Below are 72,089 nucleotides of genomic sequence, written 5' to 3' on the forward strand. Positions count from 1 at the left end.
AAAAGATTCTTCTCAGTGCTAACTTAAAACCATTATCACATGTGAAACAAATTGAGCAAAGGACATAAAAAATTAGGAACAAATGTTTCATTAAGTCTTTTTTTATCTTAAAGGATTGTGCCTTAATCATGTCATGTACCTCAAAGTGAGAAGAATTCACAAACCCTAATTAACCCTAAGTAGGCCTTTTAAGTGCAAAAGGAGAAAACTTGTAAAAAGATTTTGAAAAACACCAAATTTTGAGGAGAACCAAATAACAAAGTTAAAATACACTAAATAAACTACAAACTGTAGTAAGAAAGTTTGATCAGGGGAGCTTTGCAAAATTCTCAAAAAGACCCCTCAATCTAAACTTTCAAAAGGGAAATTCAGAAAATTCAGAACTGAATTTTTGCCCCGTTATAAAGTTCAGCCGTGTTCTATGTCTTCCAAAACTCAAATATACAAAACCAAAATATGAAAGTGGCGCCAAATTACCTTGAACATACTCTGGTAAAGTTTGAAATCAAACAAAAATCGTTTGACACATGTTGACTCGACTTTAGTCACAGTTTTCAGCCAAGCGACAAACCCAACTTCGCCCCCTCGTATCTCGCGAATCCAAGATCAAATCCACTCAAGTGTTGTAAGAGAAATAAAGAGTAAACGACAAAGAAGAAATCATGTGCAGGGATTTGGGAGAGTTACGAGAAGATCGCGAGCCAATTAGCGTTTGAAAATGACCAGACCGAGCGTGGCCACGTGTTCGATCGCTTGCCTGACCGGCCGAGCGCGGGCTGGCCGCGGCAGCGCGCGCCTCGCGCGTGGTCGCCCCGCCCCGCGTGTCTGCACCTTGCCCTCGCCTATAAGTGTGCCCAGAGGCCTTAGCCGTATGCACTTGCGCACCCAAAGCCCTGCCCGAGCCAGAGATCACCGGAGTTCGTCGTTGAAAGCGAGCGCCACCGCCCGCCATCGCTGCCCGAGCGTGACCGTCGTGACCAATCCTTTCTAACGACCCCTAGCCTCTGGAAAGCTTTCCCGAGAGGCTGTGAAGATTCTCCAAGCTTGAGCCGAGGCATTGCCTCACCGGAGGCGCAGAATCACCCTCACCGGACTTCGGTCGGCCGCCACCGCGCGTAGGCCGAGCTATCCGGTGAGTCATTCTTCAATTCCTCGCACCTACACCTTCCCTAGCACCTAGTGAAGCTCATTGACCAGTTTAATTGGACTCTACCGCCCTGGATAGGCCGGAGCCCTCATCGCCGACGAGCTCCCCCGCCTGCGCACGTGGACAGGCCTACCCCGACCATCCCCGGAGACAATCCGCACATCGGCGTGACCGTCACAACTTCCCCTACGCCCTCGGCCACCTCACTCGAGTAATCTCGCTGCTAGTAAGCCCCTCTGCCCTTTCCTCTGCCGTGGGTACTGTTTAATTGGGGGAAGTACCTCGGGTTAGGTTTAGTAAAACCCCAGGGGTTTTCTGAAATGTCAGTGGCACATGTGAATAGTAACCCGAGGACTAGTCTGTAAGGAAACTTAAAAACATTCGCCAGGGACCCCAATGCAAGTTAGTTTTCATTTAACCATTTCAGATTAATTCTTTTTAATGACCAGAGAACTTAGGAAATTCATAACTTGAGAAATATTTAACCAAATTTAGTAAAACCAATTTTGCTGGATTCCAAATAATATGAACTATTGAACAAAAATACTGAACTCTATGGTTTCTGTATTAATTTTTAGAGTTTTGAATTAAATAGGGAAACTGCCCAAAACTTATTAATATAAGGAAAAATAGTTATGCTTTTGTACTAGGCTTAAGAAAATTTGTAGAGATACATACCCAACTTAAGCACTGTTTAAAAATACTTAGCACCTCAGTATACAAGATTAACTCAAGTTTTGCTATTAAAGACTATATCTGTCCAAAACTTAGAAAATTAAGAAAGGCAGTAGAAAACAATAAACAGAGGATGAACATAATTTTTTCCTAGTATACTTAAGTGATAAAGAACATAGGAAAAATACAAAGAAACCTAGTCCAGAGCTAATCCAAGGTTAAATAATTATTAGGTGCTAAGAAATCTAGAAAAATAGTAATTAAAAATATGAAGGCCATTTCAAAAATGATAAGAAAATTTCAGTAGACTCCTAACTACGAGAACATCACTACAAAAATAATATTTACACCCCAACCCATCATAATAAGTGGGTTGAACAATTAAAACTTGATTTTGGCCCATATTCTAATTAAATCATAAGAAAGCCAAAAATTATACAACAGTAGGCAAATAAATTTTTACCCAACTATTGATGAAGTAGACCACCAGAGAAAAATATGAAACCTATCTAAAATGTAAAGTAATACCCATTACCCCCTACACCATGAAAAAGGTCATATAATCCAAGAAATTCTACCCCTCTTCCCTTAAGAAAAAAGTTGCCAAATCCTAGAATGATTGCTCTTGCACAAAGAAGAAGATAGGAAAAATTGGAAATCTGTTGTTTGACATTTTTCAAGTATAGTGGTAGTAGAAAGCACCCCCTTTGACCAAAAACTTTAGGAAATCACAGTAAAATAACCAATAATTGTTAGTGGCTAAAATTTGGTACAAAGTCATGTTATTACACCTAAATGCCAGCAAAAATAACCTTGAAGAAAAACTCCACGGTTAGAGGAGAGTTGTAGTTCAAAGCACCCCCTCTGCCCAAAGATTTGATAATTTTGTACAGAGAGAACCCTTAACTTTGTAAGCCCAAATTTTTGAGACAAAGAGTTATACACCAGTGAAAATCTACTGTAATTTGTACATAATTTTTGGAAATTTATAAAACTAGATTGTAGTTCAAACCCACCTTAACTTAAAACATAAGAGAAAAGGGTAAAGAAGAGAGAAATTGGGAAGAATAATGAATCTCACCCCAAATGAATTCAGCTAGGAATCTTAATAAACTTTCACCAAAACATTAAAAGGAAATCAGTGGAAATCAAAAATAATTTGACCAATTGACTTAACCAAACCTGACCCTAAATGGCCAAGTGTACCACTAGAAATTCCAGTAATAAGATTAAGTTCTACCTTATTAACTTAATCATTTCACCATACTATTATCAATTCTAAGTTGCATGTCATGGCATATATATATATCTCACTTATTGCATTCATTAGATTGCAACCTCGCTGACAGAGAGTACATGCTCATTCCTGAGCAAGGAGCTATCCACGAGGAAGACCAGGAGCCAGCTCCCGAGCCTGCCACAGAAGATCTCCTCGCAACCCTAGCATGAAGGCAAGCCCCAGTTTTTTGCATAACCAGTTTATAGATGCTACCTTACTACACTTAATGTTTGTAGGCTTGTAATGTGCACTTAAGTGTAGGAGTTGCTTGAAACCCTTTGTTGCATAAACTCAGGATTCCTTTTTGAGATGGATACTAGTATGCTAGGTCAAGTAGCTGCTTCGCTAATTACGATCTCGGTAGAAGTCGAGTGATTTTTCTAGCACTCGCGCGAGGTCAGAAATTGATTGTATTCATCTTGATAATGGGATCTATGATGGTCTATGGACTTGGATCCAGGGTGGATGCCATGTTCATGAGACGAAAAAGGAATTAAGGATTAATGTGTGGATACCTGAGTCAAGCGTTTGAATGTACTAAACACATGTCGGGAAATATGGTAACCGGTAAACCTAGTAACTGAGTGAAGCCAGGTGCGAACTTTCCTCCTCACTTGTCCTGAGACTGGGTCACTGCACGGCGACGGCCGGGGTCAGTGGAGCATTGTATGCCAAGGCGGTGAGCCCTGACCGCGAACAGGGAATCAATGGAGACGGTTGATATGTGTGGGGATGGAGTGCCCCTACATGTCGCGTGTTTAGGTTTACCTTGCAAGGTTAAAACTTGATTCGAATCATCTGCTTCTCGCAGCTAATGAGACTGCTTTACCCCTTGTACTACATTGAGTAAGAAGTAAAATGAGGTTCTACTTGAGATAACATGTTGATCGTACTAAATGATTGCTACCATGTATGCTTAGAAGGAGAAAACTTAGCTAAGGTTAATGATACTAGAATTGGAAAAGCTAAAATTGATTTTTAGACTCAGCTAGTGCTTTTGGCAAACCAAACCCCTCAGCCAAACAACTGCATGGTCTAGAGGTAGAGGAGTAGACTCCTCACACCGGGTAAGTCTAGCTAAGTGTTGGGGGTATGCTTCGTCGCTGAAGATCCTGTAAGAAGAAACACCTTCGGCAGATCCTCTCAAAAGCAGTGCCGAAACTATCACCCATAAAGCTTCAATATAGTGACATGTCTCAAGACGAAGGAGTGAACCGACTTAAAGATGAAATGACCAATCGACCCGTGATAGCTTGTATTATGATTGTAAGTATTTGTAAAGGGCATGAATGTAATTTCTCATAGGCTGCGTCCTGTGCCTATAAATAGATGAACAATACCCTCGTACTGTTCATGCAATCTTGTAATCACTTGCACGCGACACTTGGATCATTGCCTTCTGTCAAGACGAAGGTATAAATGTGATTAAATGTTATGTTTTAATATTTAAGTTTGAATGATGAACTATGTGAATAAGTTTAAGTGTTTTGATATATTATTCTTTCATGTTTCATATTTCATATTTTATCTTTCATTATTTCATAACTCTAGTCACGAAGGTATGACCTTCGTGACCTTTGTTCACGACCTTCGTCCGAAGATCATTATACCCTTGGGGAGATAATGCTTCAATGGACGAAGGGCATTAATATTTAACATTTTATGTTGCCTTGTTCTTAATTCGAAGCATTTGAGAACAAGTTCCGAACATTGGCGCCCACCTCCGGTGAACTCACTTCCACTTTTTGAGCTGATGGCTTCGTTCAACAACCAAGCTGAAGTTGCTTCGGTTACGAAGCTGGTGCTCCCGATAACAGGCGGTTCATGCTCAGAGCCAGCCAACAAGAAGCAAAAGAAGGAGGCCCAGAGAAGGGTACAACATGTTGGGGTGCAGGGACCCTTCATCAAGTCAAAATGGTCTCACATCCCAATTATCTTCTCCCAAGAGGACCTTCAGCTCAAGGATTACCCTCACAATGATGCTATGGTCATATCTTGTGTCATCAAGGGATTTCTAGTACACAATGTTCTGGTTGATATAGACAGTGCAGCGGATATCATATTTGCTAAGGCCTTCAGACAGATGCAAGAACCAGAGGATAAGATCCATGATGCTACACACCCTCTCTGTGGTTTCGGAGGAAGGCAGATTGTAGCACTTGGCAAGATCACAATGCCAGTGACCTTCGGATTTGTCCACAATACAAGAACTGAACAGGTTGTGTTTGATATTGTTGACATGGAATATCCCTACAATGCGATCATTGGTCGTGGAACACTCAACACATTTGAAGCAATTCTTCATCTAGCATATCTATGCATGAAGATACCTTCGGACCAAGGGCCTATTGCTATTCATGGAAGTCAGGAAGCTGCCAGAAAGGCTGAAGGAAATTGGACAGACTCAAAAGCAATCCACAATATAGATGGAGCCAAAGCTTGTGAATAGTATAAGTACAGAAGAGAGAAGGCTGCTTCGGCTGATCAGCCGAAGCCCATGCTTCTATGTGAAGACATTGTAGAGCAGAAGGTATTGCTGGGGTCTCAATTATCTGAAGAGCAAGAGAAAACCTTGATAATGTTTTTATTCAACAACAAAGATGTTTTTGCATGGTCAGCCAACAATCTCTATGGTGTCAACAGGGACGTCATTGAACATTCCCTCAATGTCGATCCATCCTTCCGACCCAGGAAACAAAAGCTTCGGAAAATGTCTAACGATAAAGCCGAAGGTGCTCGGAACGAAGTAAAAAGACTTCTCAGTGCTGGTGTCATCAAAGAAGTGAAATACCCAAAGTGGCTAGCCAACACTGTTATGGTGAAGAAGGCTAATAGTAAATGGAGAATGTGCATTGATTTTACTGATCTGAACAAGGCTTGTACAAAGGATGAGTTCCCATTACCAACAATAGATTCTCTAGTTGATGCAGCAGCTTCGTCAAAGCTCATGAGTCTGCTAGATTGTTATTCAGGCTACCACCAAATCTGGATGAAGAAGGAAGATAAGCCAAAGACCAGCTTCATAACCCCTAGTGGTACATATTGTTATCTTCGGATGCCTGAGGGGCTCAAGAATGATGGAGGAAGCTTCAGCAGGATGACAGCCAAGGTCCTTCACTCTCAGATAGGCAGAAATGTGCTAACATATGTTGATGACATTATAGTGAAGAGCACGAAGCAAGAAAACCACATTACCGATCTGCAAGAAACATTTGCTAATTTTAGGCAAGCTGGCCTAAAATTAAATCCAGAAAAATGTGTCTTCGGAGTGAAGAAGGGCAAGTTCCTTGGCTGTCTAGTTTCAACGAAGGGGATCGAAGCCAACCCAAGCAAGATCGAAGCTATCCCTCGAATGGAGCCACTAAGCACAAAGAAGGGGCCCAACGGCTGACAGAAGACTGGCATCTTTGAATCGATTTATATCTAGATCAACAGAAAGAAATTTACCATTCTTTGAATTACTAAAGTCAGCTGAAGTTTTTCAATGGGGCTCAACTCAACATAAAGCTTTCGAGGAGCTGAAGCAATATCTGATCGATTTAACAACATTAACTCCACCCGTGCTAGGGGCTCCATTGCTATTGTATGTGGCAGCTTCGCATTCTGCAGTGAGTGCAGCACTTGTATAAGAGAAGCTTGAAGGACAAGCTAAAAAGCAAGTCCCAGTATACTTTGTCTCCAAAGTTTTGAGTTTATCAAAGAAAAACTATACAGAATTGGAGAAGGTGTTGTATGCTGTGTTAATGGCATCTAGGAAGCTTCGACATTATTTTTAAGCATATCACATAATTGTTCCTTCATCACAACCTCTGAAGGATATCATGAGGAATAGTGATGCTACTGGAAGGATTGGAAAATGGGCCGTGGAGCTTAATGAATTCACTATTGACTACATGCACAGATCTTCAATTCAATCTCAAGTGCTAGCAGATTTCATCGCTGATTGGACGCCAGGGGCTCACGAAGAGGGGACAAGCAAAGATGCCAAAGCTTGGACAGTGTTTTGCGATGTTTCTTGGGGAGCCTTCGGTGCAGGAGCAACTGCGGTCCTAGTGGCACCTTCAAAAGTCAAAACATGTTGTGCAGTCAAACTGGATTTCAGTTGCATAAATAATATTGCTGAGTACGAAGTACTTCTATTGGGGCTTCGGAAACAAAGGGCAATGGGAATAAGAAGGGCTATCCTAAAGACTGATTCTCAAGTTATTGCTAGCCATGTGGATAAAAGCAGCAAGGCATGAGATCCAAAGCTGGAAAAATATCTGGATGCAGTTCGAAGGTTGGAAGCTTCCTTCGAAGGTTTTTCCGTCAAGAATATTCCAAGAGGTGAAAATGAGCATGCAGATTGGCTAGCCAAATCAGCAGCTCAGGGGCTCCCCCTAGCCTCCGAAGTATTTTTTTGAAACAATAAAAGCACCTTCAGTTGAGCTCATGGAGAGAGCAGTGCTTACTATTTCTCCAGTACACAGTGAAGACTGGAGAACTGAAATAATATCTTTCCTCCAAGGCAATTGTCTTTCAAGTGATGAAGCTTATAACAAGAGAATGGAGGCAAGAACAAGACCATATGTGATAATAGAAGGGGAATTGTATAAACATGGAGTTTGTTCACCACTCCTTAAGTGTTTATCAAGAACTGAAGGTATGGAATTAATGAAAGAGATACATGCAGGTCTGTGTGGATCTCACATTGGATCTAGGCGCTTGTTGGGAAAAGTTTTTCGACAAGGATTTTATTGGCCGAAGGCAGCTTCAGACGCAGCAGAATTATTCCAAAAACGCGAAGGCTGTCAAACATGTGCAAGAGACCAGAAGCAACCTTCATCTCTCACTCAATTAATACAACCCACTTGGCCGTTGCAAAGGTGGGGCCTCGATTTGCTAGGGCCACTTCCACCAGCACAAGGAAATCTAAAATATGTTGTGGTGGCGGTAGAGTATTTTTCCATGTGGATTGAGGCGAAGCCCTTAGCCACAATAACTTCAGTCACTGTCCAGAAGTTCTTCTGGCAAAACATTGTTTGTCGCTTCGGAGTGCCAAAGGCTATTACTGTAGACAACAGAACACAGTTTGATGCTGAAGCTTTCAATGAATTCTGTGAACAAATTGGCACGAAGATTCATTTTGCGTCGGTCAAATGGACTTGTTGAAAGAGCCAATGTCATTATAATGACGGGAATAATGAAGTTAATCTTCAATCAGCATAGTGGAAAGTGGCCAGATGAATTGATCAAAGTGGTGTGGAGCCACAATACAACTATTGTTTGGTGACGAAGCAATCACCCCAGAAGAAGCTAAGGCAGGATTAATAAGAACAGTGACTTCGGCAGAAGACGAAGCTGATTATTCTGTGGCAAAAGATGCAATAGAAGGGATCAGGCTTCAGGCCGTGGAGAATATCAATAAATACCAAGCCAAAACAATAAAATGGTGTGACATAAAAGTTTGGCTAAAGAACATTAAGCCAGGGCATTTGGTACTTCGGAGAGTGGCCAACCCAGATACGGTAGGCAAGCTATAGCTGAAGTGGGAAGGACCTTTTTTGGTAGTATCTTCGTCAAGACCCGGTTCTTACAGACTGAAGGATATGGATGGCAACGACATTCCTAGATCTTGGAATGCGGATGAGCTTCGGCGATATTATGTCTAGCTTGATGTAATCTTTTTATTTTTTCTATGGCACCCTTTTCCTTTCCAAAGGGGGAGAAAGGTTTTTAATGGGCCCATAGCATGTAATTTCTTTTTTTTTCTTACTGAGCTCTACGAGAGCAAAATCCCCAAAATATGTAAATGTAAAAACTAAGCATGCACCATCGAGTGCAGGGAAAAAGGAAAAAACTGGGAGAAGCTCGAAAGTCGTCCCTAAGGGGATGCAGAGCACGATGAAGCTACAAAAAGCCGTCATAAGGGAGCGCAGTGTAAGTTTTCTGCTCAAAAGTCGTTCCCAAGAGAATGTAGAGCTTACAGCGAAAAGTCAACGCTGATACCGCCGAAATATAAGGCGAAGCGCGAAAAGTCAACGCGATACCGCCGAAATAGAAGGCGAAGAAGTTCAAAAGACGTTCCTAAGGGGATACAGAACTTACAGCGAAAAGTCAGCGCTGATACACTGAAAAATAAGCGGTGAAGCCGAAAAATAAACGGCAAAGAGACTTCGGTCATTCCCAAGGGAATGAAGGCTATGGTTGTGGCTTCGTATGCGTGTGTTTGGACATTCATTTGTACGACACATTACATCGTACATTTGCATTCATAAACATTCATTTAGACATACATAGGATCATCATCATCATAACACAGGCGGATGCTTCGGCGTTAAAGATAAGGCTTCGGCAAAGAGAAAAAGAAGCAGTTTCATGCTTCGTTGTGTACGAAAAGAAGGGAAGGTGTTTTTCGCCTTCGGCTCAAAAAATGCTAGTTCCGTCCACAGCAAAGCAGTTCAATGCATGGACAAAAAGGTAAAGATATATTACAAAGTATGCACAAATTTACAGAATTAGTATCTGATTCTTAAATTACAAATATTTTTTTACAATGATATTACAAGATTTTTCTCTAGAATTTTTCTAGCAACGTCTTCAGCTTTGACATCATTCAGCTTTGAATCATCTGAGCTTCGGATCACCTGTCAAGCTTCGGCTCATTTTTCTTCAGCATCATCATCCTGTACATATTAAAACGGTATGAGAGAAGTGCAGACTTCAAGGAGAAGGTAAAGTAACAGACATAAATTTTTTACCAGCTTAAGGTGGCTTCGAGCTTCGCCGCCAGCCATTTTTCGCTCGTCTTTTACCCAAATTTAAGTTATGAATCTGTTTCCTATACTCCGAGCTAGGCTAGGGATATCGATTAAATCTATCGGAGATAAGTTAAAATTTGGTCTGTTGACAATCTTTCCATGTTCACAGCCAGATTTCATGAAGGCAACAGCTGTGCCCCGAGAAGCTAGCAGAGCGCAAAAATCGGCGTGTCCACCTATAACTTCGTCGAGTGCATCAACTTCGCCCTCGATATGTTCGAAGGTTTCTGGCAGGTTATCAACCGAAGGACTGAATTTCTCAGCGCCGGCTCCAACTGAGTTAAAAACCTATTTTAGCCGTTGCAGGCACTGGTTGCTGAAGCCTACGCATTTTTCTTGAAGTTCTTTCAGTGATTTCCGCAAATTCGAATTTTTCTCAGCTTCAGCTTCGAGTTTGGCTTCGAAAATTTTCTTTTCCATGGAGAGTTCACTATTCAATCTAGCAATTTCAGCCTGGGCTTTTGCCAGTGAACCTTCCATGGTTTGAAGTACGAAGTTTTTCTTTTCCAGAGTAGCCTCATGGTCTTTAATCTTTTTCTCCAGGCCTTCAATTATAACTTCGTTCTTTTTGTCCTCGAGGTCTTGTTGCATCCTCAGGACTTTGCTTAGCAGTAAGCTCTAATAACATAAGCTCCATCAGGAAACAATATTCATATCAAAAACAATGAAAAGTTAAGTATTTTACCTTAAAGTTAGCATAAAATAGGCTACCGGCGATATGTTGCTGCCGGTACCTGCTGAGGTCTGCCTCAACCTTCGGGAGGCCAACACTCTTTGATAGAGTGCCGACAACCTTCGCCCCAGTGTGGTCCCGAAGGCATTCAAAGCTTTCTTCGTTCACTCCCCCGAAGAGTAACGCGCCTGGTTTGTACCCGCAAGATATAGCATACTCTTTCAGTTCTTCTTTTTCGGCCTTCGTCAATTCTTTCCCAAGTATATCTTGAAAGTTGAAGTCCTCTTCTTCCGAAATATCCTCGGTTTTCTCCTTTCCCTTTCCAGCCACTGTGCCCGGGATCTCTTCAGCAGCTGCAGCAGTTTCTTCCGCGCCCGCATCGAGAAGCATTGTATCAATTTTAGAGAGCGTGGCATCTAGATTCACATCTTCAGCGGTTTCAACTTCGTCACTTTCGGCTTTGGCGGGTGCAGCTTCGGCAGCAGCAGAGCTCTCAATAGCTGGAGTCTTTGACGCCGATGCTAGCGGTGGCGTCTGTTCGATAACTTCAACTACACGAATAATTCTCCATTTTTTCGGCTCATCTGACTTCTTTGCTGCCGAAGGCTCCTTTTCCTTCTGAAAAAGCTTCGTCAGATGTGGCCCTAGTGGACTTATCTTGACAGGCAAAGATTCAGTCATTACCTTTAAAATTTCTTCTACATCGATAACAGGAGGTGTTGAAGGAGCTTCATTCTCAATTTTAGTTGTTTTTCGTTTCAGAGCTGAAGCTTTCTTTTTCTTCGAAGCAGTTATCTCGACTCAGGGCTTAATTTTCTTTTCTTCGAAGTTTCTTCATCCTTTTTCACCAATTTAGCAGCCTCTTTATCCAGGATGATAGCAACTCTCTTTCTCTTCTGTCCTTCGGCACCTCTGTCCAGTCGCTCATAGTCAGGATACTCGAAGTTCAGAGCATCCATCACCCGGTTTAACCTTCGCTTTGGACGAGTGCCGAAGGCTGCAGTCATTAGCTTATCTTCTTTTTTAGAATAATTCCCAAGGATCTCGTTGCACATAACTTCAATCGTGTCCAACCATTCTTGGCAAGGTACTTTGAAGTGTTTCTTGAATTTATAATAATAGGGCAACTAAACAAGTTCCTTCTTTTTATTTTCCCCTTTGAGCTTCGGCATGTCCCATTCTTTCAAAGTTGGGAACACTCTAAAAGCCAGGAATTCTTGCACCAGATCCATAGTACCAATGTGCTCTGCAATAACTCGAAATTCGCCCAGTGCAATTTGGCTTGGACTCTCCGATTTCATGTCGCACCGGGGCCTAGTCTCTTCGAAGATTAATTCTAATGGGCTTTGAACCAACTTCTCCTTCTTCTCATCAACTTTGACATAAAACCATTCAGTCTTCCAGCCAGCTGGCCACTTGGTACGATAGCTGATAACTGGAGACTTCGCATCTTTGTGATAAGCAAAATTGTAGCAGCCGAAGTTTTCGTGCAACCCATCTTCTCTAGCTTTTGTTTGATAATGAAGCTCATGTACTCGGCAGAAGCCTTCGACAAACGGTTCTACCCCCTGGTTTCGGAGGGCCCATATGTAGACGCTAAGCCTAACGATGGCGTTAGGAGTCAGCTGATGAAGATAAATCCCAAACTTCTTCAAAACATCAGCAATCATCTCATTCAAAGGAAATCTTAATCCTGCTTTGAAGAAGCTTTTAAAGACTACCACCTCATCCTTTTCTAGCTTTGGAGTAATTTCCTCTCCGCCAAAGCGAATTAGCTCCTTTTTGGCCTCACTGAAATAGCCTAACTTCATCAACTTAGGCATATCATCTTCGGTAACGGTGGACCTCCCAAACTCCAGGTGGCTGGGTTTAGATGGCATGACACTATAATCATCTTCAGATTCATCTTCCTCAGCATTAACCTGCTCAGCCTCAGCGGCAGGTGCACCTTCGTCAGAAACATCTTCCGACACTACTAACCCCGACCGTTTCATCACTTTGGAAATCGGAGCGGTCTCAGCAGTTTCAGCTTCTTCTCCATCATGTGTAACCCTAGCAGTAGAAAGTACCCTTGCCATTTGATGATGAATTCCTCACAATTTTTGATGAAATTGTTGACTTTTTTAATTTTCCCGAAGCTCTTCCTTTTGTGACGAAGCAAAGTCAACAGCGGTGCTTCAGTTGAGTGCGATGAACAAGCTTCGGCTATGGTCAAATTTTTGGCAGCAAAACAGGGCAATAGCAATGAATGCTGTGGTAACTTCACACCTACCCATCTGTTTATACAGTGCCGCAGGTGGGGAGGTGAATTGTCAAGTCTTCCGCACCGGACGAACAGTCGCCCGCACTCACTGAGTGTTGGGCCACAGAACCCGAGAAGGTGAATTGCCAGGACGCGTTTACCCGCTGCATGGTGGGACCATCTCGCGCTCGAAATTTTGTGATTGTTTCTCGGCAACGAGCTCAGGGAAGGTGTTTTTTGGATCTTCGGCTCTCTGAAGCCTAGGAGACTTTTTCACGGATCAAGCTCGTTACGAAAAACGATCTAGCACCACGAAGGGGCTACTGTTGGGGGTATGCTTCGTCGCCGAAGATCCTGTAAGAAGAAACACCTTCGGTAGATCCTCTCAAAAGCAGTGCCGAAACTATCATGGTATAGTGACATGTCTCAAGACGAAGGAGTGAACCGACTTAAAGATGAAATGACCAATCGACCCGTGATAGCTTGTATTATGATTGTAAGTATTTGTAAAGGGCATGAATGTAATTTCTCACAGGCTGCGTCTTGTGCCTATAAATAGATGAACAGTACCCCTGTACTGTTCATGCAATCTTGTAATCACTTGCACGCGACACTTGGATCATTGCCTTCTGTCAAGACGAAGGTATAAATGTGATTAAATGTTATGTTTTAAAATTTAAGTTTGAATGATGAACTATGTGAATAAGTTTAAGTGTTTTGATATATTTTATATTGTTCACGACCTTCGTCCGAAGATCAATATACCCTTGGGGAGATAATGCTTCAATGGACGAAGGGCATTAATATTTAACATTTTATGTTGCCTTGTTCTTAATTCGAAGCATTTGAGAACAAGTTCCCAACACTAAGTATTAGTATACTCAGCCTTGCTTGTGGCATAATTTTTGCAGGTACGCTTCAGGATATGGTTTATAGTGTGACTTGGCCTACCACCGGGTTGGACGGTCGAGTGGGATGCTGCTCCAGCAGGAGGAGTAGTGGGCTAGGCCTTGCCCTATTCCTCATCAATCAACGTTATCGACTATCCGCTGCAATTTAAATTATGAACTTGTTTCAGTTGGCTTAAAAACTTCGATTTATGTAATAACTCCAGTACTTTAATTTGAGGTTTCTTGTTTTATTGTATTTTCTCTGTGACTCACCTTCGAGTGAGTTAGTGGTATTTGATCCTAGGGAGTGTCTTTATCAGACTCGATCTGAGGGACTGACGGGTTATTCTAATTTAAGTGTGTTGCGGCCTCTAAGGTGTGACTTGGGCACTTAAGCTGGAATAATTCGGGTAGTTCTGCCACACAAACCGGATCTGAAAGCCTTTCCCACCAGAGTCCTTGATGCAGCATGCACGCCACACTGCCCATCATGGATTTCATCTAACAATTGTTTCCCAGTGGCCGAGTGAATGCATTTCATGAAGACTCCTCCTGCGCCTCTTCTGTACAGTAAGCCCCCGATGATGGTGTAGTGGGCTAACTACCTTGCTATGCGTTCTGTCGCAGCCTTGTCATCCGGCTCTTCTTCATTCTTTATGTACCTGATGATAGGCTCTCTCTAGTCGTTGGGATCTGCCTCTTGTTGACTCAAGGCATTGCATTCCTCCACCTGATCTGTGAGGATGCTCGGCTGTGATATTTCTTGGATGAAGATCCCGGGCGGAGCTTGGGCTCGACTGGATCCCAGCTTGGACAACGCATCTGCTGCTGCATTGCAATATCTTTCCACATGATGGAACTCCAATCCCTCGAACTTGTCTTCTAGTTTTTGCACAGCTGCGCAGTACTTGCCCATTGAAAATGTTGAGCAGTCCCAATCCTTGTTTATCTGACTTATGACCACCAACGAGTCACCATATACCATCACCTTCTTGATGCCGAGTGATACTGCAATGCTCAGCCTGTGGACCAGTGCTTCATACTCTGCTGCATTATTTGATGTTGGAAACAACAGCTAGAGTGCATACTTGAGTTGTTCACCTCCATGGGCAATAAAGAGAATCCCTACACCCTCTCCTTGCAGCTTTAGTGAGTCATCAAAGTACATTCTCCACACCTCAGTAACTTCTGGACTATCCGGGACTTGGTGCTCGGTCCATTCTGATATGAAGTCGACTAGCGCCTGAGTCTTTATTGCTGTGCTGGGCCGGAACTCTATGTCGTGAGCTCCCAGCTCGCATGCCCATTTGGCTATCCTTCTAATAGCCTCTTTGTTGTGGAGAATATCCCCTATCGGAAATCCTGTGACTACTATGACTTTGTGGTCGTCAAAGTAGTGTCGGAGCTTGCGAGCGGTTAGAAGTACCGCATACAACAGCTTCTGGACTTGACGATACCTTATCTTTGAGGGCTCGAGGACTTCGCTGATGAAGTAAACTGGATGCTGCACCGGGTATGCATGTCCTTCTTCAGCCCGCTCGACTACTAACACGGTGCTTACCACGTGAGTCTTGCAGGAGATGTAAAGGAGCAGTTCTTCTACCGGCTGACCAGGCGTAGCTCGGCGCGGCGGCTTGAGCACTAGTTGTGTGGTCAAGAACTTCTTCCGTGCCTCTAGAGCTTCCTGTGCTTCTGTGGTCCACTAAAACTTGTCTACCTTCATGAGCAATTTGTAAAATGGCATCCCTTTCTCGCCTAGCCTTGATATGAACCTGCTCAGGGCTGCCATGCATCCAATAAGCCTTTGCACCTTTTTCTGCGACCGTGGCGCTTCCATTCTCATGATGGCCTCGATGTTTTCTGGATTTTCTTCAATTCCTTGGTGGCTGACAATGAATCCGAGTAGCTTCCCAACTGGTACTCCGAAGATGCACTTCTCTGGGTTCAGCTTCCACCGGTAGCGCCTCAGGCTGTTGAAGACCAACTGCAAATCTTCGATGATGTTTTCTGAGTTTTCTGTTTTGATAACCACATAATCGACGTAGGCTTCCACCCGGTTGCCCCAGTGATCGGCTATGCATGTTTGGATGGCTCTCTGGTAAGTCGCTCCAGTGTTTTTGAGGCCGAACGACATGGAGGTATAGCAGAAAGCTCCAAATGGGGTGATGAAAGCAGTCTTCTCCTCATCTTCTTTTGCCAAGCTGGTCTGATGATACCCGGAGTAGCAATCTAGGAAGGACAATATAGAACAGCCAGGAGTCGAGTCAATTACCTGATCTATTCTAGGGAGCCCGAAGGGATGCTTCGGACAATGCTTGTTAAGATCAGTATAGTCGATGCACTTGTGCCAATCCACTTTATTCTTTTTGAGTACAAGAACAGGATTCGCTAGCCACTCGTCGTGCAGTACTTCCCTAATGAACCCTACAGACACTAAGCGGGCTAACTCGGTGCGAATAGCTTCTCTTTTGTCAGGCGTGAAACGACGCAGCTTCTGTCGAATCGGCCTTGTTTGAGGATAGACCTTCAATTTGTGCTCGACCAGTTCTCTCTAGACGACCGATATATCCGCAGGTTGCCATGCGAATACTGTGACACCCAGTGTCACCTATGGTTTCTTCTTTAAGCTAACTCAAACCATTATCACATGTGAACCAAATAGAGGAATGAACATCAAAAATTAATAACAAAGGTTCAAGTGAGTCTTTTTAATCTTAAGAAATTCTCCTTAATGATGTCATGAACCTCAAGGTAAGAAGAACTCTCAAACCCTAATTAATCCTAAGTGGACCATTTAAGCACATAAAGGGAATTTGGGAAAAGACTTGGGAAGAATACAAAATTTTGGTAAGAACCAAATAACAAAGTTGTAGTGCACTAAATAACCAACAAAATATAGTAAGAAGGTTTTGCCATTTAGATTTTCCAAAATCCTCAAATCAGCCCTTTGAACCAATGCCCTATAGGAAATTCAGAATTCTGAATTTCAGAACCCTCTTACAAGATCAAACGTGTTCCCTGTTTTCCAAAACTCGAAACCAAAAAGTCCAAATATCAAAGTGGTGCCAAATTTCCTTGAACATGCTCTGGAAAAATTTGAACTCAAACAAAAACCGTTTGGCATGATTTTGGCACAGTTTGTCCTCGGGACCCGACTATCTGACACTTGCACCTTGGTGACACTACAACTCTCTGTCCCTAGCCTACAACCGCGCGACATCCACACACAAACAACAAAGCACAGTCAGGGGAACAAATCCTTCACAGCGATCTTGCCCAAATTCGCGAAGATTTGCGCCCAATCGGCGTTAAAACTCGGGCAGAAGCAACGGTTCCACGTGTTCGACCGTGGCTGACACGCCCGGTTCACGCCAGTTCGCGCACCCGCACTCCGTAGTGGACGCTCGCGCGTGCGCTCGCCAGTCCACGACTGCCCGTGCACCACGCCATGCCTATAAAGCGGCCCCAGGCCTCGACCGTACCTCCTCGCGCGCTGTCATGTCCTACCCGAGCCAAAGTTCACTGGACTTCGCCTCGAGCACGCCGCGCCACCGCGCGCCATCACCACCCGAGCCTCGGCCACTGCGGCCAGCTCCCTCCAGTCACTTCCAAGCCGCACCAGTCACTCAGTTAGCTTTGCCAGTAGCCCGTGAAGCTTTCCAAGTCCTCGGACCCGGCAGAACTTCACTGGAGACCCGAGATCGTCCTCGCCGGACTTTAGTCGCCCGTGGCGGAGTGTAGACCGAGCAATCCGGTGAGCCATTCTCAAATTCCTCGCGCGCTTACCTTCCTTGATCTCTGGTAAAGCTCCCTGACCCATTCAATCGGATTATGGCACCGTGAGCAGGCCGGATTCCTCGCCGCCGACAAGCTCCCCCGCCTGTGCACGTGGACCGACCTCCTCCGACCACCATCGCCGATGATCCGTACCTCGACGTGATCACGAGAGACCCCTAGACCTCACCCAACCCCTCACCGGAGCAACCTCGCCGCCGATAAGCCCCTCCGCCCTTTTCTTCCGCTGCGGTCACTGTTCCATTAGGAGAAGGATCGCGGGTTCGATTTCGTAAAACCCTAGGGGGTTTTCGGCAGAGTCAGAGACTCAGATGAATAGTGAACCAGGGACCTGTCTGTAATACACTTAAAACCTTTCGCCAGGGACCCCAGTGCAAAACACTTTTCCTTTATCCATTTTCTATTTATTCTTTTTAAATTCAGCAGAGAACTTAGGAAATTTGTATCTTGAGTTATATTCAACCAAATTTAGCCTAACCAATTTTGCTGGATTCAAAATATTATGAACTATCACATTAAAATATTGAACCCTGTGCTTTCTGTTATAAATTATAGAGTTTGGAATTAATTAAAGAAACTGACCAAACATTTTTAAAAGGAAGAAAATTAGTTATGCTTCTGTGCTGAATTTAAGAAAAATTTTAGAAGTTCAAACCTCACTTAGACACTGTTTAAAAATACTAAGCACCCTAGTATTGAACATTTAAATAGGGTTATCTATTAAAAGTCATAATTGCCCAAAACTTAAGAAAATAAGAAAGGTATTAGCAAATAATGAACAATGGATGCAAATATTTTTCCTAGTCCACTTAAGTAATAGAGAACCTAGGAAAAATAAAAGGAACCCTAGTCTAGAGCAAATTCAAGGTGAAATGTTTTATTAAGCACTAATCAAACTAGAAAGACAATTGTTAGAATTAAGAAAACAATTTCAAAATTGTTAAGAAAAATTCACTGGACTTGTAACCACTAGGACACCACTACAAAAATGATAAACACCCCAGTCCAACATTTTAAGTAGCGTAAACAAATAGAACTTGATATTGAGACATATTTCAATTAAATCATAAGCAAGCCAAAAAGTGTGCAATAGTCGGCAAATAAATTTTTACCAGATTAATAATGAAGTAGGCCACCAGAGAAAAATGCAAAACCCAATTGAAAGCTACAAAGTAATACCCATTGCCCCTACTTCATGAAAAAGGCCATTTAGTTCAAGAAATTCCTACCACCCTTCCCTTAAGCAAAAAGTTACCCAAATTTAGAATGATTGCTCTTGCACAAAGAAGAAGGTAGAAAAAATTAGAAATATGTTGTTAGATATTTTTCCAATATAATGTTAGTAGAAAGCACCCCTTTGGCTAGAAACTTTCGAAAATCAAAATAAAATAACTAATAAGTATTAGTGGCTGAAAATTTGTACAAAGTCATGTTATAGCATCTAAATGCCAGCAAAAATAGGACTTAGAAAATAACCCCCTGTTAAAAGAAGATTGTAGTTCAAAACACCGCCTCTGCCCTAATATTTGATAATTTTATACAGAGAGAACCACTCACTTTTTAATCCCCAAATTTTGAGACATAGACTTATACACCAGTAAGAAGCCACTGTAATGTTTGCAGAATTTTTGGAAATTTATTAAGCTATCTTGTAGTTCAAACCCGCCTTAAAAGCATAAAAGAAATAGAAAAGAAGAGAGGGAATAATAAATCTCACTCCAATGAATTCAGCTAGGAATCTTAATAAACTCTCATAAGACATTAAAAAGAAATCAATGGAACACCAAAATGAACTTACCAATTAGCTTAACCAAGCTTGACCCTAATTTGCTAAGTGTACCACAAAAATCTTCAGTAGTAAGATTAAGATCTACCTTATTAAATTGATCACCCCCATCAAATTTTAATTGCTAAATTGCATATCATGCCATGCATGTATCTTACTCATTGCATTCAATAGATTGCAATCTTGCTGACAGAGAGTACGTGCTCGTCCCTGAGCAAGGAGCTGTCCACGAGGAAGACCAGGAGCAAGCTTCCGAGACTGCCATCGAGGATCTCCCCGCAGCCCTAGCATTTGAAGGCAAGCCCCGGTTCTATGCATATCCGTTTATATATGCTACTTTACTACACTTAATGTTTGTAGGCTTGTAATGTGCACTTAAGTGTAGGAGTTGCTTGAAACCTTTAGTTGCATGAACTCAGGATTCCTTTTTGAGATGGATACTAGTATGCTAGGTCGAGTAGCTGCTATGCTAATCAGGATCTCGGTAGAAGTCGAGTGATTTTTCTAGCACTCGCGCGAGGTCAGGAATTGATTGTATTCATCTTGATAACGGGATCTAGGATGGTCTATGGACTTGGATCCAGGGAGGATGCCTTGTCCATGAGACGGGAAAAGGAATTAAGGATTAATGTGTGGATACCTGAGTCAAGCGTTTGAACGCACTAAACACATGTCGGGAAATATGGTAACTGGTAAACCTAGTACCTGAGTGAAGCCGGGCGCGAACTTTTCTCCTCACTTGTCCTGAGACTGGGTCTCCCATGCTAGCTATGGTGGGTACAAGTGCGGTCACTGCACGGCGGCAGCCGGGGTCAGTGGAGCATTGTATGCCAAGGCGGTGAGCCCTGACCGCGAACGGGGAATCGATGGCGATGGTTGACGTGTGTGGGGACGAAGTGCCCTAACATGTCGTGTGTTTATGTTTACCTTGCAAGGTTTAAAACTCGATTCGAATCGTCTGCTTCTCACAGCTAATGAGACTGCTTGACCCCTTGTACTACATTGAGTAAGAAGTGAAATGAGGTTTACATGAGATAACTTGATTGTACTAAATGCTTGTTACCATGTATGCTTAGAAGGAGCAAATTTAGCTAAGATAATGATGCTAGAATTTGAAAAGCTAAAAATTGATTTTAGACTCAGCTAGTGCTTTTGGCAAACCAAACCCCTCAGCCAAACAGCTGCATGGTCTAGAGGTAGAGGAGTAGTTTCCTCACACCGGGTAAGTCTAGTTGAGTATTAGTATACTCAGCCTTGCTTATGGCATAACTTTTGTAGGTACACTTCAGGATATGGTTGATGGTGTGACTTGGCCTACCACCCTGCCACCAGGTTGTACGGTCGAGTGGGATGCTGCTCCAACAGGAGAGGAGCAGGACGAGTAGTTGGCTAGGACTTGCCCCATTCCTCGCTTTTGACGATATCGATTATCTGCTGCAAATCTATCTTATGAACTTATTTCAGTTTACTTGAGAAACTCCGATTTATGTAATAACTCAGTACTTTAATTTGAGGTTTTCCTGTTTTATTGTATTTCTTCTGTGACTCACCTTCGAGTGAGTTTGTGGTATTTGATCCTGGTTAAGTGGCTCTATCGGACTAGATCTGAGTGACTGACGGGTTATTCCGATTCAATGGTGTTGCGGCCCCTGAGGCGTGACTTAGGCACTTAAGCTAGAATAATTCGGGCAGTTCTGCCACAGCTGGTATTAGAGCAAATACCACCATAGAGAAGAGCAATAAACCATGAATACCAACTTTCAAAATTTAAAACCTGCTTAGAAACTAGTTTGAATCGTCAGGACTAGATCGCTAGACCTAGGACGAAAGGCCTTAGGAATAGTGGGAGAAATAGGTGGCTAATTAAGTAGACCCTATGGGCCAGTATATAGAATTTCAAGGATGCTCTAAAAAGCACCCTTCTGATTTGGAGAGGAGACGTTATTTTTGGCATGCATGCATTATAAAACTAAAGGGAAGAGAAACTAAAGAAGTAAAAAAAATGAGCTAACCCGCTTCCTTTAAAACCACCCAGGCTCTTTTATTTTCTTCCTTCCACCATAATCTTTACATCTGATACCCTTCCACAGATGACTTCACCTACCCCCACCAGTGGAGGAGACACTTGTTTCAGCTCTGACTTCCTTTCTCATGATGGTTTTCCTTCCATCTTGTGGGAAGTGCATAACTCCGCCGGTTACCCTACGCCCCCTTTGTACACGGTGCATATGTACGAGGAGCATCGGGTACCATGTTGCCGAGTCTGGCTGACTCTAGAGGCTTAGCCCCTTCAGCCGGGTTGGTGTTCTCTTGACTCCGAGATGATTGGATTCAGGACGGACGACACCACTGAAGCGGCAGCTATGAAGACCCTGACGACTTTCTATGGCTACCATCCCCTGGAGATGGTGATGCACCCCTTGGGACTCTTCCTTGCTGAGAAGAAGTATGATCCCATGTGGTGCAACCGTGTGAGCCATGTGAAGGACGTGAGCCATGTATCCTGACTTGGTTGGGATGGTCACTGTTGGGGACTTGTTCTTAAGTACTAAGAGTTAAGAACAAGGCAACATAGAAAATGTTAATCGTTAATATCCTTCGTCCTCCGAAGCATTATTTCCCTTAGGGTATAACGACTTGCGGACGAAGGTTATGAAGGACATACCTTCATAAATTCATCAAACAATGACGAAGGATGAAATATAAAGAATGTAAAAGAAAACATGAATAATCATTTATTATTATTGAGCATAAACAAAAATATTATTGAACTACAAGTGTACCTTCAATCGGAAGGAAATGACAGTACAAGCGTGACGCAAAAAGCGAATGCCCAGTCAGCGTGAACAGTACGGGGATACTGTTCACCTATTTATAGACATGGGACACAGCCCTTACAAAATTACATTCATGCCCTTTACATTTGATAATAACTCTATAGTAGTCTATCGAGGTCTGAATAGCCTTTTCATCTTTAAGTCGGTTCCACTCTTTGCTGTTACGCCGAAGCTTTCCTGCTCGCACCTTCGGCTCTGTATCAACCTTCGTATTATTCCGGTCTACTGCAATGCCGACTTTAGTCCGAAGGTACCTGTTCACACATTGTACTACAGAAATACTGTTAAATCCTGTTTTTGAGGACCTTCGGACGCCGAAGGTCCCCAACAGTAGCCCCTCGCAATATTAATTTGTTTGAAATAATAAATTTAGATTGCGATATGGACGAAGGCTTTACGCCGAAGGTCCGAAAAAACACCTTCCCTTTGCTAGAATAGCAACATTCAATGACAAGTGGGGTCTTTCAGCTTTCAACGCACCGAGCGTATAAATACGGCCATACCGCAAACTCATTTTGCACGCTTTCTGGCCAACCACTCCCACTCACTCAATTTTTAGCTCTTGTGCACTGTGATTTGCTAAGCTTTTAGCTTTGAAGCTTCGGCTTTGAAAACAGTTTTTTAGTGTTTCCGAAGATGTCTGAAGCTGCTAAGAAGGCTGCTGCTGAGATGAAGCTGAGTCTTGATGAAGAGAAGAACTTAGGGTTTCTTATAGCGATGTCGAAGACCAACACAGAAAAAATCACCAAGGAGATTCTGGAAGGTTTGTCTGAGGATACTAGTGACAGTGAAAGTTATGATGTGGACAGCGGTGGCGAAGACTCCGAAGATCGTCCCTGGCGACCAAGCCATTCAGTTTATGGTAAATCAACTATCAAAGAGAATCATCTTGTTAACATGAGAGGAAGGTATTTCCGGGATCTGTCCGTTGTGAGGGCCGATGAAGGGGAGAAGACTTGTCCACACCCTGAAGAGAATGAAGTCGTAGTGTTCCGAAGCTTTTTGAAGGCTGGGCTGCGATTGCCCTTGAGCAGCTTCGTCGTGGAAGTGCTGAAGATTTTTGAAGTCTATCTTCACCAACTTACCCCCGAGGCAATCATAAGGCTGAACATCTTCGTGTGGGCCGTGCGAAGCCAAGGTCTGAAGCCTGATGCAAAAAGTTTCTGCAATATGCACGAATTATCATACGAGACAATACCTTGGGGTAAGGAACAGTATCACAATAACTTTGGCTGCTACAATTTTGTTTCTCGGTCTGGGTCAAGCTGCCCCGTGCCAACTTTTCGGAAGAGGTGGCCCAGCGGCTGGATGACAGAATGGTTTTATGTAAAAAATGATCTGAAAGCACGAGAAGACATCAAAGGTATAATCATGCGTCCTATTTGGCAAAGCTTCGGCCTTCGCAGGCCGAAGGTTGAAATGAATGAAGCCGCCGAAGAATGCCAAAGAGCCTTCGGCGTTGTCTGCTCTTTTATAGGAACAAGGGACTTAGTACAAGAGCATATCGCCTTCAGGGTGTGGCCGCTTGCGGAGAAGTGGGAAATGCCACAAGAAACCATTAAAGAGGCCGACGAAGGTGGACTTATCAGGTTTAAGTACACTTTTAAGTTTGGAGATAAATTTATTGAGCCGGATGATGAGTGGTTAAAAAGCATTGACAATTTAAGTGATGAGCTGCTTGGGACCTACTCGAAGGCCGAACATACTGCAATGTCAGCAGCCTTCGGAGGCCGAAAAAAGAAGAGGCTGAATCGGGTATTTGATGCCATCGGGTTTGTTTACCCTGATTATTGCTATCCCATTCGAAGGCAGAAGAGAAAAAACACAACCTCTGCAAAAGAAGAAGCTGCAGCTGCTCCTAGCGAGCCAGAACCGAAAAGGAAGAAGATAAAGGTTCTTACGCATCGGCCGCGTTATATTGAACCAGCTTCGGTGCCCGAGTTTACCGGAGAAACTTCTTCGGCCACCGAAGCTGAAAAACCAACCGAGCCAGCCTTGTTGCCAGAGATCGCAGAAACGGCCGAAGTGCCAACAAAGATAGAATTGGAACAATCAATCATTTTGTTGTCAGAAACAAAAGAGAAAGTCGAAGCGCCGTCCACAGAAAAAATTGAAGAAGTAAAAGAAGCAGCTGAGGGCTCCAAAACATCCGGAGTTTTGAGTCCTGCAGCAAACGTTGAGACAGTAAAGAATCAAAAAGTGCCAGCCATGACTCCGAAAAGAAAGAGGATGGCCAATGTGCTAGATGTACTGGAAACAATCAAATCTTCAAGCACACCTCCGAAGAAGGCTGCTGTCACTCCTGAAACAGCAACTGAAATTTCTGGTTCTACAGCTCCAGAGCAAGAGATTGAAGCCGAAGCTGGGCCCTCAGAGCCCGCAAAGATAAAACCCTTGGAAAGTGAAGCCGAAAAAATAACAAAGCCAACTTTTGTTGAAGAAACTGGTGTTGTTACCCCCGAAGCATCCCCCAAAATTCGTGATTATATTTTCCGTCATGCTTCGGGGAAAAAATTATCAGAAAAAGAAGAACAAGAGGCCCAGCACTATGCCCAAAAACTGAAATATCCAAAGGGGGCGTTAATATTTAATGGCAGTGGAGAAGAAGACTTCTTGTATTGTCTTCCCGACAGCAAGGAGATTTCTGTCTGCCGGGAGATGAGCAAGAGCTTCGGATTCCCGACTTTAGAAGACGGGCTCTCGGTGCTGTCGAAGAACGATCTGGCCGACAGCCTGGCTTACAATAGCTTAAAGGTGCGACAAATGAAATTTTTGTATTTTTCGTTGAGTCCAAAATTTTTCGTTTGTTAGAACCTAATGACGCACACATATTTCTTTTTGCAGGGCCTGATACTTAGCAATGCCCTCAGGGCACAGAAAGATGCTGAAGACGAAGGTTGTACTATAGCCCTGAGCAACCTTCGTTCTGAAGTAATTGAACTGAGGAACGAAGGTCTCGAAAAAGACAAAATATTATACTAATTGATAAATAAAATAAAGGAGGACGAAGCTGCTTTTAAAGGTCAAGCTGAAGCTCAGAAACGCGAAATTGAAGACCTTCGGAAACAACTGGCCAGAGCCAAAGAAGAACGCATACTTGAAGAAACAAAGCGTGAACTCAGCGATCAATGGGCAGATCACCTAGAAGTGACTGTTGAAGAGCTTCGTTCGTCCAAAAAGAGATGCTACAACAAATCTATAGATTGTGTTAAAAAATTGAAGGCTAGCTTCGCCAAGGTCGGCGCATTCTCAAGTGAGGAAAACTTTTCGAGAGGCAATCCCGAAGGTGTCATTGAATGGATTGACCACGAAGCTGAAGCCTTCGAAGAAATTTTAAATAGCCGAGGAGATATATGTGCCTTCTCTGGCGCCAGAGGGATTGCCACCATCTTAGAGAAGAAGGGCTGCGAACATGTAAAAATTTTAGCACAGTCCGAAGCTGCCTTGTCCTTTGAAGATACAAGAGATCCTTCGGCCGAAGCTAGTATAATTGGTGGAAAGTTTTTTACTGATATCTGGGATAATGGTGGCCGAGAGATGGCCGGAGAAATTATTCGAAGAAGTGAAAAGGGCATTCACGATGCTAGAGAAGTAGCTGAGGCTACTAAAAAGAGCGCAGAGGCCGAAGGTCAATTAGGTATTAACTAATAGTTTTTATCGTGTTGTAATCTTAGGCTTTAAGATTTGTTTACGGTTTGTAATAGCAATGTAGCTGTGTCCTGTCCTTCCTCAGATCCTACTGAAGTATCTCCGGGTGCTCGGCCTAGGAGTGATGATGAAATTAAAAAGATGGCTGAAGCTATTATGGATGAAGTTGTCGATCGACTGTTGAACGAAGCTGCAGAAGTGGTACTTAGGGAAGACTAAATGCTACTGTAAAAACATTTTAAATGTGACATGTGTAATACCTTGTAATCCTGTATGAAATATATTTGTTTTATTTTTCTTTATGGTTCAATTCTTTACGATGCATGAAACTTTTACATACGTACCGTTTTTGAGTCTTTGGCGAAAAAACACCTTCCCTTCTTTTCATGCTTCGTGAAGAAGAATTACCATTTATCCAACAATATCCGAAGTATCCTGAAAAGTGCTGAAGCTTCGTAGAAACATTCTTCAAAGCTATGCTTCAGAGATCAATATTGTTTCTCCTTGTGACTTGGCATGATTTGCCCCTTTTTCAAAGTGTTTTCCCGAAGATTGATATCATATCACTTTCTTATGCCACATGCAGTATGATGTATGATGCTTATGTTATGCAAAAATGATGTGATGATGTTATGCTATATAAGGTGATAGTCCGAAGGTACACGCATATCTGCGCGATAAAACACAATCTTTTGTGAATCAGCGTTAACTTTTCGCTATAAGCCTCCCTTAGGAGCTTCTTCGCCTTTTACTTCAGCGGAATCAGCGTTGACTTTTCGCTGTAAGCTCTGCATTCCCTTAGGAACGTCTTTGGAGCTTCTTCGCCTTTTACTTAGGCGGTATCAGCGTTGACTTTTCGCTGTAAGCTCTGCATTCCCTTAGGAACGTCTTTGGAGCTTCTTCGCCTTTTACTTAGGCGGTATCAGCGTTGACTTTTCGCTGTATGCTCTGCATTCCTTTTGGAACGACTTTGGAGCAGAAAACTTACACTGCGCTCCCTTCGGAACGACTTTTTGTGACTTCGTCAAACTTACTCTGCGTTCCTTAGAACGACTTTTTGTTGCTTCGAAGAATTTTCGATGGTCCGAAGGTCCTTTTTATTATCACAAGCCTGTGAAGAAAACATATTTTTCTTGTAGGAATCAACGAAACTAATTACATGAAACCTAAACAATGTCCTTTATTACAGAAAATAAAACTGAATGAAAAAGATTGCTATTAAGGTAGGATATTTGTCAATAGATGTGCTTTGATTCTGGCACAGTGCTGTTGACCGTGCGAGCTTCGGACTGTTCTCTGAAGTCCCTTTGATGCGAAGCATATTGGCTCCCTTCTGGCTGCTGGCCTTGCTGCAACGGAGGTGGAGGCGGAGGATGTTGCCAGGAAGCTTGAGGCTGACTCGCCGAAGCAGCAGAGACTGCAGGATGGTTGCCCACATATTCTGGGATGTAGGGCGAATGATACGAAGCTGTATGCATGACCTGCTTCGGCTGGGCTTGCTGTGCTGCTGCTTCAGCTATTTCCTTTTGCTTCTGAATAGTAACATGGCACATCCTGGTAGTATGGCCTTTGTTCTCACCGCAGAATAAGCAAAAGATTCTTCTCGGTTGATCGCCAAATCTTCCTCCGAAGCCCCTGGCGCCTCTGCCTCTTGGAGCTGGTGGTCGGAAGGAGCTTTGCTGTTGTCCAGAAGCCTGTGAGGAGCATTGTGGCCTTTGCTGTTGGCTTCCTCTGTCACCATTTTGTGTAGAATTGTGAATTGATCTCACATGCCTCGGGTAAAACCTCCCTCCGAAGCCCCTGGTCATTTCAGAAAACCTGAAAGCCTCCTCCCTTCTTTGGCGAAAATCATTGTCGGCCCGAATGTATTCATCCATTTTCTGGAGAAGCTTCTCCAAAGTTTGAGGAGGCTTCCTGGCGAAGTACTGAGCTGACGGACCTGGCCGAAGCCCCTTGATCATGGCCTCGATGACAATTTCATTGGGCACCGTTGGTGCCTGTGCCCTTAGACGCAAGAACCTTCGGACATATGCCTGAAGGTATTCCTCGTGATCCTGAGTGCACTGGAACAGAGCCTGAGCAGTGACCGGCTTCGTCTGAAATCCTTGAAAGCTGGTTAACAACAAATCCTTCAGCTTCTGCCATGAAGTGATCGTTCCTGGTCGAAGGGAGGAATACCAGGTTTGAGCAACACTTCTGACAGCCATAACGAAAGATTTGGCCATGACTGAAGCATTGCCACCGTACGAAGACACTGTTGCTTCGTAGCTCATCAAAAACTGCTTCGGGTCTGAGTGGCCATCAAATACGGGGAGCTGAGGCGGCTTGTAAGACGGAGGCCAAGGTGTAGCCTGCAGCTCAGCGGACAGGGGAGAAGCATCATCAAAAACAAAATTCCCATGATGGAAATTGTCATACCAGTCATCTTCGTCGGGAAAGCCCTCCTGATGAAGATCTTGATGTTGAGGCCTTCGGTGTTGCTCATCCTGAGCAAGATGACGAACTTCTTCAGAGGCTTCGTCTATCTGCCTCTGCAGTTCAGCTAGCCTGGCCATCTTCTCCTTCTTGCGTTGAACCTGCTGCTGAAGGATTTCCAGATTTTGAATCTCCTGATCTAGATCATCCTCCGGAGGTGTTGGACTGGTAGCCTTCCTCTTCTGGCTTCGTGCCTCTCTAAGAGAAAGGACGTCTTGATTGGGGTCCAGCGGCTGCAGCGTGCCAGCCCCTGGTGCTAAAGTCTTCTTCGGCGGCATGACGAAGGTGATGCTTGCCGAAGGTGTTGAAAAGCTCAAGAAATGGAAGTGAGTTCACCGGAGGTGGGCGCCAATGTTGGGGACTTGTTCTTAAGTACTAAGAGTTAAGAACAAGGCAACATAGAAAATGTTAATCGTTAATATCCTTCGTCCTCCGAAGCATTATTTCCCTTAGGGTATAACGACTTGCGGACGAAGGTTATGAAGGACATACCTTCATAAATTCATCAAACAATGACGAAGGATGAAATATAAAGAATGTAAAAGAAAACATGAACAATCATTTATTATTATTGAGCATAAACAAAAATATTATTGAACTACAAGTGTACCTTCAATCGGAAGGAAATGACAGTACAAGCGTGACGCAAAAAGCGAATGCCCAGTTAGCGTGAACAGTACGGGGATACTGTTCACCTATTTATAGACATGGGACACAGCCCTTACAAAATTACATTCATGCCCTTTACATTTGATAATAACTCTATAGTAGTCTATCGAGGTCTGAATAGCCTTTTCATCTTTAAGTCGGTTCCACTCTTTGCTATTACGCCGAAGCTTTCCTGCTCGCACCTTCGGCTCTGTATCAACCTTCGTATTATTCCGGTCTACTGCAATGCCGACTTTAGTCCGAAGGTACCTGTTCACACATTGTACTACAGAAATACTGTTAAATCCTGTTTTTGAGGACCTTCGGACGCCGAAGGTCCCCAACAGTCACTATTCAGTGCATGAGTGCGTTGTACCACCTTCAGGCCCTGCAGAGCGACGCAATGTCACATCTTGCTAACCTTGCTCAAACCACCAAGCTCACCCTCGACAGCGGGAAGACTTTGTGGTCAACTTGTCCTCTGAGCTGGTAGAGAAGGACCTACAGGTGAAAAGGCTGAGCCAGCGCATCACCACCTTGGAGCAGCAGGTGGAGATCCAAGACAACACCATTGATGTCTTGGAAAACCAGCTCCATGATGTGCAGCAGGAGCTCGAGGAAGCTAATAACCACCTAGACATGCATCACCTGGAGATGGAGGCCAATGAGGCCGGAAGCGAGGGAGAAGAGGCTCCTGAGGAGTTAGGACCAGCCCCTGGTACCAATGTGACTGCCTCCGCGATGCCCCCTTCACCCGCATCTAGTGTCGCTTCCACTACTCAGGGTTGATCAGTCGTTTTGATGCTTTAGGCGGATAGAAACCTACACAAGCTTAGTATTGGCAGATTTTGGACTAGGCTTACGGGTACTTTCCCCTAATTGATGTAACCCTTGTGAACTTTTGAGATCTATGGGATGTTTGTAACCATGTTATCTTCATTCGAACTTAATGTTATGATTGTTGGGGGCCTTCGTCTTTCGAAGGTCCTCAAAAACATGATTTAACAATGCTTCCAGAGTGTAATATGTGAACAGGTACCTTTAGGCTCGGGTTAAAACCGTACACGATGTAAAAAGCATGGTCGAGACAAAGGCTGATGTTGCTCCGAAGCTATGCACAAGGGAGCTTTGGCTCAATGGTGAAAAAAGGAACCGATTTAAAGGGGAAAAGGCTATCTAGTCCTCGTTGGGTTGTCCATAAGTCAATAGTAAATATAAAGGGCATGAATGTAATTTTACACAGGCTGCGCCCTGTGCCTATAAATAGATGAACAGTACCCCATACTGTTCACACTGACTTGTATTCATTTGTGTGTCACGCTTGGACTTTTACCTTCTGTCAAGCCGAAGGTACAAATGTAATTCAATATTGTTTTTGTTCATCCATGTTATTATAAAGAAGATATATTAATAATGTTATGTGATTATTCATGTTGTCTCTTATATTTTATATGCTTCTTCTTTCATTTACATATACTGCAATGATGAAGGTATGTCCTTCATGACCTTCGTCTAAAGATCATTACATCCTAAGGGAAATAATGCTTCAAAGGACGAAGGACTTTTAACCATTAACATTTGTGTTGCCTTGTTCTTCACTCATAGCATTTGAGAACAAGTCCCCAACATTGGCGCTCACCTCCGGTGTACCCACTTCCACAAGCTTCGGCAAAGCATTGACCTTCGTCATGCCGCCGAAGAAGATAACAACGCCAGGGGCTGCTGCACTACAGCCACTGGACACAAACCATGAGACTCTCTCTCTCCGAGAGGCTCGAAGCTAGAAGAGAAAGGCCACCAGTCCAACATTCCAGGAGGAGGAGTTGGACCAAGTGATCAGGGACATGGAAATCATCCATCAACAAGTGCAAAGGAAAAAGGAGAAGATGGCTCGGCTAGTCGATCTTCAAAGGAAGACCGATGAAGCTACTGAGGAAGTGCGTCAGCTTGCTCAAGATGACCAAGACCGAAGGCCCCAACACAGGGAGCTTCGTCAAGAGGGCCTATTCAACGAAGATGGATGGTATGATGATTTTAATCATGATACCTTTACTTTTGATGATGCTTCTCCCTTGGCAACAGAATTGCAGGCTATCCCATGGCCACAATCCTACAAGCCACCCCAGCTAACCATGTATGATAGGCACTCGGACCCAAAGCAATTTTTGATGAGCTATGAGGCAACAATATCCTCATACGGAGGCAATGCAGCTGTCATGGCAAAGTCCTTCGTCATGGCAGTCCGGAACGTAGCCCAGACATGGTATTCTTCTCTTCGGCTAGGGACAATCACGTCATGGCAGAAGCTCAAGGACATGCTGGTTACCAGTTTCCAAGGCTTTCAAACGAAGCCAGTCACAGCTCAGGCCTTGTTCCAGTGCACGCAAGACCACGAGAAATACCTTCAGGCGTATGTCCGAAGGTTCTTGCGACTGAGGGCACAAGCGCCCACAGTGCCCAATGAAATTGTCATTGAGGCCATGATCAAGAGTCTTCGACCAGGACCTACGGCTCAATACTTTGCCAGGAAGCCCCCACAAACTTTGGAGAAACTGCTTCAGAAGAAGGATGAGTACATCCGGGCTGACAACGATTTCCGCTAAAGAAGGGAGGAAGCTTACAGATTCTCTGAGATCACCAGGGGCTTCGGAGGAAGCATCCACCCTAGGCATGTCAGATCAATCCACAGCTCCAATCGGAATGACGACAAAGGAAGCTAGCTTCAGAGGTCACAATACACCTCATAGTCTTCGGGGCAGCAACAAAGCTCCTTCAGGCCGCTAGCTCCAAGGGGCAGAGGCGCCAGGAGCTTCGGAGGAAGATATGGGGATCAGCCCAAGAAAATTTATTGCCTATTTTGTGGTGAGGACAAGGGCCATACTACAAGAATGTGCCAAATCACTATTCTGAAGCAAAAGGAGATCGTAGAAGCTGAAGCTCAGAAGAACCAGCCGAAGCAGGTCTTGCACACTGCTTTGTGCCACTCTCCCTACATATCAGAATATGTGGGCAATCACCCTGCAGCCTTTGTTGCTTCAGCTAGCCATTCACAGGCTTCTTCGCCTCAACTTCCACCGCCACCACCACTGCAACCTACCTATTCCCGAAGCCAGCAGCCAGAAGGCCGCCAGCACTCTCAACAGCAACGTGAATTCAGGGAGGAATCCGAAGCTTGTACAGTCAACAGTACTGTGCCGGAATCAAAGCACATTTATTGAGCGATATCCTGCCTCTGAAATACTTTTATGTTCTATGTCATTTTGTTTTTTAATAAGGTACAAGCAATGTAAATCTAGTTTTAAGTTCTTGTAATTATTTTGCTTCTATCGAGATGGAATATATCTTCTTCACAGACTTACGAAGCTCAAAAATCGCCGAAGCCCAAAAGTCGTTCCTAAGGGAATGCAGAGCTAAAAATTGCCAAAGCTAAGAAAAAGTCGTTCCTAAGGGAGCGCAGCGTAAGTTTTGCCGAAGCTACAAAAAAGTCGTTCCTAAGGGAGCGCAGTGTAAGTTTTCTGCTCAAAAGTCGTTCCAAAGGGAATGCAGAGCCAAATACCACCGAAATATAAGGCGAAGAAGTTCAAAAGTCGTTCCTAAGGGGATGCAGAACTTATACCGCTGAAATATAAGGCGAAGAATTTCAAAAGACGTTCTTAAGGGGATGCAGAACTTACACCGAAAAATAAATGGTGAAGCCGAAAAATAAACGGCAAAGAGATTCCAGTCGTTACTAAGGGAATGCAGGGATTGTGTTCCAGAGTGGGAGTGTGAGTATGTGTCTTCGGCTTTATTATTATTTTGCATCATATCATCACATCATTTCGCATAGCATCACATCATACATCATATTGCATCAATGACACAAGAATGGAATACAGAGCCGATTTTCAGAAAATATTGTTAAAGTTACAGGAAGTAAGCTTCGAATTACAGCTTCGTCAGCCTACACACAAAAGAGGGATCTCTCTTTCTGAAGCATGGATATCTTTATTTTTACGAACCAAAGATCTTCTTTCTTTATGAAGCATGAAAAGAAGGGAAGGTGTTTTTTCGCCGAAGGCTCGAAAACGGTATGTATGTATGTTTCATGTATCGTAAAGAAATAAATTACAATAATTTACATATTCGATCCAAAGATTACACACATCAAATATTACACCTTCGTCACAATAAAAGCACAATGTCCATTCTAGTGTCTCTTACATTGACCATTTAAAAATGTTTTTACAATAAGTGCTAGTCTTCTTTCAGGATTTTCTCCGCAACTTCATTTAACAATTTATTGACGACTTCGTCAACAATAGATTCAGCCATATTAATGATCTCCAGTGCTTCCTTCATTTTTGGATCAGCCTGGGATCGAATGGTTCCGGTGGTGGAGATAATTCAGCTGTAGGAAAAATTAATTAGTCCGAAGCCATAAAAACAAATGTCGAAGCTGAACATCAAAAGATATTACCTATACGTTTTTCGCGCTCTGCAGATTCTTCAGCTTGTCTCGCTTCTATCCGGTCGTCATGGGTGTCTTTTTCACTTTTCTTTATAATTTCATGAGCCATCTCTCAGCCACCATTCACCCAGACATCGTTATAGAATTTTCTGCCCATCAAGGTTGCTTCAGCTGAAGGATCCTTCATGTCGTCTGCGGAGAAGGCAGCTTCGGCCTGGGCTAGGGTCTTGATGTGATCACATCCTGCCTTCTCCAAGATAGCTGAAATCCCTCGTGCACAGGAAAATGCACAGACATCCCCGCGATCACTTAAGATTTCTTCGAAGCTCTCGGCCTCCCCACCTATCCATTCGATAACACCTTCGGGGTCGCCTCGTATGAAGTTTTCTTCGGTAGAATAAGCACCCAAGTTGGCGAAACTAGCTTTTATTTTCTTCACGCAGTCCAAGGATTTTTCAAAGCATCTTTCCTTGGACGTGCGAAGTTCTTCAACATTTTTCTCTAAATGATTTTTCCAATATTTGTTGATCTTTCGGTTAGCTTCTACGAGTGTGCATTTTTCTTTAGCTTCTACCAGCTGTTTCCGAAGGTCTTCAATTTCAGTCTTTTGGATTTCGGCCTGAGCCTTGAAACTAGCTTTGTATTCTTTCACTTGGTTTACCAATGAAATCAAGATTTTGTCTTTTTCAAGACCTTCGTTTCTTAATTCGATTACCTCTGAACAAAGGTTGTTCAGAGCCATCGTATAGCCTTCATTTTCAATATTTTTCTGAGCCCTAAGCGCATTGCTAAGAATTAAGCACTGCAAGAGGAGGACAGAATTGAGTATAGTAAATAAAATATTTCATTTTCAAATACAAAATTAGCTTTTATACCTTTATGCTATTGTATGCTAGACTGTCAGCAAGTTTGTCCTTCGATAAAATCAAAAGACCGTCTTCCAGCTTCGGGAATCCGATGCTTTTACCTATCTCCCGGCAAACGGATATTTCTTTATTATCCGAGAGACAGTACAAAAAATCTTCTTCGCCACTGCCATTGAACACTAACGCCTCCTTTGGATATTTCAATTTTTGGGCATAGTGTTGCGCTTCTAACATCTCTTCTTGGGATAATACCTTTCCCGAAGCATGACGAATAATGTAGTCAATACTTTTGTTCGACGCTTCGGGACCAGAAGCTTTGATTTTTTCAGTTGCAATCCGCTCTGTTGATTTTTCCTTAGGGTCAACACGCTCCATCTCGATGGGCACTGAAGGCCTAGCTTCGGTTTCAGCCAGAATTGTTGCAGCTTTGATTTCTGCCTGCTTAGAATCAGCTTTGGGTTGCGCCTTGGAAGCTTCGACAACTTTCCTTGTAGGAGTAGGACTCAAGGTTTTTGTTGTTTCTAACACAACATCCAGCACATTTGCCATCCTTCTACTCTTAGGAGTTACGACAGAACCCATTTGTACCTTCAGTACTATTGCCTCTATTGGAGGGCTCAAAATCTCTGGCATCTTCATTATTTTTTTAATTTTTGGCTCTTCAGCCTTATCAACCTTCATTTCAACCAGCTTGACTGTAAGCACCTTCAGCATTACAGCCGGCTCTTCAGTGCTCTGCGTAGTCGAGACAGTTTCTTTTGTTTCGGTAGCAGAAGAGGTTCCTGCGCCAAACTCTGGCACCACAGCCGGTTCAATGTAACGCGGCCGGTGCGTAAGAACCTTCACCTTTTTGCCCTTCGGCACAGTGTAACACCCCAGGTGTTACTCAGGGTGTCCACCCAGGGCTACCCCTTTTTAACCTATTATCACATGAGGATTGATTTGGACCAAGTACATCAAACCTGGAATTCAAGGTCCTAAGCAAGTGCAAACCATCTTGGATATCATGCCCTAGCTTGTCATGCACATCTAAGTGGGAAATTTCCCAAAAACCCTAAAGCAAACCCCTCTTGGGCAATAGGAACCCTAATTGAAGCTAGGATCAAAAGGTCATGTAAACCTTATGATCATGGCTTGGGCCAAATATAAAAGTTGTAATATGCTTCATAACCTACAAATAATAGTAAGGAAGTACCCCCAAAAAGTTTTTAGAAAAGCCCCAAAAAGTTCACCTAAGGTTGAGCACAAGGGAAAATTCAGAATTTGCCTAAGTCTAAAAACTAACCCTTGAACAAAGATCCCACATGTTCACCTTAATCCAAAATTCAAAACACTTCGACCCAATTGACAAAGTGGCGCCAAATTAACCCTAGAATGCCCTGGAAAGAGGTGACACCTACCCTAGGGCGTTAGACACGACTTGACACCATTTTTGTCTCGGCTTGGACCTAGCTGACACAGCCAACTTCTCACCCCTCTATCTCCCTACCCCGACCATATCTTGACTTGGAACTCACAACAAAAAGGTAGGATATGGAGCAGGGAAGCGACCGTACACAGTGACTTTGCCAAGATACGCACGCTATGGTGCTCAAATCCGCCGTTGAACCATGGTAGAACCGAGCTCCCACGTGTTCGACGTGGGCTGACATCCGGGGGCGCGTTCAGAGCACGCCCGTGCGCGAACCCCTGCACGCCCGCGGCCGCCCGTGACCACGCCCGCGCCACGGCTATAAAGCCCGCCCCAGTGCTCGGCTGCCTTCCCCGTTGCCTCCTCCGTACCTCGCCTGACTTGCCCGAGCCAGCCCTTAGCTCCTGCGACCTCCCCGCGACCCGCTAGTGCCGCCCGAGAGCAACCACCATGGCCAGCCCCTTTCCTGTCCTCCTCCGTTCGATCCAAGCCCTCAGATAGCTTCCTGGTGAGGCCGTGAAGCTTACTCAAGCTTGACCCGAGGACCCGCGTCACCGGAATAGCGAAACCGTGCTCGTCGGAGTTCTTTCCCCCGCCGGCGCACGTGGACCGGGTAATCCGCTCAACCATTTTCCGATTCCTCGTGCACACGGTCTCTACGTTACCCCGTGAAGCTCACAGTGCCCTTGGATTGAACCAGATCGCCGTGGATTGGCCGGTACACTCGCCGCCGACGAGAACAATCGCCTGCGCGTGTGGACCGAGCGATTCCGGCCACCCCCGCCGTCGAGCCGCACCTCGCTGTGACCGCCAGAGCCTCCCCGAGCCAACCCTGCCCTTCGCCGGACCTATCTCTCCGCCGGTAAGCCGCGCCACCCTTTTCTTTCCCGCGGGTACTGTTTACTTTGGGGAAAGGACTGCGGGTGAGAGGAAGAGAAGGTCAGGGGGCTTTTTGAATTGTCAGCGGCCTAGGGGAATAGTGGCGCAAGGGTAGAACTGCGAAGATTGATTTAGCTTTAACCCAGGGACCTCGGTGTAAACTGTTTTTTCCAGGAAACTCTTATTAAATCTGTTTTTAATTTGAACAGAGACTTTAAAAATTCATAACTTCTGTTTAGTTCATCCAAATTTGGTCAAACCAATTTTGTCAGACTCTAAATAATGTAACCTACTTAAGAAAAATATAAAACCACCTATGTACTATAGAAAACTTTAAAGCTCTGATTTAATTATAGTTTTCACCAAAAGCTCAATAATAGGGCTAAAATTAGTTGCACTATTTGACTAGGGCTAGAAAAATTTGGAGAAGTTTATATCTACCTACTGACCCAAATAAAAATGCTAAACCTCTCTGTCCACCCCATTAAGTTAGTTTTTGCCCCTTATTTTGCAATATGCTTAAGGTTAAGGAAAATAGAAAATGTGAGTTAAATAGTGAACCAGAGAACACCCTTATTTTTGTTAAGATACTTATTCAATGTAGTTCACTGGAAAAATATATCATACCCTGTTTTAGTATAAAATAAGTAGGATACCTTTTATTTTAATAAAACAAGGGAAACTTAGAAAAACCCTACAAAAATAACCCCAAGGTGAAAACACCCCCACCCTTGGGATAGCTAATGTTTAGTTATTGAGAACTTAGGAAAAATATGAAATTTGCTGTTTGACATTTTTCAAATAACAATGTAGTAGAAAGTGCCTTTTTGACATTAAACTTTAGAAAATCATAACTAAACAACCACCCCTTAGCTTTCTGTGGTTTTTGGCACAGAAGCCTATTATTACTGTTAGATGCCAACAAAAATAACCCTTAGGACAGACCCCACATCTAATTAAGAGTTGTAGTACAAAGTGGCCCATTTACCCAACTTTTATTCTTTTTGTCTTAAGCATAGCCTTTATATGTTGAGCCTCCAATTCTTAAAACAGGCTAGAATAGCAAATGACAACCCACTGTAATTTTTACATAATTTTTGGAAAATATTAAACCACTGTAGTAGTTCAAACCTACACTAGAAACCATACTTAGAAATTAAAGAAAGGAAAATGAATAATGGTAATTAATGTCATCCTAAAACCCTTGTAATTTGTCCACTGAAATGTATAAAGACAATAGAAATCCACTAGGTTATCCTCAATGAAAACCTAAGCCTAAAAAGTAATAAGTATAACCCACTGGAAGCCCCGCATGACTAAGGAACCCTAAGTTACTTCTTGACTTAGTTTCTTTTAGCATAATGTTATTAAATCCTGCATAATCATGACATACATGTTCATTGCATTCGATAGATTGTAACCTTGCTAACGGAGAGTACGTCCTCGTGCCGGAGCAAGGAGCTGCTCAGGAGGTAGCCCCAGATCCACCACTAGAGCCTGCACCAGAGGACCTGCCTGCCACTGCTTTGGAAGGCAAGCCCCGGTTTATGCATAACCTGTTATTTATGCTATTTTACTTCACTTAATGATTGTAGGATTGATTGTGCACTTAGGTGTAGGAATTGTTTGAAACCCTAGTTGCATGATCTCAGGAATCCTTTTGAGATGGATACTAGTATGCTAGGTCGAGTAGTTGCTTTATTTTAATTAGGATCTCGGTAGAAGACGAGTGATTTTTCTAGCACTCGCGCAAGATTAGGAAATTGGTTGTGCCCACTTTCACACTATCATGATACTAGTTTGTGGACAACAATCCATGGAGATTGGTTGTTTACGAGATGGGAAAATGGAATAAGGATTAACGTGCGGATACCTGTGTCAAGTGTTTGAACGTACTAAACACATGCCGAGAAATATGGTAGATCGGCAAGCCTAGTACCTGATTGAACCTGGCAAGTGGACTTTACCCCTCACGAGACCTGAGACGTGGTCTCCCATTCCGGTTATGGTGGGTACAAGTGCGGTCACTGCACGACGGCAGTCGGGGTCAGTGAGGCATTGTACGCCAAGGCGGTGAGCCCTGATCTGTTGACGGGGAATCGATGGGGACGGAGTGCCCCTACATGTCGTGTGTTTAGGTTTACCTTGCAAGGATAAAAACTCGATTCGAATCGTCTGCTTCTCGCAGTTAATGAGACTGCTTGATCCATTGTACTGCATTGAGTAACAAGTGGAAATATGATGAGCTGATATAAGCTGTTGATTGCTAATAATGCTTGCTACTATGTATGAGTAGATAGTACACTTTTAGCCATAAGAGAGTCACACTTAATTTGACAAAGTTAAAACTTGACGTAGAAACTCAGCTAGTGCTTTTGGCAACCAAACCCCACAGCCAAACAGCTGCATGTCTAGAGGTAGAGGAGTAGACTCCTCACACCGGGTAAGTCTAGCTGAGTATTAGTATACTCAGCCTTGCTTGTGGCATAATTTTACAGGTTCTCTGGAGGACATGGTTGCTGGAGTGACTTGGCCATCCATCTTGCCACCGGGTTGGACTGTCGAGTGGGACCCTACCTAGGCTGAGGAGGAGCATGAGGAGTGATGGGACAGGCTTCCCCATCTCTCTGTTTATTTACCGTTAGTTTTATTCCGCTGCACTTCGAACAATGATGACTACTTTTGCAAAACTCCGATGAAGATGTAATAATTTTAATACTCTTTAATGCATGGTTTTATGCTTTATTGTATTTGCTCTGTGACTCATCATCGAGTGAGATTGTGGTACTTGATCCTGTCAGTGGCCTTGTCGGACTAGATCCGAGGGATTGACGGGTTATTTAAGTGTGGTCTAGCCTTTACGGCGGGACTTAGGCACTTAAGTTGGAATAATTCGGGCAGTTCCGCCACAGCTGGTATCGGAGCTTGTACCACCACAGAGGAATCAATAAAATGTGAATACCATCATTTTTCCAAAATAAAATTTTATAGAAACAATGTTGGATAGATAGTAGAACGAGCAGGATAGACCTAGGACGTGAAGCCTTAGGGTGATAGAAGGGTAGCTAGGTGGCTAAGTAATTAGGCCCTACAGGCCACTTTTACAGGATGGGAGTTCTTCTGTCACACCCGGTTCCAGAGGGTAGAACCGAGCGTATACCATATGTATGCCAGGATCCATTTCCACACATATGTTGACGTCACAAGTGTAATATATCAAAAGACAATGCAATAAAGGCGTAAAGAGAGTATAATACTTTATTACATCATCTGAAATATTGTATCTTGAACAAGTATCACATCAAAGTAAAGCGGAAATAAACAACTGGGCAATCTTCCACAGGAAGTTGACCGGCGTATTGTTAGACTTAGAATTCCTCGTCGTCAAAAACTCCATCAAAATCTCCAGCATCACCCTCTGATCAAAATTAAGCAAGGGTGAGCTCACTTATGGTCGGGGCTCACCAAGTGGGGGAAAACTAATGCAGGTATAACAAGGTGAGGCTAAGGTTGAGCAGTAAGCATTTTAGTTGGTCAATATTTTATTAACAACACCTGTCTTACTAATAAGTGTGAATCTCAAATATCCCATTTAAACAAAGGAATATGAATATAACAAAAACACTTAAGTGAAATCACTTAAGCAAATTATTGGCAGATCATCGGATCTCAATTTAATTCCATCTTCAAGTTCAATTATCATGTGAGGAGTCCAGGTCGCTCATAACCGGGAGCACGGCTGATATATCAGTTTTACACTCTGCAGAGGTGGTACAACTTTACCCACAAGCCATGTATCGCATCTAGCCCGGGTTGATCGGACCCTTAAACACTGCCGAGGTGAAAGGCTAGGGATCCATTATGAGGCTTTCACAAAATACCTTAATACGAAGCAACCCGCTAAGGTTTCTAAAGACGATGGTGGTGGCCCCCTGGGTGAAGTACCTTAGCCAAGAATACGACCCCATGTTAACGTGGGCTGCCAGCACCTACCGCTCCCCCTCTTGCCCATCTTTCAGGTAAGGTTGCTAGGCACTAAGCATATAGAGCTAATTACCAAAGCCAGAGCCATGATAGCACTCGTGGTTGCACTGTTATCCTGGGTGGTCACTCCATGTTCCAATTAATTTGTAATAATGTTATCTTAACCATCGAATTAATGTCATAATTGCCAATTAACATTTTTGGAACATTAAAACCAATTAACGAGTGACATTAAGAAATCATTAAGTTGAGCGGTAGCATAAATCTTGCACAGCTTAATTATTTCCCCAGGTTAAACAAGGAATACAGGTAGTAAATCTAGGAAATCCTTAATTAGGTGAAACCCATCAAATTATGCAGTATATCAAAAGTAAACATTATTAAATGCAATGACTGGGTACAAAAAGAGTATGCAGAGGGAGAACCCACTTGCCTTGCTCAAGCGAGTCCTGCGGATCGTCCTCGAACGAGTTCGGATTCTCTACCACACAGTCCGCTTCTATTATAGTCGCATATCGCACATACAAAAATAAAGTATACACCCATAAATAAACATGCACCATTACATAATCATACACCATTACATGCACATTAACACGTCGCACTAATCACATTTTAATTACGTACTAATCGCGTAAATACTTATTAATTCAATTATAGCTATTAATGTGAATCCTAATGGTGAATTTAGGAGTGGGTGCAATAAATATAATTTTAACTAATATTAATTTATTTTAACACCATCAATGAAATTAAATAATACTTATTATCTTTTAATACTAATAAATAAATTAATACCTTTTATTCCTTCTAACTCAAATTAGTTAGTATAGCAAGAATGAATTTAATAATATTGTCGGGGACCATAATTAGGGGTACCCTCAAGACGCCTAATTCTCAGCTGGTAACCCCCATCAACATAAAGCTGCAAAGGCCTGATGGGCATGATTAAGTCAGGGATCAGTCCACACGAGTGACTCGATCACGCTTCACCCGAGCCTAGCCTCGGCCGAAGGCAGCCGACCTCGAGAGACTTCCGTCTCGCCCGAGGCCCCCTTTTTATGGCGGACACATCACCGGCTCGCCCAAGGCCTTGGCTTCGCTCAGAAGCAACCTTGACTAAATCACCACACCGACTGACCAAATTGCAGGGGCATTTAACGCACAGGAGGCCTGACACCTCTATCCTGACACGCGCCTCCGGCAGAGCCGAGGTGACCGCCGTCACTCCACCGCTCCACTGGCCAGTCTGACAGAAGGACAGCGCCGCCTGCGCCACTCCGACTGCAGCGCCACTCGACAGAGTAAGTCTGACAGGCAGTCAGGCCTCGCCAAAGGCGCCACGGCGAACTCCGCCCCGCCCGACCCCAGGGCTCGGACTCGGGCTAAGACCCGGAAGACGGCGAACTCCGCTCCGCCCGACCCCAGGGCTCGGACTCGGGCTAGGACCCGGAAGACGGCGAACTCCGCTCCGCCCGACCCCAGGGCTCGGACTCGGGCTAATACCCGGAAGACGGCGAACTCCGCTCCGCCCGACCCCAGGGCTCGGACTCGGGCTAAGACCCGGAAGACGGCGAACTCCGCTCCGCCCGACCCTAGGGCTCGGACTCGGGCTAAGACCCGGAAGACGACGAAACTCCGCCTCGCCCGACCCCAGGGCTCGGACTCCGCCCTGGCCTCGGCCGAACGACTTCCGCCTCGACCGACCCCTTGGCTCGGGCTCGGCCACGGCAACAGAAGGCAGACTCAACCTCGGCTTCGGAGGAAACCCCACGTCGCCCTGCCTAGGGCACAGACCGCCACGTCAACAGGAGGCGCCATCATCATCCCACCCCGAATCGACTCGGGTCACGGAGAACAAGACCGGCGTCTCATCCGGCCAGCTCCGCCAGAGAGGCAATGATGGCGCTCCACAAGCTCTATGACGACGGCGGCCCCTAGCTCTCTTACGGAAGCAGGACAACGTCAGCAGGGACTCGACCGCTCCAACAGCTGTCCCTCCATCAGGCTCCACCGCACCTCCAACAGCCACGACATCACGCCAGCAGGGTGCCCAGATCTCTCCGGCTGCCACATTGGCATGTACCTAGGGCGCTAGCTCTCCCTCCGCTAGACACGTAGCACTCTGCTACATCCCCATTGTACACCTGGATCCTCTCCTTACGACTATAAAAGGAAGGACCAGGGCCTTCTCAGAGGAGGTTGGCCGCGCGGGACCGAGGACGGGACAGGCGCTCTCTTGGGGCCGCTCGCTTCCCTCACCCGCGTGGACGCTTGTAACCCCCCTACTGCAAGCGCACCTGACCTGGGCGCGGGACGAACACGAAGGCCGCGGGACTTCCACCTCTCTCACGCTCGGCTCCGACCGCCTCGCCTCTCCCCCCTTCGCGCTCGCCCACGCGCTCGACCCATCTGGGCTGGGGCACGCAGCACACTCACTCGTCGGCTTAGGGACCCCCCCGTCTCGAAACGCCGACAGTTGGCGCGCCAGGTAGGGGCACGCTGCGTGCTGACGAACAGCTCCCCGTCAAGCTCCAGATGGGCAGTCTCCAGCAACCTCTCCGGCCCGGGACGGTGCTTCGTTTCGGGAGTCTTGAGTTCATGTCCTTCGACGGCAGCTACGACATGACACTTTTTCCACCGCCGCGCGACTACGACAATGGCGGCCGACAACCCGCCCGCCGGCGGCGGAATCGACGACGTCTACCCCGCGTGGTGGAAGAGCAACATTCGGGCTCGCTCCGTTCTCTCCCCCGCCAACGGAGGAGGAGGCGGGACCGTCAAGGCCAGACGGGAGGCCACGCTTCGCCGGCCGTCGAGCGAATCGACGCCCCCGACGCCCCGACGGAAGGCACGCCGGACGTCGACCTCGCGTTCGAGACGGAGGCAAGCGCCGTCCCCCCGCGGCACGCTGACCCCGAGCAAGAAGACGACGCCGGCGCGCTCGCGGAAAGCCTGCAGGACGTCGCCCTCAAACCAGAGATGACGGCGCAACCAGTCCCCGATGTGACTACGTCGCTCCACGTCGACCAAAAGGTAACGACTAATTCCCATCTTGCGTCATTTCGACTCGGCCTCAACCCGCCAAACGACCTCGTTTTGGCGGGCGCTCTCATTGAGGCGAGTGCAACCCCACTGAGGTTCTGTATGCGGTCGCCTTGGGACCGACTGACGGACGTCTCGACCTACGGGCCCTCCGGGTTCGAGGAAGATGACGATCCCAGCATCGGTTGGGATTTCTCCGGACATGGCAACCCCAGTGCCATGCAGGACTTCATAACCGCATGTGACTACTGTCTATCCGACTGTTCCGACGGAAGCCGCAGCCTCGGTGACGAGAGCTGCGGCCCAAGCCGCGAATGTTTCCACATCGAGCTAGGGGATCCCACCGAAGGCAACCATCTTGGCATGCCGGAGGATGGTGATCTCCCTAGGCCGGTGCCTCGCGCCGACATCCCACGGGAGCTAGTTGTGGTCCCCGCTCCGGCGGGGGGTTACGACCCACAACTCGAGCAAGTCCGCGAGGCGCAGGCCAGGCTCAACGAGGGAACAGGGGCGCTTGAGCCGATCCGTCGGGACGCCGGACAGGCATGGGTGGGCCAACCCTTGGCCGGAGAAATACGTCATCTGCCCCAAGGTCTCCAGCACCGCGTCGCCAGCGACGTCAGGATCAGGCCGCCGCCCGCATCCAGCGGGGTCGGTCAGAACCTGGCGACCGCAGCGATGCTCATCCGCGCGATGCCGGAGCCGTCAACCACCGAGGGGCGGCGAATCCAGGGAGAACTCAAGAATCTCCTGGAAGGCGCTGCGGCCCGGCGGGCCGAGAGCACTGCATCCCGGAGGCAAGGATATCCCTCGGAACCTCATGCCGCGACTTCCCGATTCATGCGGGAGGCCTCGGTCTACACCGGGCGCACGCTCAACACCGCGCCTGCGGCCCCGGGCCACCTCTGCAACGAGCACCATCGACGCGACCGTCGGGCTCACCTCGACGAAAGGGTGCGCCGAGGCTACCACCCCAGGCGTGGGGGGCGCTACGACAGCGGGGAGGATCGGAGTCCTTCGCCCGAACCACCCGGTCCGCAGGCCTTCAGTCGGGCCATCCGACGGGCGCCATTCCCGACCCGGTTCCGACCCCCGACTACTATCACAAAGTACTCGGGGGAAACGAGACCGGAACTGTGGCTCGCGGACTACCGCCTTGCCTGCCAACTGGGCGGAACGGACGACGACAACCTCGTCATCCGCAACCTCCCCCTGTTCCTCTACGACACTGCTCGCGCCTGGTTGGAGCACCTGCCTCCGGGGCAGATTTCCAACTGGGACGACTTGGTCCAAGCCTTCGCTGGCAATTTCCAGGGCACATACGTGCGCCCCGGGAACTCCTGGGACCTTCGAAGCTGCCGGCAACAGCCGGGGGAGTCGCTCCGGGACTACATCCGGCGATTCTCGAAGCAGCGCACCGAGCTGCCCAACATCACCGACTCGGATGTCATCGGCGCGTTCCTCGCCGGCACCACTTGCCGCGACCTGGTGAGCAAGCTGGGTCGCAAAACCCCCACCAGGGCGAGCGAGCTGATGGACATCGCCACCAAGTTCGCCTCCGGCCAGGAGGCGGTCGAGGCTATCTTCCGAAAGGACAAGCAGCCCCAGGGCCGCCCGTCGGAAGAAGCTCCCGAGGCGTCTGCTCCGCGCGGCGCCAAGAAGAAAGGCAAGAAGAAGTCGCAATCGAAACGCGACGCCGCAGACGCGGACCTTGTCGCCGCCGCCGAGTATAAGAACCCTCGGAAGCCCCCCGGAGGTGCAAACCTCTTCGACATGATGCTCAAGGAGCCGTGCCCCTACCATCAGGGGCCCGTCAAGCACACCCTCGAGGAGTGCGTTATGCTTCGGCGTCATTTCCACAGGGCCGGGCCACCAGCCGAGGGTGGCAGGGCCCACGACGATGACAAGAACGAAGAACACCCAGCAGGGGGGTTCCCCGAGGTCCGCGATTGCTTCATGATCTATGGAAGGCATGCGGCGAATACCTCGGCTCGGCACCGCAAGCAAGAGCGCCGGGAGGTCTGCTCGGCGAAGGTGGCGGCGCCAGTCTACCTAGACTGGTCCGACAAGCCCATCACTTTCGACCGGGCCGACCACCCCGACCATGTGCCGAGCCCGGGGAAATACCCGCTCGTCGTCGACCCCGTTGTCGGCGATGTCAGGCTCACCAAGGTCCTGATGGACGGGGGCAGCTGCCTCAACATCATCTACGCCGAGACCCTCAAGCTTCTGCGCGTCGATCCGTCCTCCGTCCGAGCAGGCGCTGCGCCCTTCCACGGGATCATCCCTGGGAAGCGCGTCCAGCCTCTCGGGCGACTCGACCTCCCAGTCTGCTTCGGGACACCCTCCAACTTCCGAAGGGAGACCCTGACGTTCGAAGTGGTCGGGTTCCGAGGAACCTACCACGCCGTGCTAGGGAGGCCATGCTACGCGAAGTTCATGGCCATCCCCAACTACACCTACCTGAAGCTCAAGATGCCGGGCCCCAACGGGGTCATCACCGTCGGCCCCACGTACAAACACGCGTTCGAATGCGACGTGGAGTGCGTGGAGTACGCCGAGGCCCTCGCCGAGTCCGAGGCCCTCATCGCCGACCTGGAGAACCTCTCCAAGGAGGTCCCAGACGTGAAGCGCCATGCCGGCAACTTCGAGCCAGCGGAGACGGTCAAGGCCGTCCCCCTCGACCCCAGCGGCGACACCACCAAGCAGATCTGGATCGGTTCCTGGCTCGACCCCAAATAGGAAGCAGTGCTCGTCGACTTTCTCCGCGCAAATGCCGACGTCTTTGCGTGGAGTCCCTCGGACATGCCCGGCATACCGAGGGATGTCGCCGAGCACTCGCTGGATATTCGGGCCGGAGCCCGACCCGTCAGGCAGCCTCTGCGCCGATTCGACGAGGAGAAGCGCAGAGCGATTGGCGAAGAGATCCACAAGCTAATGGCGGCAGGGTTCATCAAAGAGGTATTCCATCCCGAATGGCTTGCCAACCCTGTGTTTGTGAGGAAGAAAGGGGGGAAATGGCGGATGTGTGTAGACTACACTGGTCTCAACAAAGCATGTCCGAAGGTTCCCTACCCTCTGCCTCGCATCGACCAAATCGTGGATTCCACTGCTGGGTGCGAAACCCTGTCCTTCCTCGATGCCTACTCGGGGTATCACCAGATCCGGATGAAAGAGTCCGACCAGCTCGCGACTTCTTTCATCACGCCGTTCGGCATGTACTGCTACGTCACCATGCCGTTCGGCCTGAGGAATGCAGGCGCGACGTACCAGCGGTGCATGAACCATGTGTTCGGCGAACACATCGGTCGCACAGTCGAGGCCTACGTCGATGACATCGTGGTCAAGACACGGAAGGCTCCCAACCTCCTCTCCGACCTTGAAGTGACATTCCGGTGTCTCAAGGCGAAAGGAGTCAAGCTTAATCCTGAGAAGTGTGTCTTCGGGGTGCCCCGAGGCATGCTCCTAGGGTTCATCGTCTCTGAGCGAGGCATCGAGGCCAACCCGGAGAAGATTGCGGCCATCACCAGCATGGGGCCCATCAAGGACTTAAAAGGGGTACAGAGGGTCATGGGATGCCTCGCGGCCCTGAGCCGCTTCATCTCACGCCTCGGCGAAAGAGGTCTGCCTCTGTACCGCCTCTTAAGGAAGGCCGAGTGTTTCGTTTGGACCCCTGAGGCCGAGGAAGCCCTCGGCAACCTGAAGGCGCTCCTTACAAAGGCGCCAGTCTTGGTGCCGCCGGCGGACGGAGAAACCCTCTTGGTCTACGTCGCCGCGACCACTCAGGTGGTTAGCGCCGCGATTGTGGTCGAAAGGCAGGAGGAAGGGCATACATTGCCCGTTCAGAGGCCGATCTACTTCATCAGCGAAGTGCTGTCCGAGACTAAAATTCGCTACCCACAAGTTCAAAAGCTGCTGTATGGTGTGATCCTGACGAGGCGGAAGCTACGACACTACTTCGAGTCCCATCCGGTAACTGTGGTGTCATCCTTCCCCCTGGGGGAGATCATCCAGTGCCGAGAGGCCTCGGGCAGGATCGCAAAGTGGGCAGTGGAGATCATGGGCGAAACGATCTCGTTCGCCCCTCGGAAGGCCATCAAGTCCCAAGTGTTGGCGGATTTCGTGGCTGAATGGGTCGACACCCAACTACCAACGACTCCGATCCAACCGGAGCTCTGGACCATGTTTTTCGACGGGTCGCTGATGAAGACGGGGGCCGGTGCGGGCCTTCTCTTCATCTCGCCCCTCGGAAAGCACTTGCGCTACGTGCTGCGCCTCCACTTCCCGGCGTCCAACAATGTGGCCGAGTACGAAGCTCTGGTCAACGGATTGCGGATCGCCATCGAGCTAGGGGTCAGACGCCTCGACGCCCGCGGTGATTCGCGGCTCATCATCGACCAAGTCATGAAGAACTCCCACTGCCGCGACCCGAAGATGGAGGCCTACTGCGACGAGGTTCGGCGCCTGGAAGACAAGTTCTTCGGGCTCGAGCTCAACCACATCGCTCGGCGCTACAACGAAACCGCAGACGAGCTGGCCAAGATAGCCTCGGGGCGAACGACAGTCCCCCCGGACGTCTTCTCCCGGGATCTGCATCAACCCTCCGTCAAGCTCGACGACGCGCCCGAGCCTGAGGTACCCTCGGCTCAGCCCGAGGTACCCTCGGCTCAGCCCGAGGTATCCTCGGCTCGGCCCAAGGTACCCTCGGCTCAGCCCGAGGTACCCTCGGCCCCCGAGGGCGGGGCGTTGAACGTCGAGGAAGGGCAGAGCGGGGCCACGCCAGACCAAGATTGGCAGGCCCCATACCTGCAATATCTCCGTCGAGGAGAGCTACCCCTCGACCAAGTCGAGGCTCGGCGGGTAGCGCGACGCGCCAAGTCATTCGTCTTGCTGGGCGACGAAGAGGAACTCTACCATCGCAGCCCCTCGGGCGTCCTCCAGCGATGCATCCCCATCGCCGAAGGTCGGGAACTGCTGCAAGAAGTACACTCGGGGGCTTGTGGCCACCACGCAGCACCCCGAGCCCTTGTTGGAAATGCCTTCCGGCAAGGCTTCTACTGGCCAACGGCGGTGGCTGACGCCACTAGGATTGTCCGCACCTGCGAAGGGTGCCAATTCTATGCGAAGCGGACACACCTGCCCGCTCAGGCTCTGCAGACAATACCCATCACCTGGCCCTTCGCTGTATGGGGTCTGGACCTCGTCGGTCCCTTGCAGAAGGCGCCCGGGGGCTACACGCACCTGCTGGTCGCCATCGACAAATTCTCCAAGTGGATCGAGGTCCGACCCCTGAACAGCATCAGGTCCGAGCAGGCGGTGGCATTCTTCACCAACATCATCCATCGCTTCGGGGTCCCGAACTCCATCATCACCGACAACGGCACCCAGTTCACCGGCAAAAAATTCTTGGATTTTTGCGAAGATCACCATATCCGGGTGGACTGGGCCGCCGTGGCTCATCCCATGTCGAATGGGCAGGTAGAGCGTGCCAACGGCATGATTCTACAAGGGCTCAAGCCTCGGATCTACAACGACCTCAACAAGTTCGGCAGGCGATGGATGAAGGAACTCCCCTCGGTGGTCTGGAGCCTAAGGACGACGCCGAGTCGTGCCACGGGCTTCACGCCGTTTTTCCTGGTCTACGGGGCTGAAGCTATCTTGCCCACTGACCTGGAATACGGCTCCCCAAGGGCGAGGGCCTACACCGAACAAAGCAACCAAGCCAGCCGAGAGGAATCGCTGGACCAGTTGGAGGAAGCTCGGGACAGGGCCTTACTACACTCGGCGCGGTACCAACAGTCCCTGCGACGCTACCACGCCCGAGGGGTCCGGTCCCGAGAACTCCAGGTGGGCGACCTGGTGCTTCGGCTGCGACAAGACGCCCGAGGGAGGCACAAGCTCACGCCCCCCTGGGAAGGGCCATTCGTCATCGCCAAAGTTCTGAAGCCCGGAACATACAAGCTGGCCAGCAATCAAGGCGAGATCTACGGCAACGCTTGGAACATCAAACAGCTACGTCGCTTCTATCCTTAAGATGTTTTCAAGTTGTTCATATACCTCGCACCTACGCAAAGTTTAGTTGTCAAGGAAGGGTCGGCCTAGCCTCAGCAAAACCCGACCCTCCCTCGGGGGCTAAAAGGGGGGAGACCCCCTCTGCGTCGAATTTTTCCTCGAAAAAGGATCTCTTTTTTAGCAGGATTTCTTTCGTGCTTCTTGACTACTTCGGAAAGCGGATCCTGGAAACGACGAGGTACACGTAAGCAGCCAAGGCTGACCGAGCCGAGGGACTCCTATGCCTCCGGGATACGGATACCTCACTCGTCCCCTTCTGCGATAAGTAACTTGCGCTCGGATAAAGCGACTCCGTGGACCGAACGAGTCATCACGTTCGGAAGCTCTCCTGCCGAAGCAGTCCTTCAAGCTTTCTCGACTAAGTCGGGGACAGGGCCTCATGGACGGGTAAAAGTACGCGTAAGCGGCAAGGCCGACCGAGCCGAGGGATTCCCACGCCTCTGGGATACGGATACCTCACTCGTCCCTTCCGCGAAAAGCAGCTCTTGCTCACACAAACATCCCTGTTACCGACAAAGTCCAGATGCTCGAAACAGGAGGAAAAAAGGCGCAGCTTCGCAAGTGCAGCGAGGGTGTTTTCTTCTGGCCTCGGCGGCCGCAGGAAGCACACGCTACAAGATGATCGGATCCTGCAGGCTCGGGTCTTCACGCCGAAGGGAGCTGTAGCACCCTCGGCATCGACGACGTCTTCAGCAAAGCCCAACCCAGCCTCGGGCGGCGCCGCGGTCCAGGGGCTCCTCCGGGAATCCGGCCCGAGCAGGCGGCTCAACCGGTTACCCCTGGGGCCTCGGTCAACCGGCTCCCAAGGGCGCCAGCCCGATCCGAGGCCTCGACTGATCGACTTCGGCGTCGGCCCCGCTGACGGACAACACGGCTAGGCTCCGGCCAACCAGGTTCCCATTCTCGAGCCAACTCCGCCTCTGTTCATACTGATATCGCTACCCCCGGCCTCGATCCACCGAAGGGCGACCGAGGGGTCTCTTCAACTAAGCTAGAGGAGCCTCACATAACAAGGCCGAACGGGCCGAGGGATTCCTACGCCTCCGGGATACGGATACCTCACCCGTCACCTTGACACGGGGCAACTCATGCTTGGTAAAGCGGTTCAGATAATCAAACAGGCGAGACCTAGTGCTCGAAAATGAGGAAAAGACACGGCTCAGTGCCGAAGTTACATACACGTTCAGGCCTCGACAGCCACAATGAACGAACTCACTGGCATTCGAAGTGCCATTACAAACGGAACTCCGGTTCCCCCTCCGCAGGTACGAACAACCCCACTCCGAGGGGGAAGGCCTGCGGAGCAACGGAAGGCCAACGAACGGCGCGCCGTCACCTACTCCAGCAGTGGCGACGACGGCGACTTCTGCTCCGGGGGGCCGAACAGCGGCAACGCTGACCTCAGGGTGGATGCCGCTGCCAGGAGGCTCCCGCCCGTGCCAAAACTCGTGAGGCAAGGACGGGCAGAAGGCCGTAGAAGTTGGAGGTCAGCCCGTGGCCGGTCCCGGCCGCCGCGCCGGCGGAAGAACCTCTTCCGGCTGCCATGGCAGACGCCGACGCCGCAAGTGGCCCCGAAGCCACTCGCGGCTGAAGACCAGGCACGCTGCAGCTGCCGGACGCCACGGGCAATGCCCGCTTCTCCCCCCATCACTGAGTGAAGGAGCGGGCCACCGCCCACGCAGGGGCCGACCCCAACTCGGCACTCTCCCCTCCCCGGCCTTGGTGATGAAAATCCTTGAGGCTGAGGAAGGGGCAGAGGCCGCAGCCCGGCTCGCTTTCCCCCACCATCAAGCTGGAGGTCGCCATCTCGGGTGACCGCCGGTGAAGGGGTGCGACCGGGCTGCGTGATGAAAATCCTTGAAGCCGAACGATGGCTGAGAGGTACCAGCTCCCATGGAGTTGCGTTCCTCCAACGAGGAGGCAGAAAGGCGGCGGATACCCCCCATCCGGGGGCTTGGAAGACGGGAAGGCCCGACGCTTAAGGGAGGAAGAAGACATGGTTGCCTTACGAAGGGAGCCTCCCTCCTTTTAAAGGCAACTCCCCCTACGTGCGCCCCCAAGCGCCGCGGACCGAGTCTTCTCCAACACGCTCCAAGGCCCTCCCCTGCGACTCGGGGGCTGGGTCCCGCATGTCATGCAAGCCGGCTCAGGGCAGAAGAAGCCAAACCGCCGCGCATGGTGCGCACGACCGTCCAGCGGTTACAGGCGACCCCCCATTTTCGCCCAGACCAACGGGCGGAAGGGGCGGGCAGCCATGCAGGCGGCATGCAACCGCGCCAGATGGACGCGCTTCTCCGACTCCTGACACGCCAGCCTGGAACCCAGGCCCACGCGTCGAGCAACCGGCGCGCCAGTTGCTGCATGCAAGCAACCGCACCGCCACTTGTGCCACCATCGCGCCCCTTCGGTTGCGAAGCCTATGCCACGACTCGAGGCGACCCAACAGCGCCAGACTGGCGCGTCGGTCAAAGCGACCGAAAGTGGGCCGGCAGTAATAGCGGTGGCAGGCGGGCGGGCACAGCAGTCACGTCGTCAGCCAAGCTCACGTCCCATCCTGAGACAGCAAGGGAGCCTCCTCTCACGGTGTGAAGACGGTGCACCCGTGACCCATTCCTCGAACGGATCGCACGCGCGCAACGGCCGCCCCGCCAACCACTCACCCCGTCGCATTAACTCCGCGGCGAGACACGCGGCGCTTCTGGCAGGAGGAGCGCGCGACGCTTCACCTTCGCCGTAATAACCGCGTCAGAAAAGGTACGCCACGTCGTCCGATTTCGTATCCTTTTCCGTTTTCCTCTTTCTCTATCTCTTGCAACAGGGACCGGGAAAGGGGGATACCCCGAAAGGGATCCTTCTCCGCGAAGGAACCGGGCTCCGAGCCCCCCATTACTGATCAGGGGTTCGAAGGCTGGCCCCCCGAGGGTTCAACAGTCGCCTCAGATCGCGTGGGCCCGGCACCCACTACTGGTCAGGGGTTCGAAGGCCAGCCCCCCGAAGGGCTTCATGGCCGCCTCAGGCTACTCGGGCTCCGCGCCCATTACTGATCAGGGGTTCGAAGGCTGGCCCCCGAAGGGTTCACAGTCGCCTCAGACGCCGAGCGAGGGATGACCAGGGGTACGTTCGATACATAACCGAGGCTCGGGCTGCGCTCCCGAGGTACCCTAGGACATTTCCGAGACCAGTGGGAACGATCTTGTAACGGAATCCCATCGGAGGGAGGCATCGAGCCCTCGGACCCCGTCGCCAGGGGACCGGGTCCGGCAAATCACCCGCAGGTACTTTTGGGCGTGCCTCTGGGCCCCTAGCCGACCCCCAACGAACGGGGCACGGACGTCCACTCGGATTACCCGCTTGCAGCTCACCGGAGACACCATGTTCGGTGCCCATCGAGGGTAACATGGCGCACTCCCCCCCTCCTCCTTGCGGAAAGGCGACGTAGGGGCGTATGTAAAAAGCCGAGTCTGTCCCTGATCGTCCTCTCGCCCTGTGCAGAGGCTCGGGGGCTGCTCTCGCAAAAACCGGCTCCGGCCAAATCGTTGACAGCGTCAACATACCAGCCCGAGAGCTTGGGCCCCGACCGTGCACCCGGGCTACGGCCAGTTCGCATGAGGGAACGACCAGACTAGCCAAAGTATTAAGACCTCGAAGGAGTGTAACCACTCCTCCGAGGCCTCGGGGGCTACACCCGGCGGGTGCGCTCGCGCGCACCCACCGGAACGAAATGCAACCGAGAAAGGCTGGTCCCCTTGCGAAAAAGTGCGACAAAAGCCTCCAAGCGAGTGCTAACACTCCCTTCGAGGCTCGGGGGCTACTGTCGGGGACCATAATTAGGGGTACCCTCAAGACGCCTAATTCTCAGCTGGTAACCCCCATCAGCATAAAGCTGCAAAGGCCTGATGGGCATGATTAAGTCAGGGATCAGTCCACACGAGTGACTCGATCACGCTTCACCCGAGCCTAGCCTCGGCCGAAGGCAGCCGACCTCGAGAGACTTCCGTCTCGCCCGAGGCCCCCTTTTTATGGCGGACACATCACCGTCTCGCCCAAGGCCTTGGCTTCGCTCAGAAGCAACCTTGACTAAATCACCACACCGACTGACCAAATTGCAGGGGCATTTAACGCACAGGAGGCCTGACACCTCTATCCTGACACGCGCCTCCGGCAGAGCCGAGGTGACCGCCGTCACTCCACCGCTCCACTGGCCAGTCTGACAGAAGGACAGCGCCGCCTGCGCCACTCCGACTGCAGCGCCACTCGACAGAGTAAGTCTGACAGGCAGTCAGGCCTCGCCAAAGGCGCCACGGCGAACTCCGCCCCGCCCGACCCCAGGGCTCGGACTCGGGCTAAGACCCGGAAGACGGTGAACTCCGCTCCGCCCGACCCCAGGGCTCGGACTCGGGCTAGGACCCGGAAGACGGCGAACTACGCTCCGCCCGACCCCAGGGCTCGGACTCGGGCTAATACCCGGAAGACGGCGAACTCCGCTCCGCCCGACCCCAGGGCTCGGACTCGGGCTAAGACCCGGAAGACGGCGAACTCCGCTCCGCCCGACCCTAGGGCTCGGACTCGGGCTAAGACCCGGAAGACGACGAAACTCCGCCTCGCCCGACCCCAGGGCTCGGACTCCGCCCTGGCCTCGGCCGAACGACTTCCGCCTCGACCGACCCCTTGGCTCGGGCTCGGCCACGGCAACAGAAGGCAGACTCAACCTCGGCTTCGGAGGAAACCCCATGTCGCCCTGCCTAGGGCACAGACCGCCACGTCAACAGGAGGCGCCATCATCATCCCACCCCGAATCGACTCGGGTCACGGAGAACAAGACCGGCGTCTCATCCGGCCAGCTCCGCCAGAGAGGCAATGATGGCGCTCCACAAGCTCTATGACGACGGCGGCCCCTAGCTCTCTTACGGAAGCAGGACAACGTCAGCAGGGACTCGACCGCTCCAACAGCTGTCCCTCCATCAGGCTCCGCCGCACCTCCAACAGCCACGACATCACGCCAGCAGGGTGCCCAGATCTCTCCGGCTGCCACATTGGCATGTACCTAGGGCGCTAGCTCTCCCTCCGCTAGACACGTAGCACTCTGCTACATCCCCATTGTACACCTGGATCCTCTCCTTACGACTATAAAAGGAAGGACCAGGGCCTTCTCAGAGGAGGTTGGCCGCGCGGGACCGAGGACGGGACAGGCGCTCTCTTGGGGCCGCTCGCTTCCCTCACCCGCGTGGACGCTTGTAACCCCCCTACTGCAAGCGCACCTGACCTGGGCGCGGGACGAACACGAAGGCCGCGGGACTTCCACCTCTCTCACGCTCGGCTCCGGCCGCCTCGCCTCTCCCCCCTTCGCGCTCGCCCACGCGCTCGACCCATCTGGGCTGGGGCACGCAGCACACTCACTCGTCGGCTTAGGGACCCCCCGTCTCGAAACGCCGACAAATATTAATATTCTAAAAATCTACATAAACTACTAATTGAACATTTTCTAACACAAGCGAGGTTATTTGACATAAACTAGTACTCTAACAATTTTAAGTTCTAAATCTGTGAACATGTTTATTTGACTAGCAAAAACCTATTTTGCCATCTACCAATGATATTTTCTCCTTTCTTTATAAAAAAATATGCTAATAAAATAATTAGATAAATCATCTAAAATCCTATATTATTCAAATGACATGAGTTCTATACCATTTTCTAATCCATCAAAAATGCACCTATAATTCTCCAAATAGTTTCTAGAATTTATCGTGACCAAAATTGACTATAAATTCTTATATAGTATTTTTATCACCAACATGTGACTATTAAATCTACGTCATATTTCTCTAAACCAAAATCAACGCGTCAATTACATGAAATAACACGGTGCACGCATATTTCTAACAAATTCCGTAGCGCACACAAATACATAAATCGGAATCACATGTGTTCATATTACAACAAACAAACTATACAACACATGAATCGAATCAAAAGCACTTTATAAAATACATAAAATAAATTTGGGTCGTCATCAACCTCGGGTTCGTGCGTGTGACGGAGATGGATCGACGGGTTTCGGTCGGACGGAGAGCGGGGCTCGACTACGGACAGCGAGTACGTGGCTCCGGTGAACTCCGGCGACGAACGGCACATTCCGGCGAACTCCACAGGCTCCGGCAACGAGCGGCGAACTCCGGCGACGAACGGCGAGCGAGAGAGTGCGAGGAATGGAAGAGAGCTCGGGTAGGGAGGATGGGAGAGAGGAGAGGGCATCGGATTTATAGGGGAGAGGGAGGTAAATGGAAGGTCGCCATGAGGGAGAGGAGAACGTCGGCGTTTAACCCCATTAAACGAATTAATGGCGTCGGTTTCTTCTCTATAGCGTTAATGGAGAGCAAATGGGAGAGGAAGAAACGGTCGCGTGAAGAGCTCCATTAATTGACGAAGCGAACGGTCACGGCAGGGAGCGCGGCTGGGTGGCCGACGTGCAGGGCGCGGCATCGGTCGGGCTGCTGCAGGGAAGGACGGCTCGACGGATGCTCGGTCGCGGCTGGACGCGCGCTCGGCGCGGCTTGTGTGTTGCCTGCTCCCGCGTGAGAGAGAAACGAGGGAGGGAGGAGAGAGAAGTGAGAGGAGGGAAGGAGGCGGCGACGACTTGGGATACAGGGAGCCAGGCGCGCGTGGAGTAGAGAACATGAGGGAGCAGAGAGAATAGAGGGAGAGAGGAGGGTGAGCGGCGGCGGCTGCTGGCAGCCAGGCGCGGCGCATGCGGTAGTGCTTAGGGTTTGGGGATAATGGGCCCCAAGTGGGCCGGCTGGTGAAGTTGGGTTTTTTTTCTTTTTTTTCGAAATGATTATTTAAAGAGCTCAAAAAATCATAAAAATTCACCAAAAATATTTATAAATAAAATACTTGTTTTTAGACTAATAATTACTATATTACTTAATTATTATTTAATTACTAGGATTTCTTTTTAAAAGGAAGTTAATAACAATCATCCGATAATCAATCAAGCACATGCAAAGAAAACTGATCCAAAAATGCAAATAAATAATTAATCACTTAAAAAAATTATTACGCTAATTAATATAACAACTAAATTCACTATTTTAATTGATGGATTTTTATGGTGTTACAAACCTACCCCTCTTAAAAAGAATCTCGTCCTCGAGATTAAGAAACTTCCGAGAATAACTGGGGAAATTCTGCTCTGAGTTCATCTTCTCTTTCCCAAGTGGCCTCATCTTCCGAATGATGACTCCACTGAACTTTGCACATGTTAATAACTTTACTCCGTGTAATTCTGCGAGATGTTTCCAAAATTCTGACTGGATACTCCGAATAAGTCAAATCCTCATTAACATTCAGTTCTTCCATGGGTAGCTGTTCCTCTGGTACTCTTAAGCACTTCTTGAGTTGTGATACGTGAAATACGTCATGCACATCTGATAATCTATCGGGTAGCTCTAACTGATAGGCTACTTCGCCTTTTCTTTCCAAAATCTTGAATGGGCCAATATAGCGAGGTGATAATTTTCCTTTAACCTTAAACCTTTTCATTCCTCTCATCGGTGAAACTTTAATGTAGACAAAGTCTCCTACTTCAAACATCAATTCTCTTCTTCTATTATCAGCATAGCTCTTCTGTCTTGACTGTGCTGTCTTCAAATTTTCTCTGATAATTTGCACTTGTTTTTCGGCCTCTTGGAGTATTTCTGGTCCAAATACTTGACTTTCTCCAGTCTGATTCCAATAAAGCGGTGTTCTACACTTTCGTCCATAGAGTGCTTCAAATGGTGCCATTTTGAGACTTGCTTGATAACTGTTGTTATACGAAAATTCTGCATAAGGCAAACTTTTATCCCAGCTTCTACCATGCTTTAGAGCGCAAGCTCTTAGCATATCTTACAACACTTGGTTTGTCCTTTCCGTTTGCCCATCCGTTTGAGGATGATAAGCTGAACTAAAGTTTAGCTTGGTATCCATGGACTCATGAAGTCTTTTCCAAAAGCGTGAGGTAAACTGGGTTCCTCGATCTGATACGATCTTCTTCGGTACTCCATACAGACAAACAATCCTCGACATGTACAACTCTGCTAACTGGGCTCCTGAGTAGGTTGTCTTCACAGGTATAAAGTGTGCTACTTTAGTTAACCTGTCTACTATGACCCATATTGAATCATAGCCATCTCGAGTACGGGGTAGTCCAACTATGAAATCCATACTGATTTCTTCCCATTTCCATTCCGGTACCTTGAGAGGTTGTAGCAATCCTGCTCGTCTTTGGTGTTCAGCTTTAACTCGCTGACACACGTCACACAATGCAACATGAGTATCAACATCTCTTTTCAATCCGTACCACCAATACTTTTCCTTAAGATCCTGGTACATCTTTGTACTTCCAGGGTGAATAGAGTAAGCTGAATCATGAGCTTCTCTCAAAATAAGTTGGCGCAAGTGCTCGATTTCTGGTACACAGATTCTCTTCTTAAACCATATTGTGCCTTGTTCATCTTCCGTGAAATCTGGGGCTTTACCCACACTAATCAAAGTTTTAATTTCCTTAATCTTCTCATCGGACTCTTGTCCTTTACGAATCTCTTCTTCCAAAGTAGATTCAACTTCCATCACTGTTGCTTCTACATTATTGAGAAATCCAAGGTTGAGTCGTTCCATTTCCCAGCACAATTCTTGTGACATCAAATGAGTAGTGATGTTGTTCACTTGACCCTTACGGCTCAAAGCATCAGCTACTACATTTGCTTTTCTGGGGTGATATTGTATTTCCAAATCATAATCTTTAATCAACTCAAGCCATCTTCTCTGTCTGAGGTTGAGTTCTTTCTGAGTGAATATATATTTCAAGCTTTTATGATCCGTGAAGATTTTGCACTTGTTTCCAATCATATAGTGCCTCCAAATCTTCAAAGCATGCACTACGGCAGCTAGTTCCAAATCATGCGTAGGATAATTCTTCTCATGTTTCCTCAACTGTCTTGAAGCATAAGCAATCACCTTTCCTTCTTGCATTAGCACACATCCAAGTCCAAGGTGTGATGCATCGCAATACACATCAAATCCTTTGTGGATGTCTGGCATTACCAATATTGGTGCAGTGGTTAACCTCTTCTTGAGTTCCTCAAAACAATTCTGACAAGCTTCATCCCATTTGAACTCTTTGCCTTTCTCCAGTAGAGAGGTAAGAGGCTTCACTAACTTGGAAAAACCTTCAATAAATCTTCTATAGTATCCTGCTAATCCAAGAAAACTTCTGATCTTGGACGCATCCTTGGGTTGCTTCCAATTTAGTATCTCACTTATCTTTCCTGGGTCCACATTAATTCCACCATCGGTAACAATATGCCCTAAGAAAGCAACTTCTTTCAACCAAAAATCACACTTCGAGAATTTTGCGTACAATTGGTTGTCACGAAGCTTTTGTAGGACTAGCCTTAGATGATCTTCGTGTGCTTCTTCATTCGGAGAATATATCAGTATGTCGTCAATGAATACGACCACAAACTGATCCAGATATTCCATGAATACTTTATTCATCAAGTTCATAAAGTATGCTGGTGCATTAGTCAGTCCAAACGACATGACCAAAAACTCATATAATCCATATCTCGTCGTGAAGGCTGTCTTTGGTACATCTTCTGCTCGAATCTTTAACTGATGATATCCCAATCTCAGATCTATCTTCGAGAATATCTTAGCTCCTTTCATCTGATCAAATAAATCTTCAATCCGAGGTAATGGGTATTTATTCTTGATGGTTACTTCATTCAAACTTCTATAATCAACGCACATTCTCCTCGAACCATCCTTCTTGTTCACAAATAGCACTGGGGCTCCCCAAGGGGATGAACTTGGGCGAATGAAAACTTTTTCTAGTAATTCTTATATTTGTTTCTTCAGTTCTACTAAATCTTTGACATCCATTCTATAAGGTCTTTTCGAGATAGGTGCGGTTCCGAGTACTAATTCAATAGAAAACTCTATATCACGGTCAGGTGGCATACCTGGTAATTCCTCCGGAAATACGTCTGGGTATTCGCACACTACTTTGATATTTTCCAAGGGCTTTTCTTCCAAGTGATTGATCACTGTCTTCCCTTTTTCATCTGTTGACTTGTCTATGTTAACTTGGATTCTTTCACCTTGAGGACTTGTCAACATAATTGTTCCTTTGGCACACCGTATCACTCCATCACAACTTTTCAACCAGTTGCATCCAAGAATCACATCAATCCCGTTGGATCCTAGGACCACTGGGTTGACTGAAAAATCTATTCCTTGAATCTTGATATTAACATGGGGGCATGAGTGTGTGGCCTTCATGTTACCTCCCGGTGAACTAATGTGTAATATCCTCTTCAAAGGGTACTTAGGTATGTTATGTTTTTCCACAAATGACTCAGTTATAAATGAATGTGATGCTCCAGAGTCAAATAAAACTGATGCAGGTATGGAGTTAACAAGGAACATACCATACACTATGTCGGCGTCCTCAGGCACTGATTCCGCAGTGACGTGATTGACCCTTCCTCTGCTCTGGTTCTGTGGTGTCTTGTTCTGATCAGATCCACGAGCGGGGGTGTTCTGGTCATTCCTCTGAGTATTGCTTTTCTGAGGTGTCTGTTGGTTGCGCCTTGGGCAGTTGTTGGCATAGTGGCCCAGTTCACCGCACTTGAAACAGCCGTTGGGTTGGACTGGTGCGTTGTTTCTGGTCTGCGTGTTGTTGGTGCCACCTTGACGGTTCTGTGAATTTCCACCAGACCTCTGGTTGGTCTGGGAGTTGCTCCTTTGTTGGTTCTGGTTTTGATTACTTCTCTGGCTTTGCTGTCCAGAGCGTTGTACTTGATAATTGTTTCCGCCTTGATTTCCAGAACGGAACTACGAACCTTGAGCATTATTTGGACGAGTGTTCCTGCTTGACTGACCTTGGAACTTCCTTTTGTGGTCAGATAGCTCCTTCCTTTTACTCTCAAGGCCAATTGCCTTGTTCATGAGTGTCTGGAAGTTGGGAAAAGTATGACTCTGAAGTTGGTAGTTCAGAGGTCCAATCAATCCTTCCAGGAAACGCTCTTGGCGCTTCTCATCAGTGTCCACTTCTTCTGGTGCGTAGCGTGAAAGCTGAGTGAAGCGATCACGATACTCACTGACAGACATATTCCCTTGAGTAAGGGAAAGGAACTCCTTCTTCTTCAGCTTCATAATTCCAGAGGGGATGTGATGAGCGTGGAAGTTCTCTTGGAACTCCTGCCAGGTTATGGTATCAGCGTTGGGATGTGCCGCTGTGAAGGCATCCCACCAATCGGACGCAGCTCCCTCGAGTCTTCCCGAGGCGTACAAGACCTTCTCCCGGTCGTTGCACTGAGTTATGTCCAGCTTCTTTCCAATAACTTTGAGCCAGTCATCAGCGTCCAGAGGATCAACCGCATGAGAGAATGTCGGCGGGTGATGACTCATGAAGTCCCGGTGCTTATCTCTGGCCGGGGGTGCATACTGCTGCTGCTGGGGTTGCTGATTCTGTTGGTTCTGTTGTAATTGCTGAACCGCAGCAGTGAGTCCTTGCAGAATCTGCATTTGGGCGGCGATGAACTGCTCCATGTTGGGATTGGGTGGTGGTGGTGGTGGTGCTTGTTGACCACGCCGGTTCCGATTGTTGTTGGGTCCTTGACGAGCGTTCACCATCTGATCGGTTAGAAAGTGAACATCTTAGAGAAGAGAAGAGTAGAAAGATTCTAGAGGGGAAATGACTTAAGTTTTAAAATTTTTATATGTTCTTATGGCCATCATTCCATAAGACCATTGCACTCAAACAAAGATCCAAATCAAACATTTCAATCAATCACCATCACATGGTTGATATTTATTAATATGATAACTTAAAGAGAGTATCATCGTCTAACGCGAAGTATAACTTATTACATCATGACTCAAAACTCCTAAAGCAGCCTAGTGACTGATCCGGGCTCTCCATAGCGCAGCCTCTTGCGGGGAGGAGACAGCGCCACGGCGGGGACCTGAGCTTCTGGCGGATCCAGTCCTTGCAGTTGGGCTTCCAGGGCTGCAATCCTGGCGTGGGCATTCTCCAGCTCCAAGTGCACACTGTAGAGGTCCAGAGTGGCACTGTCCAGGTCGGTGTTGAGACCGGCCACTACACCGGCTAGGGTGTTGAGGCGATCCTCACCAGGCTCACTTGGGACAATGTTGGTTTGGCTTTCTCCACGTAGGCGCTGAGGAAGATGCCTGAACCTCGTGTTCTGCAGCTGCTGCCGGTAGGTGTGGCTGAGCGACCACAGGGTCCGATGGGCAGCATCGCTGACCGAGGCAGCGTAGGTGGACAGCGGTATCAGGGACTCGTGAGCAGACAGAGTCCTGAATCCCCTGTCACCTGCATCCATTACCCTGACATGGATGCGAGTGATGTAATAGCAAGCCCGGGGAGGCTCGCTCACTCGCCTCGTCTCGTACAGGGGGCGGACGTAGGCTCCTAGCTCGTGCAGCACTGCTTGCAGCAGGTTTGGGAAGTGTCCTGTCTCGAACATTGATGTGTAATGTTCGACAACTGGACCAATCCCCATGAAGTGGTCCTGCTGGGCGTAGTCAGCTTCCTCGTTGATGTGTCCGTCTTCTCCATCGTCTTTGTCGTCGTCGTCCTCGTCATCGCCGTCTCCGGAGTCGTCGGGGTCGTCGCCTCCAGGTGCAGGTGCTTGAAAGGCTGGTGCCGACGATGCTGACGTCGATGACCCAGCTGCGAAGGCCAGGGACTCGGCCAACGGGGTGGGGGTCGGCAGCTGCTCCTCCGAGCTGTCCTCCAGGTTGATTACATTCTCTACTCGGACGGGAGGGAGATTCGCTGGAGCTTCCTCGACTACCACTGGGTAGACCGGGATCTGCCGGGGCTGAGGAGCGTAGCTGGTGTTGACGCGGGTAGTTTGGAGAGTGCGAACCATCTACAAGAGAAGTGTCAACTCAGTTGAACTTCAAAGAGGTAAGACTGATAAAGGAATTTATAGGAATGAAATTAGCAAGTTTTGAACAACTAGGCTTTCCATTTCTAACTAATCTAACGACCTAGGGTCAGCATAGCTTTGATACCACTTCTGTCACACCCGGTTCCAGAGGGTAGAACCGAGCGTATACCATATGTGTGCCAGGATCCATTTCCACACATATGTTGACGTCACAAGTGTAATATATCAAAAGACAATGCAATAAAGGCGTAAAGAGAGTATAATACTTTATTACATCATCTGAAATACTGTATCTTGAACAAGTATCACATCAAAGTAAAGCGGAAATAAACAACTGGGCAATCTTCCACAAAAAGTTGACCGGCGTATCGTTAGACTTAGAATTCCTCGTCGTCAAAAACTCCATCAAAGTCTCCAGCATCACCCTCTGATCAAAATTAAGCAAGGGTGAGCTCACTTATGGTCGGGGCTCAGCAAGTGGGGGAAAACTAATGCAGGTATAACAAGGTGAGGCTAAGGTTGAGCAGTAAGCATTTTAGTTGGTCAATATTTTATTAACAACACCTGTCTTACTAATAAGTGTGAATCTCAAATATCCCATTTAAACAAAGGAATATGAATATAACAAAAACACTTAAGTGAAATCACTTAAGCAAATTATTGGCAGATCATCGGATCTCAATTTAATTCCATCTTCAAGTTCAATTATCATGTGAGGAGTCCAGGTCGCTCATAACCGGGAGCACGGCTGATATATCAGTTTTACACTCTGCAGAGGTGGTACAACTTTACCCACAAGCCATGTATCCCATCTAGCCCGGGTTGATCGGACCCTTAAACACTGCTGAGGTGAATGGCTAGGGATCCATTATGAGGCTTTCACAAAATACCTTAATATGAAGCAACCCGCTAAGGTTTCTAAAGACGATGGTGGTGGCCCCCTGGGTGAAGTACCTTAGCCAAGAATACGACCCCATGTTAACGTGGGCTGCCAACACCTACCGCTCCCCCTCTTGCCCATCTTTCAGGTAAGGTTGCTAGGCACTAAGCATATAGAGCTAATTACCAAAGCCAGAGCCATGATAGCACTCGTGGTTGCACTATTATCCTGGGTGGTCACTCCATGTTCCAATTAATTTGTAATAATGTTATCTTAACCATCGAATTAATGTCATAATTGCCAATTAACATTTTTGGAACATTAAAACCAATTAACGAGTGACATTAAGAAATCATTAAGTTGAGCGGTAGCATAAATCTTGCACAGCTTAATTATTTCCCCAGGTTAAACAAGGAATACAGGTAGTAAATCTAGGAAATCCTTAATTAGGTGAAACCCATCAAATTATGCAGTATATCAAAAGTAAACATTATTAAATGCAATGACTGGGTACAAAAAGAGTATGCAGAGGGAGAATCCACTTGCCTTGCTCAAGCGAGTCCTGCGGATCGTCCTCGAACGAGTTCGGATTCTCTACCACACAGTCCGCTTCTATTATAGTCGCATATCGCACATACAAAAATAAAGTATACACCCATAAATAAACATGCACCATTACATAATCATACACCATTACATGCACATTAACACGTCGCACTAATCACATTTTAATTACGTACTAATCACGTAAATACTTATTAATTCAATTATAGCTATTAATGTGAATCCTAATGGTGAATTTAGGAGTGGGTGCAATAAATATAATTTTAACTAATATTAATTTATTTTAACACCATCAATGAAATTAAATAATACTTATTATCTTTTAATACTAATAAATAAATTAATACCTTTTATTCCTTCTAACTCAAATTAGTTAGTATAGCAAGAATGAATTTAATAATATTAATATTCTAAAAATCTACATAAACTACTAATTGAACATTTTCTAACACAAGCGAGGTTATTTGACATAAACTAGTACTCTAACAATTTTAAGTTCTAAATCTGTGAACATGTTTATTTGACTAGCAAAAACCTATTTTGCCATCTACCAATGATATTTTCTCCTTTCTTTATAAAAAAAATATGCTAATAAAATAATTAGATAAATCATCTAAAATCCTATATTATTCAAATGACATGAGTTCTATACCATTTTCTAATCCATCAAAAATGCACCTATAATTCTCCAAATAGTTACTAGAATTTATCGTGACCAAAATTGACTATAAATTCTTATCTAGTATTTTTATCACCAACGTGTGACTATTAAATCTATGTCATATTTCTCTAAACCAAAATCAACGCGTCGATTACATGAAATAACACGGTGCACGCATATTTCTAACAAATTCCGTAGCGCACACAAATACATAAATCGGAATCACATGTGTTCATATTACAACAAACAAACTATACAACACATGAATCGAATCAAAAGCACTTTATAAAATACATAAAATAAATTTGGGTCGTCATCAACCTCGGGTTCGTGCGTGTGACGGAGATGGATCGACGGGTTTCGGTCGGACGGAGAGCGGGGCTCGACTACGGACAGCGAGTACGTGGCTCCGGTGAACTCCGGCGACGAACGACACACTCCGGCGAACTCCACGGGCTCCGGCAACGAGCGGCGAACTCCGGCGACGAACGGCGAGCGAGAGAGTGCGAGGAATGGAAGAGAGCTCGGGTAGGGAGGATGGGAGAGAGGAGAGGGCGTCGGATTTATAGGGGAGAGGGAGGTAAATGGAAGGTCGCCGTGAGGGAGAGGAGAACGTCGGCGTTTAACCCCATTAAACGAATTAATGGCGTCGGTTTCTTCTTAGCGTTAATGGAGAGCAAATGGGAGAGGAAGAAACGGTCGCGTGAAGAGCTCCATTAATCGACAAAGCGAACGGTCGCGGCAGGGAGCGCGGCTGGGTGGCCGACGTGCAGGGCGCGGCGTCGGTCGGGCTGCTGCAGGGAAGGACGCTCGACGGATGCTCGGTCGCGGCTGGACGCGCGCTCGGCGCGGCTTGCGTGTTGCCTGCTCCCGCGTGAGAGAGAAACGAGGAAGGGAGGAGAGAGAAGTGAGAGGAGGGAAGGAGGCGGCGACGGCTTGGGATACAGGGAGCCAGGCGCGCGTGGAGTAGAGAATGTGAGGGAGCAGAGAGAATAGAGGGGGAGAGGAGGGTGAGCGGCGGCGGCTGCTGGCAGCCAGGCGCGGCGCATGCGGTAGTGCTTAGGGTTTGGGGATAATGGGCCCCAAGTGGGCCGGCTGGTGAAGTTGGGTTTTTTTTCTTTTTTTTCGAAATGATTATTTAAAGAGCTCAAAAAATCATAAAAATTCACCAAAAATATTTATAAATAAAATACTTGTTTTTAGACTAATAATTACTATATTACTTAATTATTATTTAATTACTAGGATTTCTTTTTAAAAGGAAGTTAATAACAATCATCCGATTATCAATCAAGCACATGCAAAGAAAACTGATCCAAAAATGCAAATAAATAATTAATCACTTAAAAAAATTATTACGCTAATTAATATAACAACTAAATTCACTATTTTAATTGATGGATTTTTATGGTGTTACATCTTCCCTATTCCTTTTATCTTGTTGTGAGGTCGTTCAGGACGAGCATGCATGCATTCTTAATTAAGCGAATGGATAACGGAGTAAAGACTTAAAAACAAGATAATAACCAACTAGGTCCCCAGTACCTTTTATTTAACTAGAGAAAGGCTGAGTTTTATTTTTCTTGTTCTTTTTATAATTCTTTTTCTTTTACTTACGCTTAACCGTACACAGATGACTTCCCACGGATCCTCAGAGGACGGAAACGCACTATCCCACACTGACGGGCTTGCACGAGAGGGCTTTCCCCGCATTTTGTGGGAGGTACTTCAGGGGGCCGGATACACGACACCCCCTCAGTACACGGTGCAGCAGTTCGAAAAGCACCCAGTGCCCCGCTGTAGGGTGAGGATGACCTTGGAGCCTCATCCCCTGCAGCCAGGCTGGCGCTCTTTGGACTCCGAGTCTTTTGGATACCGAGCTGAGGACACGATCGAGGCAATCGCTCTGCATGGGTTGACCACTTTCTGCGGATTCCATTCGTTGGAGCTGGCTACCCACCCCATTGGCTTGTTCTTTGCCGAAAGGGAGGACGACCCAATGTGGAAGGATAGGGTGGAGCATGCCAAGGATATCTGGGCCATCTACCCAGGACAGACTGCGCACTTGACCGTACAGTGCATGAATGCTCTGTACCGTCTGCAAGTAATGCGCGGTGAGGCGATGTCCCATCTGATGGCACTATTGGAGGCGACAAAGATTACTTTGGACAACAGGGAGGAGCTTGTGGTTGACTTGTCCGCTGAAATGGTGGAAAAGGACTTGCAGGTGGAGCAGCTGTCCACTGATATCCAAGAGTTGGAGGAACTAGTGGGAACCAGGGAGAACACCATTGAGGTTCTCGAGGATCAGCTCATTAACACTCAGCAGCAGCTTGCTGAGGCTAACGAGCACCTGGATATGCATCACCAGGAGATCCAGGACATGGAGGCCAACGAGGACGTCAACATCGAGGGAGGAGATGAGCCTGCCTCTAGTGTGGACACTGCTGGCTCAGGAAGACCACCTTCCCCAGAGTCGAGTGTTGCCTCGTTCGCTCACTAGATGTCCAGGATAGAGTTAGATATCGGTAATAGTAGGACTCCTCGCAGCTAGCTTAGCTTTTGCACCATTGGGGTACTAGGCTAGATAGAGTTGAGTCTTTTTGGGGCAATTGATGTAATCGTGCTAAACTCTCATGGAAGCATGTTTGATGGATGCTGTTATCAGTCTAAATTGGAAGGAAAAATTTATGCCTTTTTAAATCCTTTTGTTGGAATTGGAGTCTATCATTTTGCTTTTGACGCTTTTCGCCGCGATTAAATCTTGAACTTGGAGATATGGTGTTAAGTATGTATGTGGTTTTTCAGATGGCCGGGAGGCAGCGTCGTGGCCAGAATGAGCGCGTTCCTCCACCGCCGCCACCGCCTCCCACTCTGCAGGAGCTGATGGCTCAGCAGAATGAGATCTTGAGGCAGCTAGCTCAGCGTCAGCCACCACCTCAGCACTATGGTGGTGGAGACCATCAGTGTCACCCCGCGGCAGCTACCTACCAGGAGTTCCTCAGTACCCAGCCCCCATTGTTCTCAAGGGCAGAGGATCCACTCGACGCAGATGTGTGGTTGCGAGTAGTGGAGTCCAAATTCCCGCTACTCCATGGAGCTTGCTCAGAGGTCACTAAAGTCAGGTTCGCCACCCAGCAGCTTCGTGGACCCGCAAGGACTTGGTGGGACCATTTTTTTGCCATGCAGCCAGAGGATCGAGAGGTGGAATGGAGGGAGTTCAAGGCAGCTTTCAGGGGGGCACCACATACCAGCCGGGATTATGGACCGAAAGCTCAACGAGTTTCTGGCACTCACTCAGGGCAACAGGACAGTGTTGCAGTATGCCCAGGCTTTTAATGACTTGTGCCAGTATGCTGGGTATCACGCAGATACGGATGAGAAGAAGAGAGACAGGTTCAGGAGGGGGCTCAGCACTAAGCTCCGTGATCGTCTCAACACCGTCAGGACCAACAGTTACAATGAGTTGGTCAACATGGCTATCTCCCAGGAGGACTGCATTACAGCTCGACAGGCAGAAAAGAAGAGGAAGACCCCTGTGGTAGGACCCTCAGCTCAGCCACAGCGCTTTAGGATTGTGTCTGACACGCAGAACAGGGGACCCCAGCAGCAGCAAGGGAGATGGGTGATCCGACCACAGCAGCAGCAGCAGGCACCCAACCGCGCCCAGTTTCTAGCTCAGAGGAACAATCAGCAGCAGCAGCAGTACCGCCAAGCAAATGACAACAGGTGTTTCACATGTGGCAACACCGGACACTATGCCAAGAATTGCCCCCGGAACCAGCAGAGGCAGGGGCAGAATGTCAATCAGAACCAAGGAAAGAGACAGAAGGTGCAAGTGAGGCAGGGCAGGCTAAACTTCACCACCATGGCTGATATTCCAGAGGGAGCACCCGTTATGACTGGTATCTTTACAGTTTTAAATTATCCTGCTATTATTCTTTTTGATTCTGGTGCTTCGCATAGTTTTATCAGTGCCAGATTTAGTGCCAAGTGCCAGTTGCCTTTTCACCACACCAATGGGGGTATCACAATTTCAACACCAGGAGGCAGGGTTGCCACCTATCAAGTCAACAGGCATGTGCCCATAAAGTTGGGTAGCCTTGTAATTAAAACCACCCTCCTCATTTTAGGGTTGGATAGCGTGGATATTATATTGGGAACTGACTGGTTAACCAGGCACCAAGCCGTTATTGATATTGCAGCCAGGGCCATTGAGGTGCACTCACCAACTTGTGGTGAAACCACACTATATCTGCCTGACCAGGGATGCACCCGTTCTTGTGCTTTCGTTATGATAGAGTCCCCAGTGGAAAAGATCCCAGTGGTCTGTGACTACCCAGATGTTTTCCCAGATGAATTGCCAGGGATGCCACCTGACCGAGACATTGAGTTCGCAATCGAGTTGCTACCCGGGACTGCTCCTATCTCCAAGAGACCCTATAGGATGCCTCCCGCGGAATTGGCAGAACTGAAAAAGCAATTGCAAGAGTTGTTAGACAAGGGGTTTATTCGCCCAAGTACTTCACCATGGGGATGTCCAGCATTATTTGTGAAGAAAAAAGATGAGAGTTTGAGAATGTGTGTTGACTACCGCCCTCTCAATGCGGTGACCATCAATAACAAATACTCGCTGCCCCGTATTGATGTTCTGTTTGATCAGTTAGTGGGAGCCAAGGTATTTTCCAAGATAGACCTTCGCTCAAGTTACCATCAGATCAAGATCCGTGCCAGCGACATTCCCAAGACGGCCTTCTCTACCAGATATGGGCTGTATGAGTTTTTGGTGATGTCTTTCGGGCTGACCAACGCCCCGGCTTATTTTATGTACCTGATGAACTCAGTGTTTATGCCAGAGTTGGATAAGTTCGTGGTCGTTTTCATTGATGATATTCTGGTCTATTCCAAGAATGGAAACGAACATGCTGAGCACCTGCACATCGTGCTTCAGCGACTACGCGATCATCATCTTTATGCTAAGTTGTCTAAATGTGAGTTCTGGCTGAAGGAAATCAAATTCTTGGGTCACACAATTTCTCAGGATGGGATATCAGTTGATCCTGAGAAGGTACAAGAAGTGATGGATTGGAAACCCCCGACTACAGTGAGGCAGATTCGGAGTTTTCTGGGATTGGCAGGGTATTATCGACGATTTATTCTGGATTTCTCCAGGATTGCCAAACCAATGACTGAACTGTTGAAGAAAGGAGTCAAGTATGATTGGAGCCAAAAGTGTGAAGATGCCTTTCATGCTTTGAGGCAGCATTTGACAATAGCCCCAGTGCTGGCTCAACGTGACAACACTAAACCATTTGAAGTTTATTGTGATGCTTCTGGTATAGGATTGGGATGTGTCTTGATGCAAGAGAACAGAGTCATTGCTTATGCTTCCCGAGCACTCAGGCCCCATGAGCAGAACTACCCTACACATGATCTGGAATTGGCAGCTGTGGTTCATGCTCTTAAGATATGGAGACACTACTTGATGGGAGCTCACTGTAACATCTACACTGATCACAAGAGTCTCAAATACATCTTCACTCAGGCAGATCTGAACATGAGGCAAATGAGATGGTTGGAGTTAATCAAGGACTATGATTTGGAGGTGCATTACCATCCTGGCAAGGCCAATGTTGTGGCAGATGCCTTGAGCAGAAAGGCCCAGTGCAATTGTATGAGCATGGATGCAAGAGTCACCACCCTGTGCGATGAGCTGTGCAAGCTGAACCTGGAAGTTGTCTCTTCAGGTGATTTGAGCTATATCTCGGTGGAACCCACATTGCAAGAGCAAATAGTAAGGGCACAGATTGAGGATAAGGGTGTTCAAATGATTAAAGAAATGATCGAGCAAAAGGTAGAGAAATACAAGTGCTTCCGTCAGGACAGCAAGGGAATTTTATGGTTTGGAGACCGATTGGTTGTTCCCAAGGACCCTGAGCTCAGAAAGAAGATACTAGATGAAGCTCACCTTTCCAAATTCTCCATGCACCCTGGTAGCAACAAGATGTACCATGATCTCAGATCTTTATATTGGTGGACCAGAATGAAGAGGGAAATTGCCAAGTACATATCCGAGTGTGTGTCACACCTGGTTTTAAGGAACAAAGCCGGGTGCATCTCATACATGCGCCAAAGAAGACAACATATATAATCACAGAGTGTATAGAGATAAATGTCACAATAATCAGAGTATTTATTACATAGCGGAAGACTTATTACAAAATAAAAGAATAAATATAAAACGAACTAAGGATCGTTGGCGCCAATGTCGACTGAGAAACGCCACCTAGATCAGATCAAACTCCTCGCCTTGAGGCTCCTCCTGAGCCACCTGCTCTTCTCCTGTGGGGGGGTGTGAGACAGCAAGAGTGAGCTCACATACGTTCATAGCTCAACAAGTCGTGGGGAATAATGTGGCATGAACTCACCAAAGGTGGGAGTTCATGAAGTGTAAGGCTGATCAATGAAATAAAGGCTGAAGCTGAGCATTGCTTTTATAAGTTGGTCAAAATTTTATTAGCAGTTACTAAGTGTAAGTAAATACCAAACCTTAATAATAATAAAGAACAGTAATAGTAAAATAGTCCCAAATGCGATGCAAATGTCAAATTGAATTTAAGTTCCATAATTAATCATGTGAGGGTCCGAGCCGCTCATGACCGTGAGCACGGCTAGTATACCAGTTTTACACTCTGCAGAGGTTGCGCATCTTTACCCACAAGTCATGTTACCCATCTGCCAAGAGATGGCCAATCCCATACACCTCTACCGAGGAGGCGAGGCAGGGTAACACTACGAGGCCTTTACAAAGTTCCACTAGCTTCAGAAATCCCGCTACAGTTTATAGGAAGCTCCAATGCAGGGTTCTTGCCTGACCGCCATCGCAGCAAAATCAACCCAAGGACCTCCCTACACTGACCACTCCCCTACTGCCCTTGCCCCTTTCGGGTAAGGAAGACCTCCACTAGCTTTCCTAGTTAATCAGCCAAGGGCGTCCCATTATACCCTTGTGGTAGCACTGTTTTCCCGGGTGGTCGCTCCATGTTCCCATTAACATAATGATCTTAACATGAATAGTAATAATAAAAGAGAATAAAAGAGTAATTATGAATAAAGTATCTTCATACCCAAATCCACATAAAGCAATAGCATGTACTACCCAAAGAAATATTTCAGGGGTGATCAAGGTATAAAGATAACCAAAACTGGGGTAACCTATTGGATCCCATCAAAATTAACCTATGCAGATCATTATAATTAATAAGAACATGGCTGGGAAAAAGTAAGTGATCAAGGGCACAACTTGCCTTCAATGAGCTCCTGCTCAGCTACCTCAACTTGTTCAATCTCAGATTCCACAGTGGCATGCTCGTCTACTCGCATCAACACAATACATACATAGCATAGCATAAATTAA

This window comes from Zea mays, chromosome 3, assembly GCF_902167145.1.
Source record: "Zea mays cultivar B73 chromosome 3, Zm-B73-REFERENCE-NAM-5.0, whole genome shotgun sequence".
NCBI lineage: Eukaryota > Viridiplantae > Streptophyta > Magnoliopsida > Poales > Poaceae > Zea > Zea mays.